The sequence below is a fragment of the Rhododendron vialii genome, chromosome 7a (assembly GCF_030253575.1).
Source record: "Rhododendron vialii isolate Sample 1 chromosome 7a, ASM3025357v1".
Classification (NCBI taxonomy): Eukaryota; Viridiplantae; Streptophyta; class Magnoliopsida; order Ericales; family Ericaceae; genus Rhododendron; species Rhododendron vialii.
In genome coordinates this window covers 2283935-2344126 of record NC_080563.1, presented here as the reverse complement: position 1 = coordinate 2344126, position 60192 = coordinate 2283935, and the positions used below count along the sequence as shown (strand labels likewise).

Genomic DNA, 60192 nt, shown 5'->3' with positions numbered 1-60192 from the left:
ATATAACAGATCCAACACAACAACTAATCCACAAGTCAAACCAAACTCTCTCACGATACCACACAAACCACAATTAGTCGCCATAACAAAGTTCACCATCAATATGACCTGCAATCAGACAAATTGAAAAGCACAAGAGGTGAAAATAATCAACCGATTGCTCGACACTGAGGGGTACGAAATACGTGAGGGTCGTGATAACTATCCTCTATAACCCGGTCTCATTTGCGCTTAGCTCGAGTGTAAGTGTGAAGGGTCTTGCCATTATCACAATGGACCTTTTGGTGGACCATGCACATCCGCTTTCGCTTAAAAGAATGCAAAATGGGCAAATGTTCACTATCCTCCACCCTATGCTGCCAAAGAGCCACAACTCTCTTAGACTGCAAATTCTAAGATCCTGAAACCATATCCACACGATCAGGCGTTGGAGGAGTAACTGGAGCAAGAGACTCACTACCGGCCAAAATGTATGGAGCATCTTTCTCTTGAGGACAAACAAAAGGCACTGGCGAGACATCCATAGAATTACCACCATCCTTAACCTGGAGTTCAGTCACTTGAGTTATGGGCAGCTCAATGTGGTTAACAGGTGAAAGGTGATCCATCACTTTAACTCTAACCTCCACAGCCAATAGACTAGGCATATGAAAGAAACGAAACTCTTTACCCGCACCAAAATCTCGTATGCCATCACGACTAACAAGAAGAAAGTCTTTCCCCATAATGACCTTTTTCCGGTGCGGCCTTAACTCAACGAAAGTGGAGCGCTCACCAGCTGACCTAACTGAAAAAGGGCGACGGGGAACCTGAGAAGCCGAGGTAGTAGTGCTAGAATTACCCTCCTTACGTAAGGCGTCAACCACTATATCCGCTCTACCCTCCAAACTAGTGCTAGACTGCAAGTTAACCACATCAACCACTATATCCTCTCTACCCTCCAAACTAGTGCTAGACAGCAAGTTAACCTCCATATCATCCGTGTCCGATTGGTCCAAAGCCCGCTGCACCTCTTCCCTATCATCCGAGTCCGATTGGTCCAAATCCCCCTGCACCTCTTCCCATGGCTCATATCTTGGATCAAAGATCTCACGGAACTTAGCTTGTGCAGCCTCTCAGGATTTAGCAAAGCGCCAATCGGAAATTCAACTCAAATCAAAATCATCTAAAGTCATGCACATTTTTTTTAATAGATGTGGCTCTTTAGACTATCTGGTTGTACGTACTTCATGATTTCCAAGGGGAAGTCTCTGGTTCAAATATATAGGGAGACATCGATGTGAATCCAAATCGTTTATTCCAATTTCCTAGACACTTTTGTGTTTTCTTTTCCTATATTCTAACATTTTTGATAAATTAACAACAGTATATCATCCTTATATAATAATTATATTAATAATAACGCAATTTTGAGGAGACGTTTCTTCATAATTTTTACAAACAAAATCTAAACTATGATAGAAATAATGAAATAATTAAGAGCTGTGTGTAGGGGCTCAAGCCCCCGCTTGCACCCGTAGATCCGCCCCTGGAAGGAGCTACTGAAAGTGCATAACATAAAGAGAGAGTCAGGGGATTGGGTCGAGTTGCCGAATCAAATTTGAAATATCATTCAACAGACCTAACCCGCTCACTCCCCCAAGTTGCTTGGATGGCATGAGGGAAGCGATTAAAAGGGACACGGGTATAATCGATATCACTCTAGGGAAACCTGACGTCCCAACGGGGTTGGCACCTTAAGCCCCGACTATCACGCGCCATTCGGATCCCCGGCACAAGAGATTGGCAAAAAGCCAACCCGAACACAACGGAGAGAAAAAAACAAATGGGTATCTTGCACACCCATATCCTTGTACCATTTTAAGGCATACATGCTCAATTACGTAACCTAAATAAGTGAGTTGGATCGGATCGCCTCATCGGTATTTTTCTCAATCAGATCAGATGTGTGTGTCGTCTTCCTCAATTCAAAAGGGTAAAATAATTAAAAAGGGAGGATCTTTTTTCGATTGATATTTTAATCTTGTGCAAATGGATCAATTAATAATAATAATAATAATAATAATTGATCCCTTTGCACCCTTTTCGAGTTTATAAAAATTTCATTTGCCGGGAAACAAAAGAGATCAATTATTCATGGAAGATACAGTAGTACAGGTCTGCGAAAGTAGCAACAAAGCATAGTGATGTTGTTCAATCTAAAAAAAGGTAATAGTTTTTTTTTGTGTTGTCTGAGCAAAAGTAGCCAAAAAAGATATTTAAAATAGGACATTTTTTGGGTGTCATTTTGTGAGGAAAAAAAATGGACGGTATGATAAAAAAGCACAGAAAAATGTCAATCACATCTTTTTCTATTCACTTGCCAATAATTATATAGCGCGTAAAACCATTTTAGAAAAAATTTAGTTGAGTGAAATAAAGATCAATTTTTTTTTTATTTTTTCAATTGATAGAAAGAAAATTGGGAGTACGGGTGGTCGTCCATCGTCGTAAAGTAGTTCCCGGGCCGGAGTCTCATGTAAGACAACTAATTAAATGGACCTTCTTCGCCCTTTCGCGCGAAGATGCAAAGGTACGTATACGTGCGGCCCGAGCGCAGGTGCCAGATCCGAAAAGCTGGAAAGGCTCGGCTTCATAACCGTGCACGGAATGGGATCTCTGAAGCTATACCCGCCTTACTACATGTCGTGAAGCACATATAGAAATGATCCAAAGCTCGAACACTATACGAAGCCCTTCCCTTCTGTAGTTGTGGATCGTGAAGTTTTCCGCTCACGAGCGAATCTTTGAAATGAAAATCCTCTATTTCAAATCTCTACGTTAAGTCACTGACTCCCAATCGGGTCCGTTCCGGACCCGGAAACTCTGTAGTGCAGGGTGCACTACAGGGCATGTAGTGCATATCACTTCCTGAAAAAATCATTTAAATTTGTACCGTTGAAAACACTCACCAACGGTTGTCATATGCACTACAGGGATCCGCCCTGTAGGATCCCCGGATCCGGTGTCTTCCGAAGTTTTGTCGCAATCAGTAAATATGGTGGTTTAACGGTGAGGATATGCAAATCCTAAATTCCATAAGCAAATTGTGAGACAATTAGAAGTGTCAAAATCTTAATTGCAAAAAAGACCGGATATGTGTCGTAAAGCATCTAAAAAGTACGTAGCTGATACTTACAAAAATAAAAAATACTACTCCTGGGATACATTATTTAAGGTCACATATAAAATTCTTACGAGTTATTTCATGTTCGCGAATTTAATCGAACCGAATACTATCAAATTCAGGTCTGACTTATTCCTTAAATGAGCTAGCCTAAATTCAAGTGAGGCTCACTTAGTTTAGATCGTTATAAACCAAAATCGATTGAACTTTTACTAAACCGATTCTCGAGCAGTTCACAAACGACTCGATTCATTTGCCACCCTAGAAGGAGAGCACCACTTCGTGGTGTTTTTTTGCATGGGGCGCCGTTGCTTTGGTAATGGTTCGAAGTCGGATATCAAAGCGATATCACGACCGAGGGCAGGAAAGATCGTTTTGACTCAGACACCAGCCCTCTTTTTTAGTTCAGAAAGTCTACAGCCACCGAACTCAAAATGCGGTGGCCGGCCACCACACTCCGTGTGGGCCCACTCCGGTGTCCTCACGGATGATTCGAGCCGTTCAATAATTTACAACAAAAAAAAACCGAGTGGGCAATGCGAAAAATCAGCTTGATCCGATATGTATAGGTGCTCGGATCAAGCTTTTCATCTTTGAAAAATCGGAAAACCAATCTTTCTATTTTTTCCGATTTTTCAAAGATGAGAGGCTTGATCCGAGCACCTACACATATCGGATCGAGCTGATTTATGCATTGCCCACTCGTTTTTTTGTAATTATTGAACGACTCGGATCATCTGTGCAGTGCCCGAAGTGGGCCCCAAACGGCATGGGGTGGCCAACCACCGCATTTTGGATTCGGTGACCGTAGTGCTTCTCTTTTTAGTTAATCGATTAAGAAACTAGGGAATACCCCTATAATTTTTAATGAATCAAAAGAAAAAAAAGGTGTCCCAGCACCGCACATTTTTGCGGGATTCATACACTAAGCATGAATATCTACAAAAATATGTGGCTAAGATGGGTATTGGGGCACCACGTGCGGTGCCCAAGATTAACGGACCATGTTTGTTTTGAGATTCTGGGTTTTACATTCTCTCTGCACGTGGTCTTCAATAAATTTTCTCTCAATTATTACGGCCTTCAATAAATTTTCTCTCAATTATTACTATCATTTCTCTCTCCATTCATTACCCAAATCCAAAATCATAAAACGAGCATGGTTATTTTCCCGTATTTGCTGATCAGAGAAAGAAAAACGATGGTTCTTTTGAAAATTTTCTTTTTTGTCAATCAATAAGAAAAATTATTTACATCATGTGTGAATTGCAAAGTACAATTCATAGAATTCGCAAGATAACTAAGTCCAACAATACAATAAATAAGCCCATTAAAAAAAAAAAAAAGGCAAAGCCCCTTGACCTTCCAATTAGGCAATAAGCAAGGGGAGGAATTATTGATCCCTCACCCCCACACGATAAATAAGCCCCTTAGCCTTCCAATTAGGCAAGGGGAGGAATTATTGAAATCCCCACCCCACACACCCCCCACCCTTTCAAATTAGGACTTAAGAGTGTGTACGAGTGGCCAACTGAACAAGATCCAATTGGTTATTTTGAAGCTTGTACTAGGTGTAATTTTGGTTGTTGGAGTTTGGACTTATGCGTATGTCGTGGATTTGTGTTATTAGAATTTTTATGTTAATTACTGTTCAATTTACTCGTACCTTTTTAAATATTTTTTACCATAAACTAAAGTAAAGGCAAATATCTTCTCGGCTTCCCAGTTCCAATGCTGTGAAACACAGGCAAATTATTCTCCAGCCCATCTCCCACTCTCTCTCCATTTTGGAGATCCAAAAAATATTCTACTTAAAAAAGTAATATTATTAGAGAATCTAACCATGGACTACAACTCCAACCCCAATTATCCATTTTCATTTCCAAAAGTTCCCTCCAAATTTTGAAAACATAATTAGACGTAGTCAATATTAGGCTCATTTTATAGGGATTATTAAAAGCATGTACGCCAATGAGAATATATTTCACCTACTCAACAAATACACTTGTTTCATTTTTATCTACTCAAATCTCTTTCAATCTCATACTAATACTTTCTATTATCATCTCTGTCCTTATAAAATACTATAAAATATTACACATTCCCAATGATAGAGGAGAGAAAGTGGAGGAAGAAGAGAGAGAGGAGAGAGAAGAAATAATAGTTGTTTAATACATACCTATGCTACAGTGCTTCGCTTGAAATGCGAAGCATTATGACAAAGTTAGTTTGCCTTCTTGTTTATCTATTCTGGTGTAGTTTCACTTTTTTTCATTTTTGTTCTCTATTTTACCTAAAACTATGTAAATACCTAGTATGGTAAACATGCTCTAATATATTCTCAATCATACCAATTTTTATTTGAAATTGGATATCTTATGTTAAAAGTTATATGTAATTAATGAAAATCTAGCAAAAAAAAAATACATACGATAAGATTGATTTTATGATCTGGTGTCAAAAGATTGAAAGGTTAAAAGTGGTGATTTTAAGGGAAAAAATGGGAGAAACGGAGATGAGTCTCCATGTGGAAAGGGCCGGCTCTGAGATTTTGGAGGCCTAAGGCGATCTTAAAAAATGAGACCCTTAATAATTGTAAACGAAAATAATAATAATAAGTCGATCACACTGAATAATTTTGATTTGGATATAGTATTTGTTTGCAATAAGAACTACCGGAGTAGTAGCATTTAAGGGGGGAAAAAGATGCATCCATATATCTACCACACTAAATAATTTTGAAGGCTCCAGAGATTTTTGGCGATCCCGCGATCTTTTACTCCTCCTTTTTGTTTTTTTTTTTTGTTTATTCCTGCATTCTGTTTCATTTTTTTGGGCCATTGGGACTTAAGTATAAAATGTCTTCTTGGATTTAAAATTGGGCCCTAAAACAACACATATATACTTGGTCTTAAAAATAGGTGGAGGCCCTATTTTTTGACATTTTTTGGGGGCTTAAGGCTCACACCTCTTGGGCCTTAGCCCAAAGCCGGCAGTGTGGATGGTGGGAGGGTCTCCAAATTCGAGAATGGGAACTAAGTCTCCATTTTAGAAACCTCAAATAGAGATGGGTTAGAGAGTGTGAGTTCTCTTAAATGGAGTTTCGGTGCATGCTCCCAAATGAAAATTTGGAGATGGATTAATGGAGATTCTTTAGCAGTTTAAGTACACTTGTATACGCATGGCTGATGAGCACCCAATATTGTAGATATTTGGTGCGATTAGTCCCATTTTATGTTGTTTTAACTTGCATTTATTTAGCTTTTATTTGATACTGCACGTAAGGTGTGTTTTTAGTGTTTTCAGGTAATTCGTATAAATAAGGCGCATTTTAACGCTATGGAATGCTCCGGATGCTTCCAAGTACCCGAAGACCCTGTCGGCCCCTTAAAATCTGTCTAAGTATGGAAAAATGACTTTCTGAAAAAGTATCGATTTTCGAGATTAAAAATGGCGGTAATTGATCCTTGAATTTTTCTAAAGAGTAACTACAAAGTTGCAAGGTTTTATTTGAAGAGCAAGGTCATGTTTTGATCCATTTTCTCTTGAGAAAAATGCGCAGTTTTCCATTTTACACTAAAAGTGGGGGGTTGACATTTTGATTTAAATGGAATCTTGAAATTCTAGTAATGCCATTTTTTTCAAATGGGGGGTACTTTCTTATTTTCATTAAATAAATTAAAGTAAAGGAAAAGTAAAAGAAAGGTTTAAAATGTAGCATTTACTGAAGCTGAAGCCAAACTGAAATAAATTAGAGAATGAAAATAAGATGCTGAAGAGCTGTGAAGTGCTGAGAGCTATTTGCTGAAGCTGAAGCCAACCTGAAATCTGCAGTTTTGAAGAATGTTATCGATAACATCCTCAATGGTATCGATACCATTTGCTCCATTTTGGTCCACAAGTTGTCCAGACCTGAGGGAATCGATAACATTTTGTTGGAGTTATCGATACCATGCTTCTCCGGGGGAATATTTGAAGGATGTTATCGATACCTTAGCCTATGGTATCGATAACTTTTGTCTCCTGCAGATATTTTTACTGCTTTTTGGACTTTTCATTTATGGAATACTTGCCACTTTTGGCAAGTTCAGGGATTTTGTGGAGAGAAAATGCTGAGTTGTATAAATACTCTCCTCTCTCTCTCTTGTAAAGGAGTAGGTAGTTAGTTTAGGTTAGTCTTTCTCCATTGTTGTGCTTTCAAGCTTTTGTCTTTAATTTGTCAAGAACTCAAGTAAGTATTTGGTTTCGTTTAATTTGTCATGTATTAATGTTGTAGCTACGGACTAGATTCTTCTTTAAATCAAGTTTATTTTCATTTCTATCGGTTAATCATGTTTTCTTCCTTTAGCATGTTTTCTAGTCTTTTCCTTATGTGTGAATAGTCATTTAGGCTTGGTCATGGGGTGAATAACACCTTGTGACTTTGGTTAATCTTGCCTTTCTCAACTTAAGACTTGAGGTTTGGTTTGGAAATGTGAGTGGTTCGCCTTTTATGTAACAAAACTTGTCAATGTTAACCTCCGGTGATCATATGCTCGCTCATATGGTTCCGTGAGCTATGTCTCGACTCGTGTTTGCCAAAAGAACCAAAGAACTTGCTCGCTTTCCAAACCATACTTCTAGTTCTTGACCTTGATATTTAGTTTGAATGCAAGTCTTGGCGTTGTTAATCTCCGGTGATCATGTGCTCACTCACATGGTTCCGTGAGCTATGTCACGCCTTGTGTTAAGCTTGTTGTTCAAACTCTATGTTAAGTCTAACCATTTTCATAGCTAAATCTTCCGGTTGATAGCCTATGCTGTGTGATTCAACCGTGTTTTCGTTGAGAATTGTTGGATGGCTTAAGTTACGGGTGTTATGAACTTCTATGCCTTGCCGCTTGTTAAATTAAGTTTAACTCTTTTTCTAGTCATTTTCGTAAGGGCAATTCTCACCTTTCAAAGGAAAACCAAAAGTTGGCCGCCTAAACACCGGAAACCCTTGCATCTAATCCGAACAAGCTATATTCGAACTCCCTGTGGATCGACTCAGACTTTCTCGCTATACTATGCAAATCTTTAGTTGTAGTCCGGTTAATAAATAATTGAATTTGACGGCCGTTTGGTAAACTTCAACGACTACCGAATTGGGCGCGATCAATGGCCGTCTTACCCAATTAAAGAAATCACTTAATTAAAATGAACCAAAAACTAAAATGAATCTCACTAAACTAAAATTAATCACTTAATTAAAATGAAGCACACTATGAGGTACCGTATCTCAATTCATTGCCTACTGTCTTTGCATTCGCACGTCTATGAGATCAAAAGATTGAAACCTGTGACAAGCACCCTCAAGTATATATGGCATGTCTCTTTCTCTTTCTCTGTAAAAGTTGGAAGAGGGAACGACTAACACAGTTCTCTCTTCGTGAACGTGACTGCAGAGACTCCAACTGATCCACTCCGCATACTTTGCTGCTGTGTAAAAACTATCGGACACGGAACTCCTGCTGCTTGGTCAACTCGCTTACAGCTAAGTTTTCACATCTTACTACCTGTCACAACACACACGCACGCACATATAATCGGGACGGTTACGGAGACCCCTAAAAAAACCTCTAAAAAAACTCTCCTAAGTTTCCGATGGAATTTTGATAATCCGAGCCGCTCAATAAAATCAGAACATGATTTTAAGGGTACTTGCTATAAATTAGCAAAAAAAATGACCGCGAAGGGCTTCATCCAAACAGTTTTTTATTGAACTTTATTGAACGGTTCAACAAAAAACTGCTCAAATCAAGCTCTTCCCGATTTTTTTTTTGCCATTTTATCGCGGGCACCTCTAAAATCACGTTTTGAACATATTGAGCGGCTCGGATCATCAAAATTTGATCGGAAACTATAAGATTAAGATTTGAAAAAAAATTTTAGAAGTTTTTTTAAGGGTTCAGTCCCGATCAAGTCCACACCTTTTACAGTCAGAACCGTCCGCAGCTCTCCTTTTCTGATCAAGTATATATAGTATATATGATCAATACTTGGTAAAATGGAAAGCCCATTGTTTCCAAATTGGCCAATTATCTATACAACCTTTATTCATGGTCGACCACTACTGATTACGTAATTTTTTGGTTAACTTATATATGTTGAGTGGGAATTGAAAAAATATTCTACATATATATATATATATATATAGAAGTAGTATCTACAAAGCTAATTGATTAATGACAAGATGTGCTAGGAGAGCAAGGACCACTAAGTGGTAGCCTCACCAAACATAATTTTGGAACCATTTGTAGCCCTTTTTTTGTCCAGTAGTGGGTGGGTCCTACCTCTCTTGGTTAGAGAGCTCCTGTCATCCCCCACCCATTTTGAAGCTCAAACTTCATGTTCATGTGTCTATACTTAATTGGTACGACACGATCGGGTTTAAACTCAGCTGCGGAATGGGCCCTATCTTTTGCGGTAGTTCGGGCCCTTAACGCAGCCAAGTTAATACTTGTCCACTCTTATAAACCTGTACTTCAAAAGCGTCAGACACGTTTTGAGTAAGTTTTTCCTATTCTATTTAGGTGACACGTGGATCCGCATAAAAATATAACGGGGTGTTCCGCTGGGGGATTTGGAGCCTAGATTTGTACGCGCCCAAATTTGGGGGCCCTAGCCCCGCGTATGTATATATATATATATATATAGGTGTTTGGGAAGGGAAAAAATGCAGGTGGATTTGTGGGGGGATTTGGCTCGCCTGGATTGTAAATCCATCTACGGCTGGTAGGGGGTACCTTTGTCGTTGCTGAAGCAGGGTGATTTTTGACGATTCTGCCCTCTCAAAACCCTACCTCGTCTTTCGCCATAGCTTGTGAAAAGGGTACTGCATGTACTTTAATATCTTCTTTTTTTTTGATCGGTGTACTTTAATATCTTATTCCATCGTATATTGGTGTGAGAGTGATCACATCGATTTATGATAGAGCTCGCGTTAATATGTGATTGCGAAACACATTAAAATACAATGTGATGGCCACAATGTGTTATACTTCTTCAAGTTCCTTGGTAACTAGTCTAGATTCCAACCCTCCTATTAACTGCAAGTGTGTCATTTTGCTTGCTTTGTTTCTATTTTGATTGAGATGCCCCAAATTGTTTGTTTTATTCGAAAAGCCAATGACAGAGATGCGTGCAAAAATTCGTAAACCAATTAACCGTCATAAACAATTAAAGTTAAGCATAAGGGATAAAACTGAAAATCTCATTAAATGTTATACGAAGACGCGCCTTTAAATAGTTGAGTTTTCTAAGGAATAATATGGGACGGGGGAGTATGACCATACTTTTGCACTAGTATAGAGTATTTTCTTTCTCATAACTGTGCAAGTTGTGCCCAGCGAAATAAATAACTAAATTTGCGCATAGGATATTTGATTACTCAAATAAATATACAAAAGATGATTATGATTCGTTAATTTTGTTACTTTCCATTGCTGCAGGCAATCAGCTTCTAATGCAGACTTCTGCATCCAAGCAAAGTGCGGACCACCCCATTTCTCCTTTTTTCCGATTGAATGTTGATGATCCGAGCCGTTCAATGTGTTCAGAACGCGATTTTAAGGGTAGCTGCGAGAAATCGGCAAAGAAAATGACCGGGAAGGACTTGATTTGAGCAGTTTTTATTTGAACCGTTCAATAAAAAATAAACAAAAACTGCTCGGAGGAAGCCCTTCCCGGTTTTTTTTTTGTTGATTTCTTGCGGGTACCCTTAAAATCACATTCTGAACACATTGAGCGGCTCGGATCATCGAAATTCAATCGGAAAAGGGGAGGTCCGCACTTTACTTGGATGCGGAGGTCCGCATTAGAAGCTCTCTCTCTCTCTCTCTCTCTCTCTCTCTCTCTCTATATATATATATATATATATATATATATATATATATATATATTATTGATCGGCAAAAAAAAGAGTTTATACTCTTTGAAAATGATTACAAAGATTCAACCGATCAAGAGCACACCTTTAGTAATTGCTCCATTTTTGCTCCGGTTTGCTCCAAAAGTAAAACCTATGAGCACCCAAAATCACATTACCCAAAAAGTATCTATCCTCACGAAACTGAGCCTAAATGACTATATGGGGGGGGGGGGCGGGGGGGGGGGCGGAAGCCTCAAGTAAGCTCATTTTTCTGATAGGCAAAGAGAAATACTCCATTTATTAAGCTCATTCCTATGCTTCATACATTAATATGTTTAATTAATGAACATAATGTGGATTCTTTCTGGTTTTTAATTTGGTCTTACCAAAGTCGAAACGTGTGGCGTACCTCGATTTTTCTTCCAATGATCTGAAAAGTTTGTTCTTATTTATCCATCTTTTGTCATATTTTTCTACCAACAATGCCCATTTCTAGTGGCACAAAAATGATTACGTTTATAAGTTGTTCTTAATGTGATCTCTAAACTCTAGACTGCCGAAGATTGGCCAATACTCACAGAGTATCACGTGGTACTCCCCACAAAAAAAAGATCGCTACCACACAATGCGAAAGTGATAAATGTCTCATAGCCACCTAATAAAAGTGAATTATAATACATCTACCGTTTAATTTGTCGCTACGCAAGTAGGTAAGAGCCTTGTGATAATCCAGAAACTCTGAATAAAATTAGGTTGGAGCCAACGGTCCAAATAAATGACGGTATAGAAACCCAACCCCGTATACAAATCAGTACGAGAATGAAATATTTGGAGCTGGCTTGTCCATATACAAACCGTGCAGTTGGCTAATTATCGGCTTGTACCGAGTTTATTTTCATGATCGAAACCTTTTATATCGTAGAGCTCGTCGAGAAATCATATTAATTAAACATTGTTTCGTACCTGATCAGATCACATTGATCAAATACTACTCCCTCCGTCATTTTTTAAGTGTCCTGCTTCGCAACTCCAACTTATTAAACATACATCATCATTACACCTTTCACATCAACTTTTTCCTTCACTTTCTCTACTTACCCATCATCATTACACTTTTACTCACTAACTTTTCAAAATGAAATACTCCATCCGTCCCTTTATTATAGTCTAGTATTCCATTTTGGACTGTCCCTTAATAAGTGTCCATTTGGTAAAGTTAGTGGGTAAAAGTTGGTACATTGTCTATTTTGTCCCTAAAAGTAGATTCCATTTTGAAAAGTTAGTGAGTAAAAAGTGTAATGATGATGGGTAAGTAGGGAAAGTGGAGGAAAAAGTTGATGTGAAAGATATAATGATGATATTTTTTTAATAAGTTGGAGTTACGAAGTAGGACATTTAAAAATGGACGGAGGGAGTATATTTTTAGGGACAAAACAGATAATGTACCAACTTTTAGCCCCTAACTTTACAAAATGGACATTTATTAAGGGACAGCCTAAAATGAAATACTGGATACAAAATAAGGGACGGAGGGAGTATAATTTAATAAAGCAAAAAGTCACTCCGATTAGGTATTAATTAGTATTTGATTAACATGATTTTTGACGTGATTAAAGCTTTCAATCGACGAGCTCTACGCCATGAACAGCTCCGATCTTGAAAATAAACTCGATACAAGTCGATAATTGGCCGACTGCACGTTGCAGCCCCATTAGAGGACTACCGACAAGCCAGATTCAAATATTTATAGTTTGTGGTGCCGACACTTGTCAGAGGGGGAGGGGGAGGGGGGGCCGGGGGGAGGGGGAAGGGGCTTAGGTTTTCCTGAGCCTTTTTTTTTTTTTTTAACTTTTTGAGAGACTTTGGGGGGGGGGGGGAGGGGGAAGTTTTTGGTGCGTGGGGGACCACCAGGCGTGCGATGCTCCTTCCTATTTTCTAAGTCCAGGATTTTGGATCCAACGGTTCACAATGGTTTGAACCTATCGAGAGCTTATATTCAACGTCCACTTGCATTGGAATCAGGGTTTCGTCAGTTTTTTTTTTTTTTTTCATTTAGTGGAATTTAACTATTCTCTTATAGTAGATCCATTTTTTGATGAGAGTGTCAGAGTGCCAAAGTAGAACGAAAACACTACAGTCACCGACTGGGAGGGTCGGTGACCGGCCACCGACTTTGTGTGGGGTCCACTCTGGACCCCGCACGAATGATCCGAGCCGCTCAATAATTTTTTTTAAAAAAACCGAGTGGGATACGTGTGAAATAAGCTCAATCCGATGTGTGTATGTGCTCGATCCGAGCTGTTCCAAAATCATGATCCGAGCCGTTCAAAAATGAAAGTTTGGAACGAGCACGTACACACATCGGATTGAGCTTATTTCTCACGTAGCCCAATTAGGTTTTTTTTTTAAAATTATTTAGCGGCTCGGATCATTCGTGCGGGGCCCGGAGTGGACCCCCACGCGGTCGGTGGCCGGTCACCGACCCCAAAGTCGGTGATTGTAGCACTGCTGCAAAGTAGAATCACTTCCCATAATCCTTAAAAAAAAAAAAAAAACCCTACCACCGTTTAAAAAAATTATTTCCCCACCTTGAGTTCTGAATATTTGAAGTATTTTCAGAACCCCAATCATTCAATAGTACTAGCAGGTTAAATTTATCCGTAATTTCGCGGATGCAACGCAAAAGATCGTATTGGATGCACAATCAGCGTCAAGTGATGAGTTTTGTGGATAACTACTATTTGAGATTTTCTTGTTCCACGATTGAAAGTTCAATTTTTTCATATCCACTTGTCGAAAATAAACGTACTTTTTACATATATGCTCGTGAAGTGCGATGAGATTTTATCGCGAGTCGCATAATTAAACGTGGGCATGCACTCAATCAAACTCATCATGTGATTTGGAATGGTTGCTCTTTCCATTCTCTGAACAAGACAAAAACAAAAAAAAAAAAAAAAGTAGCTGAAACCACTACCCTTATCCAGCAAACTATCCATCATGCCATCATGGTAAAATAGGTTCAGATCAGCCCTAATCCCTATCCTGCCCCTTGCAAATGGGTATCCCTATCTATCCTACTACCCCTTGCAAATAGGTAGGTATCTATGCCCCTGTGACATTCATTGATCGACCCCTGGTCCCCTACTGTAAACCCTAAAGACAAATATATTGGACAAATCTGAATCCACGTGTTTGTAATGTTAAAACTTGAAACTAGCATCCAATTTGGCTACTCGGAATTCCACGTGTTTGTAATGTTAAAACTTAAAACTAGCATCCAAATTTGGCTACTTGGAAGGAGGACGCCCCATCCCCTAAAAGAGAAATAAGTACTTATTTTTTAAGTTAAAGATGAAATATTATAAAAGAATAATCTATTTCATAAAGCGAAAAATAAATATTTCATCCGTCTCTTTTTAAATATCTTGTATTCTATTTTGAGTTGTCCCTAAATAAATGTCATTTTGTAAAATTAATGGATAAAAATTGGTACATTTTTTATTTTGCCCCTAAAAGTAGAATCCCTTTTGAAACGTTGATGAGAAAAAATGTAATGATAAGTCTTCATAGAGGATATGTACGGAAAGTAATATTTTGGAGGTACAATTATGTTGACTCCTAAAACTGCGTGAAAATCAAATTGTTGCCTTGTTCTCTTTACTTTTCAAAAAATTCCGCCTAGCCCTACTTCCAACATTTCTCTTTCTATCTCTCTCCATTTATTAGCCCTACTATTTTTCAAAAAAAAATTCAAAAACCAAACCAAACACAACATCAAACACTAAAAAGGGGACGAAAGGAGTAAAAAAAAGAAAAGAAAGAGCCTTAGCGAAACGGGCCCAAGATTGCAAGCACAAAACATAACACAACGTCGGAAAAAAGAAAATAAAGAGAGAATAGCACTTTCATTACTAAAATGTGGTATCACCATCCAATAACGAATGAAAACGTCAAAAATTTCGGAATTCGAGATAGCAAATGTGGTGGTTGTGGGATTGTAATGGTTCTGTAATATGTTTTACCTTTTCCTATGGATCTTTCACCAAGTAAACCACAGCAGTGTTTTTGTCATGTCTGCAAGAGAATAGCAAAAGAAACACAAAAAGAAGCCCCAAACAAGTACTAACCAAAATGTCAACGCAGTGACCTTCACTCCAGTCCCCTGTGAAAGCAGAAAAAAGGTTTCACAGAGCAGAACCAACAGAATACAGCTGACCCATCGAAACCGTCTTCTTCAACATCCCATCACAACTTCTGGCAAAGTTCTTGTGAACTAATAACTGCGGCGAGAAAAGCGCTATGAGCAGTGGATTTCTTCTTAAACAGGCACAAAAATCATCCTTACTGATCCTTCCATCACCATCGGTATCGAATAATCTGTAGAGTTCTTGCATCTACAAAAGTGAAGTTCAACAAAGGTTCGGTAGGCAAGAAATGACAGTCAGAAACTCCAACAAATTTGTTTCTTTTTTCCTTTCTTGTCTTTTATTATATATGGCGGTGATTGAAAGTTTCAAGAGTCGATTCCATACAGCCGTTAAACCAATAAGGAGGTCAGTTACTCACCTCATACTCATTCATGTTTGGAATTGCCCACCTAATGGAATTTCCAAACTGTGCCACATGCATATGCCAACCAAGAGAGAGCACAACTTAGAGCCTATCCCAGAACAAATATAAGAGAATGTCCTGGAAAAGAAAACAAGACATACTTCTCGTTCTTCAGAAATGCAATTGTTTCTGTCAGTTTGACACTCGGCAAAGGCTAATTCACAGGCTTGGCGGAATAATGGTTGCTTCACGACGTGTGCTGACCCATATAGGAACTGCAGCAGAATACATTTTCCATCCATGAGAAAGGCTTGCATTATATTGGTCCCTTAGGGACAACAAGATGGGACTAATGAAGGGTCTCAAAACAAACCATAATGCAAACCGGGAAAGTTGGACCAAAGCAAAAAAAACTACTGCACCAAATAAAACGTAATTTGATTTACTGAATATAGGCAAAGTGAGCAACTAGAGTGGTAGCCTGATGGTAGGCACCTTGTACTCCCATGCATTAAGTGGTGGTTTCAAACCCCACCCAGCACATTGACAATCCCCCGTGGTAGAGTAGAATAGGTTTCTTGCATTATTCAAAAAAAAAAGTGACGATTCATTCTTTTTTCTTCAATACTATCGAGGCAGTTGCGGTTTTAAACTAGGCATGCGTTAGAACCGATAGTAACAGAAACACATCATATTTGGCTTTATCTTAGTGGACATTGCTTGTATGATTGCCAAAAGAACAGTTTCATTTGCTCATCTGTCAACCACCATCAATTCCATACGCTTTCTCTAAAATATGCCTTTGGGAACGCAGTTATGAAGTCTAAGAAAATAAAAAGCTCCACAGAGAAACATTACGAATGTAATAATGCTACAGAGACCGTCACCTGTTTGAATGTTATTTTACCCTTCTTCTCCACGTCGAGGACCCCAAATATCTGCAACATTGCACAATCGTAACAGGATGGGAGATTAAATCAAGCAAAGAATAGCTTAAAAGATACCCAAAAATAACTTTCCAAAATCAGTAGCTAAAATTGTATTTGTTAGGTTCTGAAGACTTTAGCATGTAAACCAACATAATAACGACTCAGACATTAGTTTATGATCCACAACAGCAATATGCTATGGCGGTCAAGTAAATGCTGCAAACAAAACCCCAGAGATACGAAAGGGTAAGAGAACATGCTAAGCAAGTGAATAAACTCAAACTACATGGCAGTTCCCTTCTAATAAAAGAAACTTAGTACCGAATTATTTTTGGTTAAATATAACAGAGAAATAAATGACTTAGCTAATTATCATAGGCTCACAGTCTTGCAGTAGCTGGTGGCCTGGTGCAATTACGTCTTGGTGCTGCTTCTAGTATTGTTTCATGTATAATGCTTAAAAGAGGTTTTGATCAGGAGTGAGACCACAAACGGATTCTCTAACCTTTTCTATAAGAAGGTGTGAGATGAGAATGATAGCTCTGGGACTACATATATGGTAATGAGATGCTTTAAGGTGACGGTCAGAATGACAGAAGCTACCAATCCTGTTGTACAGCTACAGAATGTAAGTTCGCCAGTCTCCAAGTGGTCATGTTGATCCAAAGAAAACAGAATTGATTTTTCTAAGTGAAAACTCTGCCCTCATCCTTGTCGTGTAACAACTTATCAAGTTTGTATTTCCCTTTTCAAGCAGTGAATAATGTGCATCTGATGGAATTAATCCACATAAAACTACAATCACTTTCACTCCTTCACACCGCCCCTTCGGCCATTAATCTTCCGACTGTAAATATTAAAATTGACCATAGCATAAAATCCCCTAATTTGATATTGATGATTAGAAAATTTCTGTAACCATTGAAAATCCGTACCAACATCATCAGCCAGTGTTGAGTGCATGAAAAGTATCGGCATCTAATACACAAAAATCCTTCTTTAAACATCTGTCTTCCTTGCGGAATTGTTGCCTCAGCAGTAACTTCAAGAGAAGGAATTGCAGGAAATCAAGGAAGCACAATATCATTCCCGATAGAGATCCATGCCATATCTCAAATTCCGCCATTTCAGACAACCTATACTACATCTGATCTTGGATCACTACGATATCCATTTTATAATTCACATGTCACTCAGGCTTCATTTGGTTTTCAGCGTCTCACCCTTTTAAGGGGATATTTTCTTGTGTCCAAATTGCCAATCAAACTCCATTCCATAGATAGATAATAAACAATTAAGAAAAAGGAATCGCAAGTTCAAACAAAGAACAACAAAAAAGAACCAGCCAAGATGCTAACCAAAAAGGACTTTCAAGCATGGTGAGCAGTAAGCAGAAGGAAGAAAACTAGTATTCCTACTAATATCAGTGGGCTGCGTTAAAGGAGAAAATGACTTGGTAACTGACCTTTTCAGAAAGATTGCATGCCTTCAATCTCAGAACCCTTAAGAAGTCATGGATTTCGACATGTCCACTGTGAACAGAATGGAAACAGAGGGGAAACAGTTCTTGATCATCGCCAACATAAATGGTATTGAGGTATACATGAACTTGATGCATTTTGAAAAACTCAAAAAGGAAAACAAAGCATTGCAGGGTCACATATTGCAACCAGGAAAGACTTTAGAATGTCTAGATAAACAATCTGGGTGAAGTAATAACACAACAAAAAATTAAATCATTCACAAGTTGAATCACAACTTTAAAGGTGCCAACTGCCAATTCAACAATGCAATTGTAGAAGAAAATTAAGCATACAAGTTGGCAAGTAATGTCTACAAATACAGTGGAAAAAAGTCCAATACAATAATGATTTATAAATTTCACCGCAACACCAGAACTCTTTTTTTTTTTAACGGCGCAACACCAGAACTCAGTGCAACTAATATTGACAATTTTGGGGTAGGGGTTCGGATGGAAGGGGAGAGAGGCAGAGACAGAACAAGAACAGGATACATAACATATGCTTTCAAACTACAGATGGCATCGACACATTTAAACTTTGTGGTATAGAAGTTCTCCTTTGCGTCATTGGAATACTTGCAGCATTCATTTCAAAGCTACAAATATTATCTGGGTATAAACTAATAATAATGATCTCTATCTATAAAAGAATGGAACACGTGATATGAAAACAGTAAAAGTAGCAAGGATTCACCCATTCAAGATTCAAGCACCCTATCCAATAATCTTATGCCACAGACTTGAGGAAAACTAGATCGCACTATGGGATTTGCATGTGGTGGGTATGGCGTCATCGAAGAGATAGATGGACAACTCAAACAGCTTCAATGAAGGTTTGTCCCAGAAACATGCAGGCAAAAATGACAAAAACAACGTAAAATAGAATTATCCTTGATATTCAAGACTTCCTGCCGCATACCTAGAATCTGGATTCATGGAAAGAAATGTATCCAGAAAGTCCACAGCTTCCAAGCTGCTTAAATGGAATACCTGGCATACAAGATACACAATCAAAACCATAGTACCTTTCCGTTGAACAGCATAGATGATATGGAGATTACTAAAATTAACTTTGAACTAAATACTGTAAACGAAGAGATCAAATCAGAAGAAAATCCTCAAGCAAAACAACCTGCCCATCCCTGTCTCCAATTTCACTTTCTCCTCCTCCAACTATTCTCCTCACAGCACAAACAGCTGTATATATATACGTATGTGTGTATATATACATATGTATGTATGTATCATGTATGTATATATACGTATGTAGCCTATATATATGACTGCATATGTAAATCTATATGAGTCTTACAAGAAAAAACAGAAATATATACAGACATACATACTCCATACAAGAAAAAACAGAATTTTTTATAACAAAATTATAAATAGAAATATATATTTATATGTATTTATATATACACAAGTGGCGTGTCCCCCGCCGTGTCCGTATCCCCATTTGTTTTAGAATTGCCGTGTCACGTGTCCGTATCCGTATCCATGTCCGTGCTTCATAGGCTGAAACTGGTCCATCTTATCAGCAATTGCATGACCTTATGCAAGAAGAGCAGCTCGACCGATTGCCAGATACTTCAATCGAAAGTACTCCTCTAGCTTATGGGCAATAAGAATATGGAACTATGCCTTTCACAGATTCCATTCTGTTCAACAGTTAGTGTCAGTCAGCTTGAAGAGATGGTCAACAAGCTGTAGTTTAGCATTGTCCTCCATGACTAGCATTGTATCTTATCTAATCACTGGAAAAAACAGTATCAGTATATTAATCATTCAATTGAAAACTCACCGACTCCACCCTTGCCATTTCAACCGTGTAAACTGTGGGATTTTCCTGCATCCGACAAAAAATTCCCACAATTAGAGCTATTGGAGGACATCTAATAGCTCTAGTGCAATTTACATGTTCAGGTGTAGAGTTTGTTACGGGAAAAAAAAGTGTAATTTTAGTAGGCGGCATGATGCGGAAAGCTGTCAGAGTGAATAAGTGAAAAAGAAACCAATGAAGCCAAAGTTGCATCCAGAAAAGTGCCCAAGCAGTTCCATATCACTAGACAATAAGCACTCTGAACGAGTTTGAGCGAATGTTACTAAATCAGGCATATACACGGAGGAGCATGGCATTTTGGCGAGATAAAATACTCTCGCAGAAAAGTTGAAATATCCAGCCCAGAAATAATGGCTGCTTAGAAATTAGACAGACAAGAAATGCTAGATTGGTGCTTCCAAAATCTAAAAGGTGCATAAGACTAGCTCACTAGGCAAGATCCCAAGAAAACATCTTTAAGATTCCTCCCTAACAGTTGCAACTTATAACTCAAGGGTAGGACTAGTAAAGGACCCGAGCAGGCAGCTGAAGCCTCAGGTACATTTTGTTTAAAACTAGCAAGTTAGACTGCTTATATAAATAAATAAAAGTTCCAGGTCTGCAAAACATCCCATCGTGTAAGCAATTCTAAGCCTGACTTTCTACATTTTGGAAGAGAACTTCAAAGCCTAAAACATTTGAAAAAGAAAAAAAACATTTTTTTTAAATAAATACAATAATAACCCTGCACCTCATGCATTATGTGCCCAAATTGGGATAAGTTATATCAAGTTGAAGGGATGAAATCAGCACTTAATAAATGCTTGGGTAACTGCAGGACAAACTGTAAAAGGCATCACACATGGTACAATAAAGTGCACCTGTTTGGACTCAGAAGCTTTTGCAACCAGCATGAAATCCCCATAGGAATGAGATGTTTGTACAACATTAAGAGCAGTAGCAATAGCACGGCTAGTCTGCACATAAAAATAACAATTTCATCAATTCCAATTCAGGAATAGCTTAGAGAACAAAACAACTACAGCAGACCCTATACTACCAATCTGTACGCACTCATAACATTTAACAACTGATTTCATAAATGGATAAATTTTCAATCATTCGAAAAGATGAACAAACTAATCGGATAAACCCTTGAGAACATAAGCTTTCATTTAGTCAACAAAACATCACACAGTGTGTATGTTAATAATTTTGTTCTACTGGCTCAAGCTATTTCTTTTCTTTTCGAAATATTCTGAGAACAGAATCCACTACACAGACACATAATGGCATATCATCTCATTGGATATTAGTGCTGTTCAAAAAAAAATCTCATTGGATATTAGCATAGTCAAGTACTGGATAACAAAGATATGTAAAATTGAATACTTACAACAAATCAAGAAGAAATAAAATGAACAAAAGAAAGAAACTATAACATAAAAAAACAAAAAATAATCATATGTGAGTGTATAAAAAAATGTATATCAATTTGTGTTCTACATAATCTCTAGTGGAATTTAAAAAAAAAAGGATCTATTTATAATCTTTGACTAGTTGGATTAATGGATCGTCCAATTGAAAATGGTAACAGAATGCGTATACCATATTCTCTAAGAAACTTTCGTGTATAACCCAACATAGCAACAAGAATAAAACACATCATGAAGACTGACCCTCTGAGCAAAATGAGCAGGATTTTCCTTTCGATCTTCAAGTGGCGAAACAACTGGAAGATACTCTACCTGTACATTAAACAAATCACCTCAATCAACTTTTGACCAACAAGTAACTGCTGCATACCTAGGTCTAGCCGGATGCATAATAAGTATTGTCTACTGCAGACCTATGGTCTAACAAAATATAGATACGTCGAAGGTCAAAATTCAGATACTAGGTCGATAACTGCTGCATAGTTGTAGAAAACACTGCAATCGACTTTCCATGATCTTATTATGGAATTACGCTAACTACTACATACCTCCATGAAATTGTGGAATTGCGTGAACATTCTAAGCATGAGCTTCCCCAAAGCAATATTTCCCCTGCAAAAAGGCAGGCAATATGAAGCAGGTTATTAGGCAAAGCTATCACAGAAGGCAAAACTGTACTGGTTTTAAGTTTTCAACTAAAGAAAACTTTTACCAGGATTGGTCAAAGTGTACATAGGGATAGCGAACAATCACGGGCTGGACAGGATATCCAGGGACAAATGCTCCAACTTGGAAAGAAATGAGGAGTCTTCCATTTGTTGTGGTTCCCTCGGGAAATAAAAGCACACGAGGATATCTATCGGAAGAAGCCTTTCTCTGTATTAAGATCCTTGAAAGCACATTTCTGTATCAAATATCTAACACATTGACAAAACATAACACTGCTTATGCTTTTCCTAACAAAAAAAAATGTAGCAACTCCACGCATAAGTCCATTGAGGCATTGTTTCCTTTTTAGATGCTACCCATTTGAATGAGATCTAAACACATCATCACGTTCAAGCAATTTGAAAAGAAAAAAGACGAAACACGCGTTTAGTAAGATAAAAAGAATCAGAGTAAATAGTCAATAAAGACATAGAAACTTACTACCTTTATTTCAGCAACAGCATGTTTTCTTGATGATGGTGAAAACCTATTAACATATATAACCTGATACCATAGAGCAAAGATAAACCCCAAAACTAGTTAACGTAGATTTTAATCAGAAGCATAAAACTAAATTTGAAGCTTAGTGGCAGTAAATTTGCAAACAATAGAAAAAGGTAAGCCAGAAAAAAATAAAAGGCTATAACGAAGCAAAATAATAAAAGATTACCTGCATTGCTCTGATAATGGTTCCGACGAGAGTGATGGAATCATGAGACTCAGCAGCAACAATGGTGGGAAATAATTCATAGAAAAAGAAAATAGGTTCAATATATGATACATGGTTTGATACTACTATAGGAGCAGTCTCCCTTGGAACAGGTCTTCCTATGCGTTTTATCCAATGGTAGCTGAAACATACAAATAAAAAAGACGACCATATCAATACCACGAAAAGATCTAGCACGCCACCTATTACCCCTGCCAAACAGCTTCCAATCAAATGCGACAGGATACATAAATGATAAATCCAAAGTAATCGTTCAACCAAATTACAATTAACATTTTAACGAATGAGAGGGTGCTGGCAGGGGCACCACGGCACCCTTCAAAACTGTATTCGCCACGGTACCCTTCAAAAACCGTAATAGCTTACTTTAGCCATTTTAAAATTCCGTTTATTTTTACCATAATCCCTCAAAAGTTGACAAATACCTACATTTTGGCACCACCGTAATGTTAAACAATGCATTCACAAACTAACATTTGCAAAAGCGCAACGCATATGTACATAAAACCATAAATACCCACTGATAAACTCTCACTCTCTCCGCCCAAAAAGATTGTCCTGCAAATCGAAAACTGGAAACGAATACACTTTTTGTCAAAATGGAACCAACGAATACACTTTTTGTTTGCAATTTTCCAAAATTAGCAACCACCAAAAGGCCAAAGTTCCAATTGTACCTTTTAGTTTTTTGAGGCGGAGGAAATACTAAATTTAACACAAAACCAACCAAAAGGATATTTGTGAAACCGCTTTTCAATCAAAAAACTTTTAGTCAATAAAATGGGAAATTCCCGTAATGAGCAAACAAATTGGGACGGAGGGAGTATATTGAAACAACTCATTAAGCTACCAAGCAAATTGCAAAAAGAAAAGTTTGAATTTTTTTTAATAAAAGCTATCCTTTGACGGACCAATCTTTTGACAGATTTGGAACAATTTATGAAGTTTAGCCACACACAATTGACTTACCCAAAAGAAAAGAGTATACCCCGGGCACAAATCCGGGTGACCCACATGAGCCTACACCTCCATTGAGGCATTGGGTTCTCCTTATCCTTCCAACCCTGAAGAGCCAACTTCGTCACCACAAACCCAACAGATAAAGCCAACACAAACAATAAAATCCGAGCAATCGCAATGGGCAAGCAAACCAAGATCTTGAACCACTCGTAAACCCCTTCGATTCTCGGCGTGTGGTTGCGAAACGGGTCCACGGTGGCCAGCGGCGGCACGGCGAGCGGCCCACCGCCAAGAAACTCAAATGGGTTTTCAGTCTCCAAGTGGGTATTGTTAGTCTGGCCGTTTCGAGTGGTGGGTTGACGTGAGGGTTCTTGATCGACGGCTATGATCACTTGAGGCTCATCGGACGGCTGGGAGAGGCTGTTGTTGGGTAAGAGAGGAGTGATGAGGGTTTCCGCCATTGTTGGGATGTGGGGGAGACTGATGTCTGACGAGAGAGTGGGGAAAGGTTCGATGTGTGTGTGTGTGTGTGAGAGAGAGAGAGAGAGAGAGAGGTTTTAGAGAGGGAGGGATGAGTTTCGGACAAGGATGCGATAAATGTGTGACTCTGCGCACGCTGGTGGTGTGAATATTTGTAGAGATAGTACGATTACGTGAAACGGTGAAAGGGAAATTGTCCAACAAAAGGGGGAGGTGGCGTCATGCATTGCATAATCCATATGGTTAACATCAAGTGGTGTGTGGTAAGAGTATTTCAGGTGACGGACAGTATTTGCGAATTCTGAGAGGAGATTTATACACCGTTATATACGGAAATATTCGCTCTTCGTAGTAGTTTGTAGGGTCCTGCCATGCATTGCATATGGTAAACATCAACTGAATTTCCGTAGCACCAAAAAAAAAACATCAACTCCAATTTCTAGTTGTGGTGAAAGTATTGCTTTCATATAATTAGTGTATTTGTACTATTTGAGAGAGAATGAGATACGAATGTTATTAGTATGAAATACGGAGTATCCCCTTCCTCAGAGTGGGGTCCTTTTCTTCTGACATTTTTTTTTTTGGTTTTTTAGATGGGTGTCTTCTATGTTCAAACAAAAGAGGATTACCTTTTTCTTTTCTTTTGTGTAAAAGTTTCAATTTTAACCCTTTTTACCTGTTGTTTTTTTTATCATAACATGGGAGTTTTGGACTCATTTTTACGTGTGGTGTTTAAAAAAAAAAAAAAACCTCGTAAGCAATTGAAAATTGTTTTATAGTCAGGAAGGAAATGACAACCGTAGAGATTAAACTAAATTAACAAAATTATCATTGCATTCTTTTGGCCCTAACTTAAACTTAATTTAAATATGAAAATTGTGTTTATTTGAATTTTTTTTCACATTTTTTAATTTTGTGCCAAGCTTTTTGGGTTATTGATTCGTCTCAACGAGAAGAATCGAAAAAGTAAAATTTTGACACTTTTACCCAAGTAATAATGATGACCCAAGTAAAGAATCCAAGACCCTTTATTTATCCAATGATAATGATGATGACCTAAGATGCTCCTTCAAACCCACTTAATACTGTATTATTCTTTACCGACAAAACTTCCATCCAAAAAAAAGTCTTCAATATGTTATTGTCATGCTTTGTGACAGTTCGTTCATTAACCAAAATCCAAAAAGCAAGAGCTGATCCAGAACAAATACTGAAGTGAGAAAATCATTCTACTTATTTAATTTACATCTTTCACCTGTCCAAATAGGTGTCGGAACCGCCCAAACTCTCCCACCAACAGCTGATCCAGGCATAGCATATTTTTTACAATTAAACCCAACAGAGGTCTTCTATTGAATTGGATCATTTCCTCTAATGTACACTCCCTCCCCAGAACAAAAACCCCGTGCGGAAAAAGAAAAAAAGAATAAAAAGCTACAAAACTCGATGTCGATTTGGCCAACACCGAAACACCCATAAGAAGAATTGACAGACGGAACTTACAGCTCTGTTAGTTTGGTCCATCTAGCTAGATGAGACGACGGAGTGAACATGGACTGGTGCTTGTACGGTTCAACTGCTTGACTCGTCGCCTGAATGGAAGCCGTGCCGATTGCTGTCATCATCTGAGCTTTCCTGTTCTTCTGGACCACTATCGGAATCATTTTCGGGATTGTCAAATGGTTCGCGAATGGGGAAGAAGAAATCTCCCTCTATCGGCTTATAGTCCTTTCCCCTCCAAACCACGATCTGTTCCTTGTCAAATGTCACCAGGAAACAAGGCACCAGGTCCTGAATGGGAATGGCAGAAAGAAGTGGAAGACTAATTCGTGAAAGCAGCAATGTGCAAAACAGTATATAAACAGTCCCCTTTTGCTCCTTGCCAAATAAGAAAGAGGGAAAGAAGGAAAAAAAGAATCATAAACTCTCAATTTTGGCACCTGATGCCATCACATCATAACCCCACAATAGTTAGACATATATAGATATCTTCATAAGTATGTTGTAACATTATAAACTCATAAACAATAAGTTAAGTAATCAAGCCCTTCACTAAAAAAAGTTGAATACATATAACAGAAGAGCCATGTAACAAAAGCCACACTAAGTTAAGTAATCATCGCAAACTTTACGAACTTGATTTAGCAGAACAGAGTAAAGTCCTCTTTCTACCAGTTTATGCTCATATTTCAATGCAGTTCAATCAACTTCGGGGTAACTATAACTGATTAAAACTGACATAAGGCTTCATGAACTTCAAGATCCATAAAGATGCTATGGAAACGTTTCTAGACAAAATTAATTCAAACTCCAACATGGTGAATGCTGTCACACAAATATCCAATACGATAAGATCTATCTAATATGTGATATTTTTTTTTAGATCGGCCTATCTAACCCAAATTGATAAGTAATAGGACGACCACAAGGTGAGATTGAATGAAAAGGTGCAGTTTTACCCTCAGTTTGAAGCCTATTTTCTTGTAGTCACTCTTTTCCAGGCCTTGGCAATCAATCCGAACCAAATCATTAGCAAGAAAAGCATCTCGAACCATAGGTACAAGGCTACCATAAAAACCATTTTTAGCTGCATTTGAAACTTACATGTTAGATACCATTTACTGTGATGGTAATGAAGCTATAAGAGAAAAGAAGTTTACCAAGCCTTGTTAATGGGGGAACAGCTAGTCCTTTCTTTCTCATTTCCTTTGTTTCTTCAATGCTCAGGCCATCAATTGTAGTTTTGATAAGCCTTGGATATACAGGATCTTGAGGCTTCCAAAGCATTAAAGGAATCGTAGGTCTCTTCCTGGGATGATAATTCCGGCCCCTGTACAATACGAGTAGACCACCATGCCTATGGATAATCTTGCCAAATGTTTTATCCTTCAATACAAAATATAAACACGTCTTATGTATTCCATGTATATAAATAGTTCATACTAGTAAACTATGGACAAAGAGGTGCAATAGAGTCATAGACCATGGTGCACAAAACTCATGAAGCAGAAACAATGACAAAAATATAAATGTGAAATGCAAGTGGTTATGTGACTTATGTCCAAAAGGAATTGGCTACATGGCTACTGCTCCTTCCTAAGTACCTCACTGTAAAGTATGAAACCAAGAAAAGAAAATGGCGGTAGACTTTGGGTAAATAAAGTACCTCAAGTTGAGTGCAGACATTTTTCATATCAACTGTGGGTACACCCATACACTTTATCCTCACTGCCTCAGCATGTTTCCAGTGGTTATGGATGTCATTCAACATGTTGTGTGTTAAACCATCCCTCCCTACAAAGGGAAACAGGAACTCAAAATGTGAGGGGAGAGGAAAAGACACGGAGACTTATGTGATATTCCAACTCTTATTGCAAACTACAGCTAAGAGTAAAGAGTGAGATTCTAACATCCTAAAAGTATGGTCTATAATACACTCTAAGAAACCCACTCAGGCTGGAGTTCAGACATCAGAGGCCTACTTTCCCCACAGAGAAGTTTGCTAAATTGGAAGAGAGTACAAAAGATACCAGATGCATTACCAAACAATTCCATGGGTTTCTACTTTTAACTCTTCAAGCTGTATGACGGAAATGAATCATTTTCAACATGAGAGCATGAAAAACAGATGATCAAATTCCTGTAACAGACTCCCAATTTATTGGAAACAAGGTCTAGATTCATGTGGTTGTTTTCGCTGGGATATCTAATCCTCAAATTGAGGAAACGTGTCCTTTGTCTTATTGACTCAAAAAACAGAAGAATCAAATTGCACATTATGAAGCACTAATGCATATCAAACTCCATTCCAAAAACATAGTTAACTGAATTTTGAAGTTCTACATAATCTTTGACCATTCAAATCTATGATTCATTTCACTTAATTTGCCAGGCATTGATATACAGTTCAAAGAAATTACATTACTCAAGGAGTTTGATCTGCTATAAGCCTAAATGTCAAGCTACTCGATCAAACTAAACGTCTATAGGCCATGTTTATTGACTGGACTATTGTATACGGGGTGGCATTCCCTTAATGCCTTCTTAATTATATTATCTCTAACTTATCAAAAAAAAATTAAATGTTTATTGACTGCACTACCAGTGACCTGACCTATAACTATTCCAACTAAAATTAATAGGTAATGGATTGACAGCATCTCGTGATTTGGACGGTTAGTTATCCGACGCCACCCGCTGATACTCCCAATCCAATAGTTGGCTTCAAATCCCAATAATGATCTCTCACAACAGTTATAATCCAGTCTCGTGCCTAATTTGGCCAATCAAACAGGCCCATAATCTCTCCAATATACAACAGTTTCAATTCACGAGAACCTACATCAGTTTGCTATTGCTCCAAGTTGCACGATAAAGATTGAATGTTGTCTGACAACTTCACTAACAACACAATACCACTACCAACAAACTTGTTCAAAGAGACTCGTTCAGTAATCATTTTTTAGCTAGAGTTTTAACTTGTTTAGCAACCAAGCCGAGCACGAACCTAAAAAAGCTCGGCTTGACTCGTTTGCACCCCTAACTCCTAAACAAGGATTGAAAGAGCGAGCAGTTCTATTGGATGATTATGTGTAAGATTTGATTAAAGCTATATACATCAAAAATAAATTAAACACAATAAAAAAATCAGCATTACCCAGATTAATCTGCCGCTTAGTTCTCCCCCTCTGACACCTATCAACCAGCACTTTCCTCTCAGCATTCGTCAACTCCTCCCCCAACACGTTCTCTCTCATCCTCTTCCTCTTCTCCTCCAACTTCGGGTCCTCCCTCCCCTCCTCTACGTTCTCCACCCTCGGGTCCACAACCGGCGCACACACCCCGGTCCACGGCCGGTCCAGACGGTCTGGCCCAAACGGCGAGTACTTGGGCTCGCGCAGCCCAATTGGCCGCACCGAGGGACTGCTCTCCGTGTAACTGAACCGGAAGTCGAACGGCAGGTCCGAGTGCCGCCGCGGCTTCGACCCGGTGCGGTCGAGCGATGAGGGCGGGCGGTAGGGCGGTTTTTTCTTCTTTTTTGTGGTGGGGTTGGGATTAGAGTTAGGATTATGGTTTGGGTGGAGAGAGAGTGGAGGTTTGAAGGAGTACTTGTCGTAGAGGTTTGAGGAAGGAGGGGTGGTGGTGGTGGAGAGGTGGCGGCGCGTGAGGGAGAAACGGATTAGGATTTTGAGGTGGCGAGTGGTTCGAGCGACGGAGATGAACATATTTTGGTGACGGCCGAGATTTGCAGGGGGAGGTTTTCGGTGAGAGAGGAGAGCAAGAACACTGAAGAGGGGGAAAGGATTTGATTTTGTTTTCAGTTTATTTCAATTTACGAGCACAATTTTAAAACACAATTATAAATAATAGTACGACGTGGATAAAAAAAATAGTGCTACGATCGAAACCGTTTGATGCACCAACAAGGACAGTACTGCAACCGAAATCGTTCTCTATCTCCGTAGTTGTATTTTAAAACACAATTATAAATAATAGTACGACGTGGATAAAAAAAATAGTACTACGATCGAAACCGTTTGATGCACCAACAAGGACAGTACTGCAACCGAAATCGTTCTCTATCTCCGTAGTTGCATTTTAAAACTGTGATGGTAGCATTGCTCTTTTTCAATTTTATTTTTTTTTTATTTTCAGGTTCGCGGAAAATTTAATAAAGTGAATGAGATTAAAGTTATAGATATAAGTTTTCACACCGACCAATACCGGCGATACGCAGCTGTTTTTCACACAATTCATATCTTATTCCTCTAATTTTCATCTTGAATTCGAGTCAGTACCTATCATACCGAAATATACCGGCCAGTATTTTCTTGCATAAGTTTACTTGTCATACCATATTTTTAAGAGATACAATACTAATTACTAATTTTCTTTTTATTAAAAATTGATAATTTCTCTCTTAATAGACGAGCTTCATAATCATTACTATTACTTGTTTTAGTGTCTATTCTTAATGTTTCGAGCTCTTCAAGCATGTGTGTACGCATACATATTCGATATGCAATTTTTATAACACAAAATTTGAAACAGTACGTACTTTAAAATTGAAATTATTATAAATGTACATACTATCTTACCAACAAAAAAAAAAATGATACCGTTTATGGTATGGTATTCATAACCTCGTGCAGATGTCTTCAAGTAAGTAAACGTAAGGTTATCACATAAATAATGAAAGGAGATTACGAAACTCTAAGAAACAAGAGAAAAAAAAAAGAATGGAAAATTCTTACCTTCTTATTTTGCCAATTATCTATATGTTTCTCTTATTTTCAGGAGAGATAGTGTTTCCTTTGCTATGTTTGGTGGATGACAATAAAATTTGTCTCGGTTGGACTAGAAATGCCCCCATAATAAGAGCATCTCCGGTCCTTACCTTTCTTTATTTAACCCAAAATTTGAGTAAAACCCTCCTAAACCTCCCTCTTCTCTTTTATTCAAACTTATACTAAATCAAGTTTTACTCAAGTTTTTTACCCAATTATGAGAGACTAACCTTTACTCAATTTTTAAAAGGCTATTTTGTACTCCTCAAATTTATATATTTGCCATGAACGGAGCTTTTACTCAAATTTATGCATAGATTTGAGTTTACCATCACTTGCTAGATACCAAATGAAGCTAAGTTTAGTACTCTTTTTTTTTAATCAAAAACATTTTAACATTTGAAGATTGGAACCATCCAAAAAATTACCGCTTTTTTTTGTTCCTCTTCTTAAATACTACTACTAGTAATGAACATGACTTCTGCCAGTATTGTTTCGCTAAAATATTGCAACGTAAAGATCAATACTCCATCATTGTACGAGTAAACAATCAACTCCGCAGTGGGAGGAAGAAGACCCTGAGAAGTTCAAAAGGCATGCTAGTTTTCTGAACTTATCGGTGCATCGAACAGCTCCAGACGTACGTAGTACTATCCGTAGTTGTATTTTAAAGTTGTGTTTGTACACTTTTGATTGAAAGAAACTGAAAACGAAAAGAACTTACCCAAAAAAAAAAAAAAAGACATGCCAGTCAACAAAAAGAACTCGAGAGGTCATTAGCTGTTTTTGCTCTTAATCCCAATGATATTCCTTTTTCTCATTTTTGGTGGAAAACTCATTCACTAGCATTTTTCTGTATTTTTCCGCCCAGTAGTGTACATTGAGCGCGCACTTGTACTATGTTTTATTCAATATATGATATGTTTCGCGTTCTAAAAAAAAAACTATCATTTGATGTTTTCTTAAATTCTTGGTATCAAAATTGTTACTATTTGGAAATTTTCACAAGCGAAAAGGTAAGATCTCAAATCAAGAACTACTACACCTGAAAGCCAACAAAGCGATTTGCTTTTGTTAAATCACACCAAAATCATTTGGTATAAAAATAAATAAATAAATAAAAAGTTCTCTTTAGCGAACTTTCAGCTCTTTTTTTTTTTGGCAAATTTTTGTAGTGGTCCCTTTAGTTTTATGGTTGTCTCAATTTCGTTCCTCTAGTTTCAATGGTCTCAATTTCGTCCCTGTAGTTTGTTTTACGTTCCAAATTGGTAAAATCGTTAACACTGTTAATAAAACTAACGGAAAAAATATAATTAAAAAATTAAGTGCTCCAATTTTCAATCCGATTGAACCGGTGCAAAGATCTTATTTTTTTGATCATTTTATCCTAGATGGTCATAATGGATTTTTGGCTCTTAGGTCTTTCAATGAGTACCCTAAGAGAGCCCTGAAACTAAATAACGAGTCTTCGGGTGCTCGTTGAAAGGCCTTAGAGCCAAAAATTCATTACGACCATCTAGGATAAAATGATCAAAAAAATAAAATCTTTTCACCGGTTCAATTGGATTGAAAATTGGAACACTTAATTTTTTAATCATATTTTTTCCGTTAGTTTCATTAACGGTGTTAACGATTTTACCAATTTAGAACATAAAACAAACTACAGGGACGAAATTGAGACAATTGAAACTAGAGGGACGAAATTGAGACAACCGTAAAACTAGAAGGACGACTACGAAAATTTACCTCTTTTTTTTTCTGTCCTTGCAGTCAGAAAAAAAAAAAAGAAGAAGAAGAAGAGGAGGAGGAGGAGGATGACTTGTATTAGAATTAAAGCAAAAGGGTTTCATGACGTAATTCCCTCTTTGTTTAAAAGCCACTTCTTTAATCAGATACTGGGACATAGTAACATTCTAGAATCATTCGATATAGGTTAAAGAAACATTGATATTGTGCATTGATGATGCACTGCACTGGGTATGAATGAAGGAAGGAAGCAAGGTAACGAGCACATAAATTGAATCAAGTACCTCTATGTCTGCCTTCTCTAATGTCTTTCGGCTTTGATTTGGGGGGCATGGTTCCGTAATACAAAGTCCATTGAGTTCCTCAACTTTTAGGGATGCAAACTTTTGTGGTGGAGCTGCCAACTTTGTGCCCCCGCCCATACCTCATCGATGGCGGATGGATTACATGGGTACTCTTACTGCTGCGGTGGTTGTTAAACGAAAAACATTGAATGTGTCAATAGTGCTCACATAAACATGTATACGTGTTCGCGAACACGTATATGTTGGTATTCAAATGCAATTGGAACGGTCTAAATTGGTGGATGACCACTCAAATTTAGAATATCTAATGTAATAAATTCTTACTTTCTGATCACCACTAAACAACATGATGCCTAGTTAACAAGCAACATTCCTATCATGGTGTGTGACTCTAAATTGTTAACTATAAACACTGAAAAGAGGTTAATCTTTTAGAAAAGTAAGTTAACTGATCCAATGATCAGAGACATTTATGATGCCCCCATGTTTGTTAGGCCAAGGACCATATAATTTATCCCCCAAATTGCACCATCCAAACAGAGCTTTAATAAGACACAGAACATCCAAATGGTGCACAAAGTTTCCCTCTTCCTCCAAAGAGAAGTAAAAGTAGTCGTGAGCCATACTTATCTTTAGCCCAAGAGTACAAAACAACCAAAATTGTGTGGATATTTGATATATCTTCACAGCTAAGAAGCTAAACCTGTTTTTGTGCTAAAGATATCCTTCTTGTTCCTTCTAATTCAGTGTTTGGTGGGGTTCTTGCTATTTATAGAAAAGGAGTATAAGCAGCAGATGGATAGCTCAATTCAACAAATGTAAACCCGAACCTTTCGTACTGCAAAAAAATGTCGCGAAGAGAGCCATACGTCCTTTCTCTTATATTTTTTTCTCATCTTTTCCTTACACTGATCAGTCTTGTCGCTGTAAACGGAGACACTCAGAAGGTTTCGGTACTTAGCTTTGCTTAATTACCTCTTGAGTGTGATAGGTGTAGTTTTTAATGGCAAATAATTTGATCAAGTGAATTTCAGGAATTCTACATTGCTTTCTTGAGGGATCAACCGGATGAGGTAGAATCTGTATTCCAATCGCATATTAATCTCCTCTCAACTTTGAAGGGAAGGTTAGTTTAGCTTCTGTTACTTTGTTCTACTCATGTGTGTATATATATTGTATGCATTCATGCAAGAAGTCTCCGTGGCATGGTGCGTGTATTATTCGATAAACGTATCGGTTTCTTGATTGAGACAGTGATCTTGATGCCGAGGAGTCACTTGTCTATAGCTACAACAGAAGCTTCAATGCGTTTGCAGCAAAGCTGGATGAAGATGAAGCCAACGAGTTATCGAGTACGTGTGTTTTTGGAACTGCTTTTTCTTTCTTTCTTTCTCTCTTCCTTTCATCTTCTGTGTTTCTCTTTTGGTTTTTGGAAACGCAACGATGAAAAGTTCAAACTCACACGTCGTTTTCATTAATTTCGGAAACATCTAACCAAAAATAGTTTTCGTAAACAGTTATTCAAACTGGTTTTCCTTGCTTTTCGGAATGCAAAGGCAGAAAACAGGATGCGATGACGATTCCAATCATGTCTGTTTGAAATTTTGTTCAGGCATGGACGGTGTGCTTTCGGTTTACCCTAACCGGTATCACAAGCTGCACACCACAAAGTCTTGGGAATTCATTGGGTTACCTCAGACGGCACGAAGAAACGTAAAAAGGGAGAGCAACATCATTGTGGGGCTATTAGACACAGGTTCGAGAATTTATTTTAACATTCACTTGGTAACAAGTGGTTGTTTTTTGTTGTAACGAAAGATAACCATGATGCTGTTTTTGGTAGGGATAACTCCAGAGTCTGAGAGCTTTGCAGACAATGGATTAGGACCTCCACCTGCTAAATGGAAAGGAACCTGCGGCCACTTTGCCAATTTCTCAGGATGCAACAAGTTCGTTCATGTCCTTTTCATACTCCATCGTTATCGATCCTTTCTACCGCACTAATGAACTAGTGGTAAAAAAGGAAAAACCTAGGGTCAAAGCACCGTGCTATTGATTTTTATGTCCACACAGAGTGGAAAACCATCCTAACCCGCGTTCTCTTTTGAATTTTGGCATATATTAGTGTGCATGATTCATGAACTTGAACGACATACCTTGACGCAGTTTCTTCAGTAATCATGGTCTTTTCGGTCACAAATTGCTGTACCAGTAAGAAGATTGTTTTTAACAGGTTTTCCTCGAAAGCAAACTGTTATTGACATCACATGAACTTTGTACACCCCTCCAAATTGCTGCTGTTCTGGTTAGAAGATTGTTTTAACAGGTTTTCCTCAAAAGCAAACTGTTATCAACGTCAAATAAACTTTGTACACCCCTCCATAATACTAATACAGTTGGATTTTGGAAACAACCTCTGATGATTTAAGCTAAACTTTGTAGCAAACTGATCCCACGTTGGAAGCCTACACAGATGACTTTACGCATAAGTAAGAGTCGTAAAACCGAGTTGCTATCTCCTTGGCTAGCTCTTTAGAGTGAGCTCCTGTACTTGCTACTTATAGTATCAAGCCAACCCTTGACACCATCTTATTTTATGTCCGCACGAAATACCCAATTTTCTCTATAATTTTTCTGGTTTGTAGGCTCTTAGTTTTTCAAAGAACATAACTTATGTCGATTTTTCTTTGCATGGCTACCTTGCTGTTGGTATTCTTGATCAAAGGAAGCTCATAGGAGCCAGATACTTCAAACTGGATGGCAATTTAGACCCAAATGACATACTATCACCCACAGATGTGGATGGCCATGGGACGCACACATCCTCAACCCTAGCTGGAAATCTAGTCCCAAATGCAAACCTCTACGGGCTAGCAACAGGGACTGCCCGTGGGGCAGTGCCTTCTGCCAGGGTAGCCATGTACAAGGTGTGCTGGGCCAGCTCTGGTTGCTCGGACATGGACATTCTGGCTGCCTTCGATGCTGCTATTCACGATGGTGTCGATGTGATCTCCATATCCATCGGTGGGGTCTCCGGTGACTATGTCACGGACTCCATAGCGATCGCGTCGTTTCACGCCATGAAGAATGGGATCATCACTGTTGCATCTGCTGGAAACGACGGACCCCGTGCGGGTACGGTGTCGAATAACGCGCCGTGGATGTTTACTGTTGCTGCTAGTGGCATTGATAGGGAGTTTAGGAGCAAAGTTGTGTTGGGAAGTGGCAAAACCATATCTGTAAGTGCTTTCTTTTTCATCTCTCTCTTGACTCTCTCTGACATAGGCTAAAGATACTAAATTTAACAGAATGCAGTGATGACAGAAACACTTGACTTATATATAAACACACTGCTAACAGAAAAACATTCCCTGGAAAAAAGGTCAGTCTGGAAAATTTTAACGAACCGAAGTAACGGCACTGCCATACGGAAGTTCAATGTCTAGGAGTAAAATTAGAGTTAGGTGGATATTTACACGGTGAACCGACAGTTCTGTTATGCGTGCAGGGGATCGGGGTGAGCCTATTTGACCCAAAGCAAAAGCCGTACCCTCTAGTCAGTGGGGATGGGGTGGCCAAAAATTCTGAAAGCATGGACAATGCAAGGTACTAATGAATCTACAGGATCCGGCTCCCCTCCGTTTCAGGCGGGAAATGGAAATGTACATTCCAAGATCGATGGCTGTTAACGATCCAAATAGACGATCTTTGTATCAATCTTGATGGACGTTTTATAACGTTATGCTTTTGAATTGAAAATCTCCATTTCCTGCAAGAAATGAAAAGGATCTTGGTCTGTGTTAAATGATTATTGAGCATTCGAGAAATGCATGGTGAATCGATTGAAGGATTAACTCCATTTCGGTATATTTTCAAGGTTCTGTTTTCAAGAGTCGATGGATCCTCGCAAGGTGAAGGGAAAACTTGTGCTCTGCAAGCTAGGAATTTGGGGTGCTGATTCTGTTGTGAAAGGGTTTGGTGGTGTTGGCGCCATCATTGAAAGTGAACAATTTCTGGATGCTGCCCAAATTTATATGGCACCAGCAACCATGGTGAATACTGCTGTAGGCGAAACTGTCAGCGAATACATCAACTCCTCAAGGTAACAAAATGGTGTTTTTAAGCTAAATGAACGATAGAAAGTCTCTGCCCGGAAGCAATTTCATATTACGACCAAACATGGAACAAATGACTTTTCCAAAGAAAACGTTTTCACTCGAAACAAATGGGGTACTAAGACCCCTGAAGTTTTCCAGAGAAGTGTCGAGAGCGTTTATCTAGATCGGGACTGCACTCTGCCCGATTGAATGCAATGCTGTTGGCACGCTGCATTTTGAACACTTTTCTGTTAAGCGTTCTTAAGTCAGTAGCTTTTCTGGAAGAGACTGATGAGTAATGATGGCTTCTTCAAAGAACAAATAACTGATTTTCTTGAGAAATTTAGATCACCATCGGCAATGATATACAAGTCCCAGGAAGTTCAAATCAAAGCCCCATTCGTTGCTTCATTTTCGTCTCGTGGTCCAAATCCAAGATCTGAACACCTACTCAAGGTACACATAATTATGTGGATCAACATCTTGACCCCTAACCAAGAGGCCAAGCACTTTGTTTACTGAACTCGTTTTTTTTTTTTGTGACTAACATTATTGGAACAGCCTGACATTGCAGCTCCAGGCATAGACATTTTAGCATCATATACTCCTATAAAGTCTCTTACCGGGTTGAAAGGCGATACCATGCATTCCAAATTTACACTCATGTCTGGGACTTCTATGGCATGCCCTCACGTTGCTGGGGTCGCGGCCTATGTCAAATCATTCCGGCCAAATTGGTCTCCCGCAGCAATAAAATCAGCCATAATGATCACCGGTAAAATCAACCAACCCTCTCTTCTTGAGTAACATTTAGTAGAAAATTAACATATATATCAAACCATGCAACTTGTAATTTACTCCATTTTTTTGGCATTCCTTTTTACCCTTTCAACGTTTTTTTTTTTCATCGTGGCTAAACCTTTCTTGAAATTCTCATCAAAGCAACACCTATGAGCTCAAGGGTGAACAAAGAGGCAGAATTCGCCTACGGTGCTGGTCAAGTGAACCCAACCAAGGCACTGAGCCCAGGCCTAGTCTACGACATGGACGAGATGTCCTACATCCAATTCCTATGCCACGAGGGCTACCCCGGATCGTCCATAGCAGTTCTAGCCGGCTCAAAATTCATAAATTGCTCAGCTCTGCTTCCCGGAGTTGGCAGCGACGCTATCAACTATCCAACCATGCAACTTACCTTAAAGAGTGATCAACAGCCAACCGTAGGTGTTTTCAGACGGATAGTCACTAATGTTGGCCCTTCCCAGTCCATCTACAATGCCACCATTAGAGCTCCCCAAGGAGTTGAAATTACAGTTAAGCCCATGAGTCTCTCGTTCTCTCGTGCCTTGGAAAAGAGGAGCTTCATGGTTGAGGTGAAGGCTAAGACAATAAAGGGCATGGAAATGAGATCAGGTTCACTTATATGGAGAAGCTCAAGGCACATTGTGAGGAGCCCTATTGTTGTTCATGATAGTCCAGAAGATTAGTAGGCCAGATCAAAATATTAGTGAAAGAAAGTGAAGGAACAATAAGTATGTATGTTTGTATACACATCAGTACACAGGTACAAATTGTGTAGCAATTTGGTTACACAATTTGGAGATGCTGTCAATTACTCAGAGACTACCGTAACGATATTAGCTACGGAACCAGGTTGTAATGTGGGGGTGTCATGGCGTGAAATTATTTTATGCTCTTGGAGTAATGTGGAGCTCACAGAAGTATGCAGTGTTGAGCCCCTGTGGAGCAATGCTCCTGGAGCATGGAATAATCACTCTGCCAGGACAGGTCCCCACCTTTGTGTAGCACCATTGATGCAGTATTTTGTAGTGGCATATCTCACTGTGAAAGTATGTATTTAGCACCCTTGATTTCCAAAAAAATCTTCCAAGACCATAATCCCACAAGTAAGGCTGATAAATCAACCAAGCTATCTAGTTTGAGCTAGGGTTTGCTTGTTAAAAGCTTGTTCTACTCGTTTATTTACAACAACATGATATCAAAAGTTTCCGTAACGAGCAATAGCTTCAATTAAACTCTCTCTGTAACGACTCGCGCCAACTGACCTTCTTATCTTTAACCTAACCATGTGGCTCAAAAGATTAATCTTAAATTAATAGTAACTGGACTCTCACACTCTCCCTCTCGAACGAGGCAATGCCTAAAAACAAAATGGTGGCATCGTGTTTGAAAATGTCCTTAAACACCCAGACTAGACACGTGAGTTATTAAAAAAAATTGTCCTAAAACAGTTCCATGGGTAGGTTGAGCTGTCCACCTATTTTAGAACCTTCACTGGAATCTTGTACCAGTCCGACCTAGTGTGACCTTTTCTGGTTAAACAACAAAATCAGTGGGACCCAAACAAGGGAAGGTCACAACTCACCAACCAATAATTTTACACCTTTTTCATGATGCCAGCGAATGACACGTGGCAAACGGAATTATCAGCCATATGACTTTAACAGCTCTTCCCTTTCGTATTGAGTTGAAATTTGGGAAATTACGTTTCTCACGTCACCACCCAATAAAGAAAGGACTCCAGACCCATCTCCCTCTACTTTTACACGCCCAAGATTTCCCGGGACCCTCTCTCTCTCCATTTTCTTGATCATCTTTCCTGATTCGCGGGTTATTGAATCTATCACCTTCAAAAAAATTCATCCTGTGAAGGCTCTCTCTCTCGTTAGCTTCTCATGATTCAAGCTCAATTTTCCTCTGTTCAATTAAACTGGTAAATAAACCCGTTTGACTTGTTCTCTATCTCCCTCTCTCTGTGTGTGTGAATGTTTTTGTAACCTAATAAAATCTGGGTTGTTGTTAAAAAAAAAAAAAAAAACCCTTTCTGATATCTTCTGTTTGTTGTAAAGAAACCACACCCTTCTGATATCTTCTGTTTGTCGTAGAGAAACCAAATCTGTATTTATCTACCAATTCATATGCATGTTGTAGAACCCAGTACCAATTCATATGCATGCGTAGAACCCTAACACTATAATTGCAAATCATATGGACAATTATAACCAGCCTTCATCCTCATACCCATATGATACTGGCTATGGATACCCTCATGTTCCACCTCCATACCCAATTCCCAATTCTGCACCATACCCACCTTCTGCTTACCCTCCCCCTCCCTCCTCCTATTACAATACTTCTCATTCAGGCCCTCTTTACTATCAATACCCACCACCAAATCTTCCACCCCCAACTTTCCATTCAGGCCCTTTAGACTATAGCTATCCCCCACCTTCACATTCTTCCCCACAGCATCCTTGTCCACCATACCAAACATACCCGCCTCCCCAAACAGCCATTCCCTCAAGTCAACCAAGCTTCCAACGCCAGGGTGGTTTCCAATATGATTCACCCCACCACCATCATCAACCCTATCTGCCGTCAGAAAGCTACTCTAATGTTCCGTCTCGTGCCAGTAGTTTCTCCAGCCAACACCGCCAGGATAGTATGTCATCCGTTGCAAGTGGGTATACAAGTGGGTATAGTGATAATTATGATAATTCCGGGGAGAAGACCCACATGTACCCCCCCATTGACGATTTATTATCTAATGTCCACATATCGGATAATGCCGGATCTGTTGCTGCATCGCCTCCAGCACCGGCAGCTCCTTCAGTGTCAAATTCTTTATTGCATTCTCAAAGTGCGAAGTACGAAACCCAAGGGAATTTGTACGGGAATTTCAATACTTCATTTTCGGGTAAATGGGATGCATCTCATTCGGGTCCGATGGATTCCCCTTCTCATCCTACTTTATCCCATTCAAGCTCATTTCTTGATTCCCCACATAGTCAAAGTTTGCAGGTTGTGCCATTTTCAACTTCTAAGGGGTCCTTAAAAGTTTTGCTCTTACATGGGAACTTAGATATTATGGTGTACGAGGCCAAGAACCTTCCAAACATGGACATGTTCCATAAAACTATAGGAGATATGTTTGGCAAATTACCGGGGAATGTGAGCAGCAAAATTGAAGGGACCATGAATCATAGGATCACTAGTGATCCTTATGTCTCCATTTCCATTTCGAGTGCTGTGATTGGGAGGACTTATGTGATTAGTAATAGTGAAGACCCTGTTTGGATGCAACGGTTTTACGTTCCCGTTGCACATTCTGCGGCTGAAGTGCACTTTCTTGTTAAAGACAGTGATGTTGTAGGGTCACAGCTTATGGGAGTTGTGGCGATTCCAGTGGAACAAATATACTCGGGGGCAAAAGTCCAGGGACTCTATCCGATTCTTACTGGCAATGGGAAGCCCTGTAAGCCTGGAGCTGTTTTGAGTCTCTCAATTCAGTACACACCAATAGATATTGATAACTGGGGCATTTATCGTTATGGTGTTGGAGCTGGTCCTGATTATTTTGGGGTTCCTGGCACATATTTCCCCCTTAGGAGAGGTGGAACAGTTACTCTTTATCAAGACGCACATGTACCAGATGATTTCGTTCCTAATTTAGAGCTTGACCGTGGGATGCACTACGTTCAAGGAAAGTGCTGGCGCGACATTTTTGATGCAATACGCCAGGCACGGCGTTTGGTTTATATTACTGGTTGGTCAGTATGGCACCAAGTAAGACTGGTTAGGGATGCAGATAATGCAGCAGTTTACACTCTGGGAGATCTTTTGAAGTCAAAGTCACAGGAAGGAGTGAGAGTGCTACTGCTTGTGTGGGATGACCCTACTTCAAGGAGCATCCTGGGCTACAAAACAGTAAGTAATTTATGCTGTATCCAATTACAAGATCAAGTTGTTATAGCATAAGGTCATTTAGGGTCAGTGGTATGTGATGTGTTTGTTGTATTTTTTTGGTGTGTCAAAGCTAGAACAGCATAAACAGGAGGTGCAATTTGTATCTAAAGTGAAAACACACACAACCCATGAATTAGGTTTTTTGCCTAGTTTGTTACTCAAGACTCATTCAAATTAGCTTCCTCAAACATTGATTAGTAGATTGTAATGTATGGTACATTTGAGACTCTGAGTTGATTTCTCTTTTGGCTTCCCCTATGCATATAGCGAAGGCAATCGTCGAATTGGTGATATAATAAGTACTGTGGAGCAAAACACATTTTAATCAAAACTTTATCAAGTTGGTTTCAACTATTTTATGTTGAGACTGTATCACTGGACTAATCAACAGCTGCTAAATTCTTATAGGCCTAATAACAGAGCTTTTGGTTTGAGTTGACATCATGACAGATACACGCAGCATCCTTTGTCTGCAATGATTCTTGTGTACATTCTGTTCTCTGTTTGGAGTTGTTGGCTTGATCTTGATATGCTTTAATGCGCCTGAATTTGTCAAGGGATCCTGAGTTTCCGATGTTTTCTTTCACGCCACTCCCTGAAATAGAAGTTTGTAATAGTGTCACACAATTATCCTATTTTTTAGCACTAAAACTGGAAATATGCAGGATGGAGTCATGCAAACACATGATGAAGAAACTCGCCGATTTTTCAAGCATTCATCAGTGCAAGTGCTACTTTGTCCCCGCACAGCAGGAAAGAAGCACAGTTGGGTCAAGCAGAGGGTAATATGTGGAAAAAAAAAAATGGCCCATTTTTTTCTTGTTCCTGTTTTTTGTTGTTGGTGTCTTCTTTCATGCTTTACTTTCCCCCAACCCACACCCCCCCCCCCCCCCCCCCCCCCCCCACAGTGATACTTCTATTTTACATCCATCTTTAAGTTCCTTTTGCTGTAAAAATGCTGAATTTGCAAATCATCATTGGATCCTATTTATCTGGTCTCTAATATTTGCATGACCTGTGTGCTAGTATATTTGCTTCAGTCTATCTATCTATGCTTCATCGTACTTTAATTAGAATATTTGGGATTGGACGTATTGTTCTTACTTTTTCTGATCAGGAAGTCGGAACAATCTACACGCACCATCAGAAAACTGTAATTGTGGATGCTGACGCTGGCAATAACAGAAGAAAAATTATAGCTTTTCTTGGGGGACTGGATTTATGTGATGGCCGATATGATACTCCACAGCATCCAATCTTTAGGACACTACATACAGTGCATTCAGATGACTATCACAACCCCACTTACACGGTAAGTCCTTAGTATTTTGTATCAATGTAATTGTGTTGTTCCCACTGGCGGAGCATTTTCAAAACTGTATCAGTCATGTACTCCGATTATGTATATCTCTTTTGTGTCGAGTAAGGAACAAGGACATAGTTGGTAGCCTTCACCACAACATTTTACAATGTGGTAGATGCCTTTCAGCAAATTACCGTTAGTTTTTCGTGTCTCTTTTTTCTTCCTTCTTCTTTTTGGGTGATTGCAGAGGTCTACTTTCTTGAGTGAACATGGTACCACTATGATATCTAGCCAAAGCATGAGGTTGCCATTCTATAATGGTCTTACAATCTTTTCCTGACTGATGAATGTCTTCTTGCATATGTGTAAATGTTATAACCTAATAGGGAAATGTTGCTGGCTGTCCAAGAGAACCATGGCATGACTTGCACTGTAAAATTGATGGTCCGGCTGCATATGATGTTCTGACAAACTTTGAGGAGCGCTGGTTGAAGGCTTCTAAACCCCATGGCATTAAAAAGCTGAAGATGTCTTATGATGATTCTTTACTCAGAATTGATAGGATGCCTGACATAGCTGGGGTGATTGATACTCCTTGCGTAAGTGAGAATGATCCTGAGGGTTGGCATGTCCAGGTAAACTTTCATGCATACATGTCGAACAATTATGTATGTATAAAGCCATCAGTCAGAATTGGACTATTTTGGTTGTCTTGGTGTTTAACAATGTATGGTCATGTATGTGCAGATTTTCCGTTCTATTGATTCAAATTCAGTTAGAAAATTTCCTAATGATCCCAAAGAAGCTATTAGCAAGGTAAGTTAAACTTTTTCATAATTTTTGTTTGTGGCTCACTGGCTCTGGTTATTTGAAATTCATTGATTGATTCATACTCTAACAGAACTTGATGTGTGGGAAGAATGTTCTTATCGACATGAGCATACATACAGCGTATGTAAAGGCTATTCGTGCTGCTCAACATTACATCTATATTGAAAATCAGTATTTCATAGGGTCTTCTTACAATTGGAGCTCCCACAAGGACTTAGGTAAGAAACTTTCATTCTCTTACCTTCAGAGCATGCTCTTCTGATACACAAAGAACAGAATCTTAAGTGAAGGAAATGTACGAAGTACCCTGTCACTTATGACACAACTTGTGTTACGGTGCAAAATTTGTGGTGGACACAATTACGGTTAATGTGTTTCTCATATGCACACTTTGTGATGACAGACATCTATGGCTTATCATCTGTGTTGCATCACTTGTCCTCGTAAACTAGGCTATAAAAGAAGAAAGATGAGCCCTGAATTTGACATGGCTATCTGGCTTACGTTTTGGGACATGAATTGTGCGAAACATAATTGTACCTGCTATATGCTCATTCCCCAAGTTTATAAATGGTATGAGTGGCCAACAGCCATATATGTGAAATGAGAGGTTTCAGATTGGTCCCCCAAGCAATTTGGAGAGACAGAAGAAAAGATGAACTAGGGGCTCGCCCCTGGCCCCTAGCAGTAAACATTTCTATGGGTGGGTGTCTTTTCGGACATGAAGACCATTCACCCATGTTAGACTAGCTGGTTTGCTCAGTTATAGTGTAGTTTGTTCTGGGCCTACTAAAAACTTGAACCCTCATTTTCCTGATCCTTATGCTTGACATTTCTTCATCCGATACTGATTGTGAGCTTATTGCCTTGTTGCAGGTGCAAACAATTTGATTCCCATGGAGATAGCCCTTAAAATTGCTGACAAAATTAGAGCACATGAGAGGTTTTCAGCTTATATTGTTATTCCTATGTGGCCAGAAGGCAATCCAACAGGTGCTGCTACACAAAGGATATTATTTTGGCAGGTAGGGGCCAATTATGACCTCAACTCACTGCATTACACTTGCACATCTTATTATCATCTTTGTACATGTTTCCAAACGTAGCTTCAGATATGGATGGTTTTCTTTTGCTGCTAGAATTGTTCCTACTTTTGGTTTCGGCCAATTATTTTGTTTCCACTCTGCCTTTCGAAATGGCCATTTTAATGTGGAGTTACCATTCTGGCTGATTGTACAGAACAAAACAATGCAAATGATGTATGAAACCATATACAAGGCTTTAGTGGAGGTTGGGCTTGAGGATGCATTCACACCACAAGATTATCTGAATTTCTACTGTCTTGGCAACCGTGAAGTTGTAGGCGATGAAATGTCAGCTTCAAGTGCAGAAAGTTCTGCTCCTGCAAACAGTCCTCAGGTTTCTCTCTCCCCTTGTCCCTAAATTGACATTTTGCTCAGTCATTTCATCACTTGTTCTAATATTCAGAAACGCCAGGTCATAACAGAGGTCTCTTTCAAAAAATATATACTGTCATTATTTCCTTCTACTCTTCATCCACCACCCACACACGTGTACATGAAAGAGAGAAGAATTATCAATAATGGTTGCTCTTGAGTTTAGAGTTATGGCTACATGATGCTTTATCTAGGATGCATTTAATTCATCTGTTTTGTCCTGTTTTAGGCATTGAGCCGGAAATACCGAAGATTCATGATTTATGTTCATTCGAAAGGCATGATAGTGGATGATGAGTTTGTGATATTGGGGTCTGCAAATATAAACCAGCGCTCGATGGAGGGCACCAGAGACACGGAGATTGCAATGGGAGCCTACCAACCTCATCATACTTGGGCAAAAAAATCATCTAATCCACATGGACAGGTAACCATTTAAATACACATTAGTATGAGCTTTTTTCACATTTACTTTAGAGCACATTATTCATGGAAACAAAATTAATCAGTAATTTCTTGTTCACATCATCGAAACAAATTCTTGCATTTTAATGGGAAGGGAAGCTATTACGAGTACAATATGTACTTGAGGTGTCCTTTTTCTGTAGTTTCTAGTACTTACCTGGCTGCCTAGTGCTAGAAAGACCACAGTAATTTAGCTTAACATTAAGAAGAGATACATTTTCTGCTAGAACCTGTCGTTAACTGTTCAACTTTAAAAGCATCATATTATTCACATGAATCTGTAATGAAAGACATTTGAAATGCTGTTATGCATCAGATTTTCTGTTTCTGAAACCATCTTCAAGTGCAAAAAATATAAGGTAGGCATATCAAGTGATTTCATTTTGGGTTCGATATATTTTCTCCTCTCCATTTCTTTTGGGTCTCATAGCTTTCAATGCACAAAATTATCTTTTAGAGCAATGTAATTACAGATAAAGGGGTTGGATAATTGTGAATGAGATGAGAACATAATTGATGATTTGATGTCATTTCTTGGAATTCTGAAAACACTATAAATGGGTTAGAACCCCATGTCAGTTACAAATTACAATAAGCAGCACAAGCTCGTTTAAATCTTCTGTGTGCATCATCCAAGTGCACACACCAAGACTTCGTTTCCTGATTAGCTGCTACGGGGGAAATGTATCCTTTTGCAGATCTACGGATACAGAATGTCTTTGTGGGCAGAGCATCTTGGAACCATTGAGGAATGCTTTACTAGACCCGAAAGTATTGAATGCGTGAGAAAGGTCCGGTCAATGGGTGAGGCAAACTGGAAACAATTCGAATCCGATGAGGTGACAGAGATGAGGGGGCACTTAATGAAGTACCCGGTTGATGTTGATCGGAAAGGCAAGGTGAGGCCGCTTCCTGGATGCGAAACTTTCCCTGATGTCGGTGGACAAATAGTCGGATCATTCCTTGCCATTCAGGAAAACTTAACCATATAAATCCATTTGAATCAGCTGATTCTACTTACCTTCAGTAGCTATTTTTTAACATCCATTAATTAAGAAGGGTAACAATGGATACGAATACCGATTCTCAGTCAATCTAGTGTGAAAAGTGCAGTTTTGAGTACGACTTGTATTTTGCTTCATGGTCATCACCCCCTTTGAAGTTCGTTCCAATCCTGGCGGCCATATGGTAATCGATTTTCTGTGTTGCTAAACTTATACTAGTACCAAGTTGCAATGTACAGTCATTTGTTCCCTTAAGTTTGGTTTCCTTTAATCGTTTGGCCTCTTCTCTGAGTTCTAATCTTTTGGCTTCCCGAAAATTTCGCGCATATTAATATGTGGAAAGTGGTATGTTTTGATGAATGTACTTGGCCATTTTCACTGGATGTGGTCTCCCATTTTTATTTTTATGTGCTTCCGAACCGCAGAAACGCCACGTGGTTGGATATGATACCCAGAAACAATGAGATTGACTATAAAAACACACACACGAGAAGACGTACTTGCAGTGTCATGAACATCTGACTATCGAGCTTTATATTCCAAAGCTCCTCTTCTCCATCTTCCCATCCTCTCAAGTATCTAATGTGTACTCCTACGTAAGTCTCCCAAACCCTTACAAAAAAAAAAAAAAAAAAAAAACCTAATCACTTTTGTTGAATTTACTTTTGTTACCTTATTATTATGTATGCACAAAAGTATGAGATCAATATATTTATCTTTTTGCATGTATATATGATTCTTTTTTTACCCAAAAAAAAAAGTGGAAAAAACGAAGTTGTCCATTGAAGAATCAAGTCATAGAAAGACACCGGTAATGAGATTAAATTATTTCCGGAGGAAAATCCATGATTTTCGCCACTCATTGATTTTCGTTGCTTCTTGTGGGTTCTATCGTGCGTTTATTATAGTAATCTGAATCGTCCATTTTTTTGGACTCATAATGTAGTATCTCCATGCAAAAAAATCAGTTTTGTCAAACATCAGTAGACATATTAAAAATTGAATTTCGGTTTGTATAATGGGCTGTTTGATTCTTTAAAGTCAAACTATTCATGTCCGTTCATTTTACAAACTGAAATACAATTACGGGTCCTACATGATGAACGGTTCTGATTATTGTAATGAATGCACGATGGAGCTCACAAATGGCAATAGTGCTATTGGTTTTCCATTTAAGGTAAAAAGAATTTAATCTATTTAATATCACACAGAATACTAGTAAACCCGCACACTTCTTTTGGACAGCGTCTGATCAATTTACAGGCACATTGGTATGGAAGGATCAATCACCTTCTATGGGTAACAACCTAATTTAAATTCAGAGAAAGCTCCGTATGAACTAGCGATCCCATTGTAATTGTGATACATAATTGATGGCACATGTTCCGAACTTCTTTCTTTTTATTTGAAAAAACACGTTTCATTAAAAGTCATAAAAAATAATTACACCGATTTCATCCGAATAAATAAATAAATAAATAAAAACCTACAAACAAACCATCACATAACATGAAAAGCTGGTGACAAAGGTACAAAATTAGTGACAAGATTCTAGACACGTCTTACCGACTCCAAAGGTTGGGTCACAAGGGGCTAACAATCTACCAATCTAATAGCCCTGGGCCCGGCCTGATTCATGTTCCCAATCAGAGACAAAAATGCAGAACCGATGAAACTAGGGATATTTTATTTTATTTTATCAGCGAAATCAGGGGTAATTACAAACAAGAAAGAAAAACACGGTCGCCGTGGATGGAACTAGGAAAACTAGTGGTTCTGTAGGAAGGCTTGAAAGTCACCAAGAACTAATCTCAACTTCCGTATGAAAGGACGTTTCTCTCCGGCCGAGTAGCTTCGCTGCGTGTTCGTCGTTTGCTTTCAAATTACAACCATTTTTTGGGAAGTGGGAGTTAGACTTCACTTTGTGTCGGATTGGAGAGAACCCATTAATTGTGTGGATTGAAAATAAAGGAAATAGGTATGACTTGGAGAGAGATGAATCGGTGGAGTAAGTGTGTGTGTGTGAGAGAGAGAGAGATTCTCCATCTCACCGACAAGAAAAATATACCAAAAAAAAAAAGAAATTACTGCATGCTAGTATATAGAGCGTATGAACACATCTTTAAAATACAGTTGTATCGGAAGTTGTTCGATGTATGTAAATCCGTGTCCGTCCAATAATTAGGGACGCAACTGTTTTTGGAGTTGTGTTTTAATTACTCTACTTTACCCCCCACAGATCAACTAGCCACTGTGGCTCTACCTGTCATTCAAAGTTAACATTGTTATCCCCAAAGCCAACAACAAAACAACCAAAACAAACTACAACAGACAGACCAAGCTTCAGCAGGAAAGCTAGCCACTACAAAAAAATAACATCTCGAATTCCCCATTCCCAACTGAGATTGAGATTATCCACAGTCCCAGCCACGTTCCTCCCGTAGCAAACACAGGCCTTGTGTTTGTTGTGTTGTAAAGAAACCACAGCTTTCTGGTATGTTCTGTTTGTTGTAGAGAAATTTAGCTACCAATTCATATGCATATTGTAGAATCCTATACCAATTCACATGCATGTGTAGAACCCTAATACTCCTACTATATTGTACATCATATGGACAATCACAACAATCCTTCATCTTCATCCCCATATAACACTGGCTATGGATACCCTCATGTTCCACCTCCATACCCAATTCCCAATTCTGCACCCTACCCACCTTCTGGCTACCCTCCCCCTCCCTCTTCCTCCTCCTATTACAATACTTCTCATTCAGGCCGTCTTTACTATCAATACCCACCACCAAATCTTCCACCCTCACCTTCCCATTCAGGCCCCTTAGACTATAGCTATCCCCCACCTTCACATTCTTCCCCACAACATCCTTATCCACCGTACCAAACTTACCCACCTCCCCAAACAGCAATTCCCTCGAGTCAACCGAGCTTCCAACGCCAGGGTGGTTTCCAATACGGTTCACCCCACCACCATCATCAACCCTTTTCGCCATCAGAAAGCTACTCTAATGCTCCATCTCGCGCCAGTAGTTTCTCCAGCCAACACCATCAAGATAGTAACAATTGTGATAATTACGGGGAGAAGACTCCCATGTACCCACCCATTGATGATTTATTATCTAATGTCCATATATCTGATAATGCCGGATCTGTCCCTGCTTCGCTTCCAGCACCGGCAGCACATTCAGTGTCAAGTTCTCCTATGGTATTGCATAGTCAGAGTGCAAAGTATGAAACCGAAGGGGATTTGTGCGGGAATTACAATACTTCAGTTTCGGGTAAATGGGATGCATCTCATTCGGGTCCTGTTGATTCTCCATCTCATCCTACTTTATCCCATTCAAGCTCATTTCTTGATTCCCCACATAGTCAAAGTTTGCAAGTTGTGCCATTTTCAACTTCTAAAGGGTCGTTAAAAGTTTTGCTCTTACATGGGAATTTAGATATTTGGGTGCATGAGGCCAAGAACCTTCCAAACATGGACATGTTCCATAAAACTTTAGGAGAGATGTTTAGCAAACTACCGGGGAATGTGAGCAGCAAGATTGAAGGGACCATAAATCATAAGATTACTAGCGATCCGTATGTCTCCATTTCCGTTTCGGGTGCTGTGATTGGGAGGACTTATGCAATAAGTAATAGTGAAGACGCTGCTTGGATGCAACAGTTTTATGTTCCCGTTGCACATTATGCTGCTGAAGTGCACTTTCTTGTTAAGAGTGATGTTGTAGGGTCGCAGCTCATGGGAGTTGTGGCGATTCCAGTGGAACAAATATTCTCTGGGGCAAAAGTCCAGGGATTGTATCCTATTCTTAGTAGCAATGGAAAGCCCTGTAAGCCTGGAGCTCTTTTGAGTCTCTCAATTCAGTACATACCAATAGATATTGATAACTCGGGCATTTATCATCATGGTGTTGGAGCTGGTCCTGATTATTTTGGGGTTCCTGGCACATATTTCCCCCTTAGGAGAGGTGGAACAGTTACTCTTTATCAAGACGCGCATGTACCAGATGATTTCTTTCCTAATTTAAACCTTGACCGTGGGATGCACTACGTTCAAGGAAAATGCTGGCACGACATTTTTGATGCAATACGCCAGGCGCGGCGTTTGGTTTATATTACTGGTTGGTCAGTATGGCACCAAGTGAGACTGGTTAGGGATGCCGATGATGCAGCAGTTTACACTCTGGGAGATCTTTTGAAGTCAAAGTCACAGGAAGGAGTGAGAGTGCTACTGCTTGTGTGGGATGACCCTACTTCAAGGAGCATCCTGGGCTACAAAACAGTAAGTAGTTTACGTTGTATCCAATTACAAGGTCAAGTTGTTGTTATTACATACGATCATTTAGGGTCAGTGGTATGTGATTTGTTCGTTGAATTTGTTTTGTGGGTCAAAGCTAGAACAGCATAAAGAGGAGGTTGCAATTTGTATCTTAACTGAAAACACACACAAAACCATGAATTATGTTGGCATAAAGCATGAAAGAAGACCTCAATTGTTAGATTGTAATGTATGGTACATCTGAGACTCGAGTTGATTTCTCTTTTGGCTTCTGCTATGCATGTAGCGAAGGCAATCATCCAATTGGTGATATCATTAGTACTGTGGAGCAAAACACATTTGAACCAAAACTTCATCAAGTTGGTTTTAACTATTTTATTTTGATACCGTATCACTGGACTAATCAACAGCTGCAAAATTCGTACAGGCCTAAGAACTGAGCTGTTGGGTGAGTTGACATCCTGACATATACACGCAGCATTCTTTGTTTATTGTACTCCATTTTTGTCTGCATTCTGTTCTGCAGTTGGAATTGTTGACTGGATCTTGATATTTTAATGCACCTGAATCTGTCAAGGGATCGTGAGTTTAGGTTGTTTTTATTTCACACCACTCCCTGAAAGAACATTTTTGATTATCCTATTTTTTAGCACTAAAACTTGAAAATGCAGGATGGACTCATGCATACCCATGATGAAGAAACTCGCGAATTTTTCAAGCATTCTTCAGTGCATGTGCTACTTTGTCCCCGTGCAGCGGGAAAAAAGCACAGTTGGATTAGGCAAAGGGTAATATGTGAAATAATTGGCCCTTTTTTTTTGTTTTTATGGTGTCTTCTTTCATGCTTTATGCCAAATGCTTTACTTTTTCTCCCTCAGTCATGCTTTACTTTGTCCCCCCGTACAGCAGGAAAAAAGCAGAGTTGGATTAGGCAAAGGGTAATATGTGAAATAATTCCTTTTGCTGTAGAAATGCTGAATTTTGCAAATCATCAATGGATCCTATTTATCTTGTCTCTAATATTCTCATGACCTGTTTGCTAGTACATTTGCTCCAGTCTATGCTTTATCATACTTTCATCAGAATATTTTGGATTGGACGTAATGTCCTTACTCTTTCTGATCAGGAAGTCGGAATAATCTACACACACCATCAGAAAACTGTAATTGTGGATGCTGTCATGGGCAATAATAGAAGAAAAATTATAGCTTTTCTTGGGGGACTGGATTTATGTGATGGCCGATATGATACTCCACAGCATCCTATATTTAGGACACTACATACCGTGCATTCAGATGACTATCACAACCCCACCTACATGGTAAGTCATTAGCGTTTTGTATCAATTTTGTTGTGTTGTTCCCACTGGCAAGCATCTTCAAAACTGTATCAGTCATGTATTCCAATTATGTATATCTCTTTTGTGTCGAGTAAGGAACAAGGCCCTAGTAAGGAACAAGGCCCTAGATGCTGTTCAGAAAATTACCGTTAGTTTTTCGTGTCTCCTTCTTCTTCCTTCTTTTTTTTGGGTGATTGCAGAGGTCTAATTTCTTGAGTGAACACGATAGCTCTATGACACCTAGCCAAAGCATGAGGATGCCATTCTATAATGGTCTTCCAATCTTTTCCTGACCGATGAATGTTTTCTTGTGTATGTGTAAATGTTATAACCGAATAGGGAAATGTTGCTGGCTGTCCAAGAGAACCATGGCATGACTTGCACTGTAAAATTGATGGTCCGGCAGCATATGATGTTCTGACAAACTTTGAGGAGCGCTGGTTGAAGGCTTCTAAACCCCATGGCATAAAAAAGCTGAAGATGTCTTATGATGATTGTTTACTCCGAATAGATAGGATGCCTGACATAGCTGGGGTGATTGATACTCCTTGCGTAAGTGAGAATGATCCTGAGGGTTGGCATGTCCAGGTAAATTTTTATGCATACATATCGAGTAGTAATTATGGATGTATAAAAGCACCAGTCAGAATTGAACTTTTTTGGTTATCTTGGTGTTTAACAATGTATGGTCATGTTTGTGCAGATTTTTCGTTCTATTGATTCAAATTCAGTTAGAAAATTTCCAAATGATCCCAAGGAAGCTATTAGCAAGGCAAGTTAACTTTTTACTGATTTTCTATTGGCTTTGGTTATTTGAAACTCATTAATTGATTGATTCTATAACAGAACTTGATGTGTGGTGAGAATGTTCTTATTGACATGAGCATACATACAGCATATGTAAAGGCTATTCGTGCTGCTCAACATTACATCTATATTGAAAATCAGTATTTCATAGGGTCTTCTTACAATTGGACCTCCAACAAAGACTTAGGTAAGAAACTTTATCTTACGTTCAGAACGTGTTCTTCTGGTACACAACGAACGGAATCTTTGAGGTTTTTTCACAACTTAAATCTGCCATATACAAGTGAAGGAAATGTACGAGGTACCCTGTCACTCATGAAACAGCTTGTGTTTGGGTGCAAAATTTGTAGTGGACACAATTACTGTTAATGTGTTTCTTATATGCACACTTTATGACGACCGACATCTATAGATTATCGTCTATGTTTTGTTTTGTTTTGCTTGGCTGCTTATCATCTATGTTGCATGACATGCCCTAGTAAACTAGACTGAAAAAAGAAGAAGAAAGATCATCCCTGAGTTTGACATGGCTGTCTGGCTTACGTTTTGGGACATGAATTGTGTGAAACATAATTGTAACCACCATATGTCGATTCCCCAAGTTTATAAATGGTACGAGTGGCAACCAGCCATTTAAGGAGAGACAGAAGAGAAGATGACCAAGGGGCTGCCCCTTAACAGTGAACATTTCTGTGGGTGGGTGTCTTTTCAGACATGAAGACCATCCAGGCATCCACCCATATTAGACTGGATGGTTTGCTCAGTTATAGTGTAGTTTGTTCTGGGCCTGCTAAAAAGTTAAACCTTCATCTGGTTTCCTGAGCCTTATGCTTGATGTTTCGTCATCTAATACTGATAGTGAGTGCATTGCCTTGTTGCAGGTGCAAACAATTTGATTCCCATGGAGATAGCCCTTAAAATTGCTGACAAAATTAGAGCACATGAGAGGTTTTCAGTTTACATCGTTATTCCTATGTGGCCAGAAGGCAACCCAACAGGTGCTGCTACACAAAGGATATTATTTTGGCAGGTAGGGGCCAATTATGACCTCAACTCACTGCATTACACTTGCGCATCTTATTCTCATCTGTGTACATGTTTCCAAACGTAGGTTCAGATATGGATGGTTTTCTTGTGCTGCTAGAATGGTTCCTACTTTTGGTTTCAGCCGATTATTTTGTTTCCAGTGGGAAATTATAAGATTCTAGTACTCTGTCTTTCAAACGGGCCATTTTAATGTGGAGTTACCATTCTGGCTGATTGTACAGCACAAAACAATGCAAATGATGTATGAGACCACATACAAGGCTTTAGTGGAGGTTGGGCTTGAGGATGCATTCACACCACAAGATTATCTGAACTTCTACTGTCTTGGCAACCGTGAAGTTGTAGGCAATGAGTTTTCAGCTTCAAGTGCAGAAAGTTCTGCTCCTGCAAACAGTCCTCAGGTCTCTCTCTCTCTCCCCTTGTCCCCAAGTTAACATTTCGCTTAGCCATTTCATCACTTGTTCTAATATTCGGATACACCATTTCATAACAGAGGTCTCTTTCAAAATATACATCATTATCTCCATCCACTCTTCATTTAGTTTCTTTCCCACACACACGTGTACACGAAAGAGAAGAAATATAGAGTATGGTTTCTCTTGTGTTTAGAGTTATGGCTACATTATGCTTTATCTAGGATGCATTTAATTGATCCGTTTTGTCCTGTTTTATAGGCTTTGAGCCGGAAAAACCGAAGATTCATGATTTATGTTCATTCAAAAGGCATGATAGTGGATGATGAGTTTGTGATATTGGGGTCTGCAAACATCAACCAGCGCTCGATGGAGGGCACCAGAGACACAGAGATTGCAATGGGAGCCTACCAACCTCATCATACTTGGGCAAAAAGTTCATCTAATCCACGTGGACAGGTAACCATTTAAATTAATGTATGAGCTTTACTCATTTATTTTGGAGCACATTATCATGGAAACAAAATGAATCAATAAATTCATGTTCATCCGTTGAAACAAATTCTGGCATCTTAAATGGAAGGGAAACTATTACGAGTACGATATGTCCTTGAAATGTCAGTTTCCACAGTTTCTTAAGAAGAGTACTTACCTGGCTGCCTAGTGCTAGAAAAAGACTGCAGTAGCTTAACAGTAAGAAGTTAAACATTTTCTGCTAGGACCTGTCGTTAACTGTTCAACTCCAAAAGCATCCTATTATTCATATGAATCTGTCATGGAAGACAATTGAAATGCTGTTACGCATCAGATTTTCTGTTTCTAAAACCACCTTCAAGTGCAAAAATTAAGGCAGGCATATAAAGTCATTTCATCTTGGGTTCTTTATATTTTTGTCTCTTCATTTCTTTTGGGTATCATAGCTTTCAAAGCACGAAGTTATCTTTTAGAATAAAGTAATTACGAATGAAGGGTTTTTTTTTTATCATAATAAAGGTGTTGATATTTGTGAAAAATGTGATGAGAACATAAGTGATGAATTGATTTGATTTATTGGAATTCTGAAAATGGTATAAATACGTTAGAACCCCATCTCAGTTACAATAAGGAGCACGCAATAAGCAGCACGAGCTCGTTTCAATTTTCTGTGCGCCTTATCCAAATGCACACAAGACTCGTTTCCTGACTAGCTGCTGTGGGGGAATGTATGCTTTTGCAGATCTATGGATACAGAATGTCTTTGTGGTCAGAGCATCTTGGAACCATTGAGGAATGCTTTACTAGACCCGAAAGTATTGAATGCGTGAGAAAGGTCAGGTCAATGGGTGAGGCAAACTGGAAACAGTTCGAATCCGATGAGGTGACAGAGATGAGGGGGCACTTACTGAAGTACCCGGTTGAAGTTGATCGAAGAGGCAAGGTGAGGCCGCTTCCTGGATGCGAAACATTCCCAGATGTCGGTGGACAAATAGTCGGGTCATTCCTTGCCATTCAAGAAAACTTAACCATATGAATCCATATGAATCAGCTGATTCATTTGCTCTATTTTCTCGAACAGAAGAGAACATCCATTAATTATGGGTAAAATGGATACAGATTCTCAGTCAATCAGGTGCGAAAAGTGCAGTTTTGAGTACAACTTGTTTTACTTCACGGTCACCACCCCCTTTGAAGTTGGGTCTAATCCTGGCGGCGATATGGTAATCGGTAGACTAAGGGCACGAAAAAAAAAGAGCCTGTCCCGGTGGCCATATGGTAATCGATTTTCTGCGTCGCTAAACTTATAGGACCAAGTTGCTCTGTATAGTCATTTGTTCCCTTAAGTTTGGTTTCCATAAATCGTTTGGCCTTGTTCTCTGAGTTCTGGGAAATTTTTGGGCACGGGAAGGGTATTGCCACGTGGTGCCCGGCACCCGTCCGAGCCGTCCAAAACACTTTTTGGACGGCTCGGATTTGAGGGACTGTTTTGGACAGCTCGGACGGAGTGCCACACGGCCCAGGCACCACGTGGCAATACCCTCTCGGCACCCAAAAATTTCTCATGAGTTCTAATCTTTTGAGGAGTAAATATATGTAACAGTTGTCTTATTACTCGCTTGTTTTTACAAGCGAGTATTCACATCAATTCCTTTTGTTGTTTTTTTTACCAACGATAAAATCCCATTTATATATAATATGAAAACAGTACAGTCATATTCACTTAGCATCTAGTATAGCCACATCAGTTCATTGTACCTCGACTAATTTCAAAACTGTAATAGAAGATTGTAGGCACCCCAATCTGAATCTCCCAATTGATTTATTTCGTTTTTCTGTTTCTTGTTTCCCCGATGATGAATTAGATCGAAAACAGTCTTGAGAATGAAATGGTTTGAGTTTGGAGTAAGTGGAGCCTATCCTAAACCCTAAGTCAAAACCCTGACCTCAGGTTTGACCATCGTGCGTTGAACTGGAACTCACGCGCGGTGATCCATCTGCCATGGTGTTGGTCAAAGTCAAAACTTTGACTATTGACCAGCGCGCGAGTTGGTCTACCCTCGCGCGTCAAACTGACTCCCACGCGCGCTAGTCAACACATGTCACTTTCACCTTTTTTCAGCTGGATTTTTGTGATAATCAGGGGTTTACTGACCTGTGGAACCCCGTTTTCGTCGTCTGAACAGCGTTTTGCATGTGCATGGGTTGCACCACCCTCACAACCACTCTCATCACCTTGTTAGCCTATTTCTCCACCAAGGAAGGCTGGCCACCCCTTGTTGGCTGGTTGCTAAGCCTAGTTTTCCACCCACCTTGCACCTCTCTTGCCCTATAAATACCCCATTACTCTTCCATTACAAGGGTTACAAAAAATTAAGCAAAAAGACTACACAACTCCTAATACTCCTGCTATCTCATCGTTCTTGCTATCTTCATACACTCATTTCACAAGCTCTACCACCTCGTCCAATCCATTTCTAGATCACTCAAGCAAAGATATAAATACCTTGCTGTTAACTATTTTGATCCCAGAGGGGGGCTGACAGGGCCAAGATTGGTAATCAATACCAATCCTGGCCCTAAGGTCAGTAGAGTTACAAGAATCGTGCACTGGTTTTCCCACGCACACTGGACTCACTCCCGTGCGCGCTTGTCATGAGCAATGCGCGACAGTCCACCTGGGGATGGGAATGCTAGTTACTTCCAGTTTTATTTTGTTATATAAGATCACTGTGATATACGATAAAACCAAACTCATTGCCCTGCATGTTAAAATCCATAGCTTAGCTTAAATTGCTTATTTATTTGGTTTGGAATGCCCCTGAGTTACTTCTGAATATGTCTCAGAGCCCAGGCATGCAAAGCAATCCTTGGAAGTCCAGTCATGACCCACGCGCGCTTGTTCCAGTGTCACGCGCGCTGGTTTGACTACTTCCAGTGGTTGCCCTTGCATGGGCAACTTGTTCTATGGCCTTTGTTTTAATTCCCCCACCGTTTAGGGATTGTATTTCAAAGTTATTCATTTCTGTTTGTAATTAATAATCATTTCTAGTACCTATAAACTGCTTGGTTTGCCCCTTGGATGAGCACTGGTCATTCCAGAGCCCAAGAGGGAATAAAACTCAACCTGTTAGTAGGATGTCAACTCGCGCACGATTGTATGGGTTTAGCGCGCGATGGTTGACTTGCACGCACATAGATCCATGCATGCAAGTTGGCTATGGCCTGTGTCAAATTCATACAAAGGCACATTGTTTTGGTATCCAGTTGCAGTTTTGGATTTTATCTCATTTATTTTTCAATATTTCATTCATCCATGCTATTCCAATCATATCCTATCAAATGTTACAGTTTTAAATCCCCAATTAACTGTTTCCCCGCCCTAATTGGCTAAAAATTGATTAATAAAAGAAGAATCGCAAATATTTTTTCAAAATGTCTAAGCAGAGACCAATCTCCAGATTGGGCGAGAGAGGTGCCTTAAAACCCTTCCCCTCTCGTAATCTGGCTCCCGAACCCAGATATGGTTATAACAGACTGGTTCCTTTACTTTTTTAAATCAAACAGCGCGGCAGGTGCTTCAAAATACGATTCCTTGGGTGTCGGACCTTTAAACCCGAGTGGCGACTCTATATTCTGAGCGCTTGCCATCCGCGCTCGCGCTCCCTCGATCCGAGCCCTTACTTTGGAATCCTGAAATTCCAAGGGTATGCTGCCCACAAAGATAAAACAAATCTCCAGCAATCCTGATTTTTTTTTTTAATGACAATGAAAGTCAAACTTGTAATTTCCGGGCAACTCTGCAGTATTGCGTTGATATAAATACTTGAAGTTAGGGGTGTAAACAAGCCGAGCTGTGTAGTGATTGAGCTTGGCTCGCTTACTAAACGAGCTTAAAATTGTAGAATAGCCGAGCCTTTAACAAGCCTAGGCCAGTTATATACTAAACGAGCCTCTATAAAGTCATATTCACTTAGCATCTAGTATAGCCACATCAGTTCATTGTACCTCGACTAATTTCAAAACTGTAATAGAAGACAAATCTCCAGCAATCCTGATTTTTTTTTTTAATGATAATAAAAGTCGAACTTGTAATTTCCGGGCGACTCTGCAATAATGTGTTGATATATATACTTGAAGTTAGGGGTGTAAACGAGCCGAGCTGTGTGGTGTTTTAGCTTGGCTTACTTACTAAACGAGCTTAAAATTGTAGACAAGTCGAGTCTTTAACGAGCCAAAGCCAGTTATATACTAAACGAGCCTCTATAAACAAGTTGAGCATATACTCCTACATATGAGTCAACCTTTTTTATTCGAACCGAGTTTTAGAGTGTTGAATTATGCTAATTTAGGTCTCATTCCATCAAGATTCTTATTTTTTAAGTAAGTATTTTTTTCTCATTTTATGAAACAGATCATTTTCTCACAATACATTATTTTTAATTTAAAAAATAAATACTTTTTTGGCTTATTGAAACAGGGCCTTAATACACGAGCCTAAATCTTGAGTCCAGTTGTTCTCAAGCAGCTCGGTCCGGTTGTGGTCATAATTGTAGTCCCATGAACACCTGACCATCGAGCTTTATCTACCAATCATATGAATTGGATTGTGTAGCAAAACTTGAATGTGGGACCAAATTCTATGCCCCATCCACTGCGAGAGAGCATGGAATTGGACCAATCTTCATCATATGCCGTACACGTGGACCACCAAACTTGTGTGATCCAGGCTGTCCCAACAGTTCATGGGCCACACCAGACATTGGCCTTCCAGTTGACCCCACCAATTTCCCCTTTGTTGGTTCGATGTGGACCCTACCTTTTATTGGGACAAAAGGTTTTTTGTTTTTATTTTATTTTAAATTTTTTTTTTTTTTTCCTAATCTGCTTTTATGTACTCCAGTTTAGCAGTGGACAGCGGACGACTGCACCATTTTGGAGTCGTTTTGATGATTGAAATCCTTCGCGTTGTAGAGTGTAAAAAGGCTTTATAGTATCAAGTTAATCGAATACAGTCTAATACGTAGTATTTTAATCATGCATATAGTTTGAAAAAGAATTAGATGGGCACACTTGAAAAGTAAAAATTAGCGGAAGATTATGATCACGCCAAAATGGATTCGAAAATAGCCGAATTACATGGGGTTCGTTTTCACTACCAAACTGCAGAAAAGCCCTCGCCTTTTATTAAGTTGGGGATACTCCAAAATTTCATTCCTTCATTAATTATTGTTTTGAGGTTTTTGGTCACACTGTCACAATGGGTAGGGAATAACTCCATGCAAAAAACTGTGTAAACATTATCACCTGGACAATTTCTTCACTGACAATTCTAAACATCGAATCGATAACAAG

The 60192-nt window shown here is 39.1% G+C and overlaps 5 protein-coding genes and 1 non-coding gene across 11 annotated transcripts; 4 read left to right on the top strand and 2 right to left on the bottom strand.

Annotated features, from left to right (window-relative positions):
* Positions 1 to 14946: 14946 nt before the first annotated feature.
* On the bottom strand, positions 14947 to 24317 carry LOC131332284 (lysophospholipid acyltransferase LPEAT2). Of its 2 annotated transcripts, XM_058366418.1 has the most exons (14): positions 23728 to 24317; positions 22699 to 22879; positions 22473 to 22532; positions 22033 to 22196; positions 21869 to 21932; positions 21564 to 21632; positions 20766 to 20861; positions 19867 to 19911; positions 18982 to 19052; positions 18006 to 18072; positions 16499 to 16549; positions 15773 to 15886; positions 15627 to 15674; positions 14947 to 15454 (listed from the first exon to the last, which is right to left on the bottom strand). In XM_058366418.1, exons 1-14 carry the CDS (start codon positions 24177 to 24179, stop codon positions 15245 to 15247), a joined length of 1692 nt encoding a protein of 563 aa, XP_058222401.1. In that variant the 5' UTR covers positions 24180 to 24317; the 3' UTR covers positions 14947 to 15244. The 2 variants fall into 2 exon arrangements, with proteins under 2 accessions (XP_058222401.1, XP_058222402.1); XM_058366419.1 differs by lacking the exon at positions 15627 to 15674.
* A 1090-nt stretch (positions 24318 to 25407) lies between these two features.
* LOC131332285 (CRS2-associated factor 1, mitochondrial) lies at positions 25408 to 29546 on the bottom strand. Of its 2 annotated transcripts, none has more exons than XM_058366420.1 (5): positions 28856 to 29546; positions 27365 to 27492; positions 26859 to 27084; positions 26658 to 26785; positions 25408 to 26076 (listed from the first exon to the last, which is right to left on the bottom strand). In XM_058366420.1, exons 1-5 carry the CDS (start codon positions 29421 to 29423, stop codon positions 25771 to 25773), a joined length of 1356 nt encoding a protein of 451 aa, XP_058222403.1. In that variant the 5' UTR covers positions 29424 to 29546; the 3' UTR covers positions 25408 to 25770. The 2 variants fall into 2 exon arrangements, with proteins under 2 accessions (XP_058222403.1, XP_058222404.1); XM_058366421.1 differs by having other exon boundaries at positions 25408 to 25989.
* Positions 29547 to 32470: 2924 nt separating this feature from the next.
* LOC131334945 (small nucleolar RNA snoR100) lies at positions 32471 to 32581 on the top strand. The gene has a single exon (XR_009202346.1). It is a non-coding gene; the product is annotated as a small nucleolar RNA snoR100 (small nucleolar RNA).
* Positions 32582 to 33110: 529 nt separating this feature from the next.
* Positions 33111 to 38532, top strand: LOC131334108 (subtilisin-like protease SBT4.14). Of its 2 annotated transcripts, none has more exons than XM_058368985.1 (11): positions 33111 to 33483; positions 33571 to 33662; positions 33791 to 33888; positions 34149 to 34292; positions 34380 to 34485; positions 35262 to 35775; positions 36045 to 36142; positions 36414 to 36638; positions 36981 to 37089; positions 37195 to 37408; positions 37576 to 38532. In XM_058368985.1, the coding sequence occupies exons 1-11, from the start codon at positions 33385 to 33387 to the stop codon at positions 38118 to 38120; spliced, it is 2244 nt and encodes a 747-aa protein (XP_058224968.1). In that variant the 5' UTR covers positions 33111 to 33384; the 3' UTR covers positions 38121 to 38532. The 2 variants fall into 2 exon arrangements, with proteins under 2 accessions (XP_058224968.1, XP_058224967.1); XM_058368984.1 differs by having other exon boundaries at positions 33112 to 33489.
* A 595-nt stretch (positions 38533 to 39127) lies between these two features.
* Positions 39128 to 46731, top strand: LOC131332262 (phospholipase D gamma 1-like). The gene is made up of 10 exons (XM_058366389.1): positions 39128 to 41361; positions 42066 to 42182; positions 42518 to 42712; positions 43090 to 43338; positions 43451 to 43519; positions 43605 to 43752; positions 44411 to 44559; positions 44774 to 44953; positions 45221 to 45418; positions 46155 to 46731. Exons 1-10 carry the CDS (start codon positions 39643 to 39645, stop codon positions 46446 to 46448), a joined length of 3318 nt encoding a protein of 1105 aa, XP_058222372.1. The 5' UTR covers positions 39128 to 39642; the 3' UTR covers positions 46449 to 46731.
* A 1980-nt stretch (positions 46732 to 48711) lies between these two features.
* LOC131332440 (phospholipase D gamma 1-like) lies at positions 48712 to 56563 on the top strand. 3 transcript variants are annotated; one of them, XM_058366659.1, is made up of 10 exons: positions 48716 to 50760; positions 51429 to 51545; positions 51884 to 52078; positions 52436 to 52684; positions 52800 to 52868; positions 52943 to 53090; positions 53785 to 53933; positions 54172 to 54351; positions 54625 to 54822; positions 55580 to 56563. In XM_058366659.1, the coding sequence occupies exons 1-10, from the start codon at positions 49072 to 49074 to the stop codon at positions 55871 to 55873; spliced, it is 3288 nt and encodes a 1095-aa protein (XP_058222642.1). In that variant the 5' UTR covers positions 48716 to 49071; the 3' UTR covers positions 55874 to 56563. The 3 variants fall into 3 exon arrangements, with proteins under 3 accessions (XP_058222644.1, XP_058222643.1, XP_058222642.1); XM_058366660.1 differs by lacking the exon at positions 51429 to 51545 and having other exon boundaries at positions 48715 to 50760; XM_058366661.1 differs by lacking the exons at positions 54625 to 54822; positions 55580 to 56563 and having other exon boundaries at positions 48712 to 50760; positions 54015 to 54195.
* The last annotated feature ends 3629 nt before the right edge of the window (positions 56564 to 60192 follow it).

Bases quoted from the DNA above. Each gene is read 5' to 3' on its own strand.
- LOC131332284 (XM_058366418.1), bottom strand. From the start codon at position 24,179: ATGGCGGAAACCCTCATCACTCCTCTCTTACCCAACAACAGCCTCTCC. The intron at 19,912-20,765 runs GTGCACTTTATT...TGTCGGATGCAG, and splicing joins AAGCTTCTGAGTCCAAACAG to GAAAATCCCACAGTTTACAC. The intron at 18,073-18,981 runs GTATGCGGCAGG...TTCTGTTCACAG, and splicing joins TCCATGAATCCAGATTCTAG to TGGACATGTCGAAATCCATG.
- LOC131332285 (XM_058366420.1), bottom strand. From the start codon at position 29,423: ATGTTCATCTCCGTCGCTCGAACCACTCGCCACCTCAAAATCCTAATC. The intron at 27,085-27,364 runs GTACTTTATTTA...TTTGTATTGAAG, and splicing joins ATGTCTGCACTCAACTTGAG to GATAAAACATTTGGCAAGAT. The intron at 26,786-26,858 runs GTAAACTTCTTT...TTTCAAATGCAG, and splicing joins TCCCCCATTAACAAGGCTTG to CTAAAAATGGTTTTTATGGT.
- LOC131334108 (XM_058368984.1), top strand. From the start codon at position 33,385: ATGTCGCGAAGAGAGCCATACGTCCTTTCTCTTATATTTTTTTCTCAT. The intron at 33,490-33,570 runs GTACTTAGCTTT...AGTGAATTTCAG, and splicing joins GAGACACTCAGAAGGTTTCG to GAATTCTACATTGCTTTCTT. The intron at 35,776-36,044 runs GTAAGTGCTTTC...TTATGCGTGCAG, and splicing joins GAAGTGGCAAAACCATATCT to GGGATCGGGGTGAGCCTATT.
- LOC131332262 (XM_058366389.1), top strand. From the start codon at position 39,643: ATGGACAATTATAACCAGCCTTCATCCTCATACCCATATGATACTGGC. The intron at 44,954-45,220 runs GTTTCTCTCTCC...GTCCTGTTTTAG, and splicing joins CTCCTGCAAACAGTCCTCAG to GCATTGAGCCGGAAATACCG. The intron at 45,419-46,154 runs GTAACCATTTAA...ATCCTTTTGCAG, and splicing joins CATCTAATCCACATGGACAG to ATCTACGGATACAGAATGTC.
- LOC131332440 (XM_058366659.1), top strand. From the start codon at position 49,072: ATGGACAATCACAACAATCCTTCATCTTCATCCCCATATAACACTGGC. The intron at 52,079-52,435 runs GTAAGTCATTAG...ATAACCGAATAG, and splicing joins ATCACAACCCCACCTACATG to GGAAATGTTGCTGGCTGTCC. The intron at 52,869-52,942 runs GCAAGTTAACTT...ATTCTATAACAG, and splicing joins CCAAGGAAGCTATTAGCAAG to AACTTGATGTGTGGTGAGAA.